The sequence below is a fragment of the Trachinotus anak genome, unplaced genomic scaffold (assembly GCF_046630095.1).
Source record: "Trachinotus anak isolate AG129_WGS33_773 ecotype Australia unplaced genomic scaffold, CSIRO_AGI_Tana_v1 ptg000014l, whole genome shotgun sequence".
Lineage (NCBI taxonomy): Eukaryota > Metazoa > Chordata > Actinopteri > Carangiformes > Carangidae > Trachinotus > Trachinotus anak.
The window spans coordinates 17,439,868-17,502,005 of record NW_027273865.1 but is presented as its reverse complement, the minus strand read 5'-3'; the positions used below and the strand labels follow the sequence as shown (position 1 = coordinate 17,502,005).

Below are 62,138 nucleotides of genomic sequence, written 5' to 3'. Positions count from 1 at the left end.
GGCATGAAGTAAAGATTTATTTTATGATTACTAATATTATTATTTTTTAAATGATGTTGCTTTAAAATGCCACAGGCGTGTGTAATTAGTTAAATCTTAGAGGGGTACACAGTATCTGTGCATCTTTCTGCATTGTGCTGTTAAAGATCAAACACTCCACACAGTTTATGTCACTGACAATTTAAACCAGTCATTCTTGGTTTGGGAGTTTGTCTGCCGCTATTTCAGTGTGATAACTTCCCAGAGTATTTGAACAAAATATTCATTATTTATCCAGGATCTTGCCAATGTGTAATGTGACAGAGGAATAATCAACAATACCTCCAAATATTTTTAGTTGCCTACTTTGGGATTGTCTCAAAAAATATGAAAATTGTATGCTCAGATGTTTTTACCACAACACAATTAGCTGTCCATAGTTAACTCCAGGCCTAATTTTCTCTCTCATTTCCTTGTGATATATACATTCGAATGAATTTTTGAGTCGACAGTAACATTGGAGGATTGTTGTCTTTTTATCTTGTATGAAATGATGTTGATTCTATGTCAACCGTTACATTACAGCCTCATAAACACCAGACTACTGTAGGTGCTCATTCAAAACCAGCTAGATCAGTAAATGATGTCAATTCGACCTCTTTTTCATGATAGCATGCACATGTAAATGTACTGTTATTTATAAGTCTGAAGGTGACAACAGAATTTACCACACACACATTAAGGTTCAGTTCTTGTCGTTTGGGAGCGTCTCTAGGTGACGTGACTCTGTGTCTCCTAAGGAGCGTTCTAGGCACAGTAACGTAAACATTAAGTCATGGTGAACAGTACGTGTGTGTATGTGTGTGTGTGTGCATAACTCGAGACTAGGCTACATTCTCTTGGGAACAACTAGGGGAGGGAAGGAAACACACCTCAGTGAATAACCACCATGAAAATCCCCAGTCAGTTTATTCCCATTGTTAACCAGTGGTCATTAACACTTTGTTGGGCTGCCAGCCAAACTGATTGCCCAGCGTCATCAGATTCTATGCTTCCTCTTTTTACAGCCGTCAGTGTCTATAAACTACCTCACACAACAAGCCACTTCCCAAAAGCTTGACCTGGCACTCTTTATGTATACATACACACTGCAACATACCTTCGTGTCTGTAACTTCCCTGTATGAGCTGTGTCAGTTCAGAACCACATGTGGTTGTCTGCTGCACCAGCATGCTTTGTTTGTGTGTAGTGGTAATTTCTTGATTTTTGACCACTGTTTTCTTAAGGTGATAGAGTGTTACTGTTTGAGAAATCCCAGGGAGAGACACATTAACAATTGCATATCCATAAAATCTTGAGCAATTACACAATACACTATAATCTATCACACAACTCCTAAAACAAAATTGTGAATGCGTGTGAAAGGAAACACTACCTAATATCATAACACACCCTATCACACCTTGTCATCATAGAACACTGAAGTCTATTCTTGATTTCAAGACCAGCGTAAGACTAAAAAAATTCAACTGTTGTTGAATTTGAGCTTTTTCTGAGCTTTCAGCCACATTTCATGGCCTTCTTCAGCAAATCATTGGTCGTATGTCACTAAGTGTTACCACGTGACTAACGTTCCACAGTGTTCATTTCGTCAGTGAAAACTATGTTGAGAAAACTTGGTGATGACCCTTTTTTCATGACGAAAATGAGGCAAAAACTAAATGAGAACTGTGATGAAATACATTGCATGAAAACTAAATGATAAGGTGAGAGACAGATGGATGGACAAATGAACTAATCACTGTTTTAATGCAAATCTTATTCAGGTACTCTAGCTTCTGATTTGTAAAACAGTATCTTCTGGCAACCAAAATACCTCACAACCATTAATAAGAAACATCTTGAATTCAGTAATGTTCTGTTTCTGTCAGTAATGTTATCTGACGCTAGCAGTTCTTGGGAGAAACAGATGAATCTACAATCTACTGAGAGTTAGACAAGAGGCAGCAACAAAACAGCTGGGAGGAACAATGAATGAACTATCAACAGCTCACTATTTATACAAAAATAAGCTAAGGTAGTATTATCAACATTAACATTCCTTTAGTAACTGTCATTAGAATGAGTGAAGTTAAACTCCAATGTCAATGGTTCAGATGATCAATCTGAATCTTCCTAAAAAACTAGTGTACATTTAACACTGTCAAATGATGACACCTCAGCCGGTCTCATTTGCTGATGACAACCTTGAGTTATGGTTGAATGTACAGAAAAAACCAGTAAGTAGACCTTACGTTCATATGATTTTGTCAAAAATTTTATTATTTTGTCACATATACATTATATGTATATGTGTCACATATACATTATATGCATTGTCTTGCATAGGTGAATAGGTGTTCTCCATGTATCTCTAATTTTGTTCTTTTCCTGCCTGTGTCTCTTCTCTTCTTTTCTCTTCTCTTGTCTTCTCCTTACCTCTCTCCTCTCTTCGCCTCTCCTCTACGTTTCCATGATGCTTATTTTCATAAGAAGGAATTCTGCTGGTCTCGGCACTGCTAGTGTCACTGTGGTATGTATTCTTGGGAGGGCAGCCAAGGCTAAACACACATACACCATATCCATTCCTTTCCTTTCAATAACTAAACACACACACACACACACACACACACACACACACACACACATGCACACCTCGCTAACCACTTCATTTTCTGCCCACCTGTTTAAACATAGCAGTGTGTATATGTGCATATGTGTGTGAGTGCTTCCTCACAGAGAGGCCTATTGTCCTCCAGGCTAAGATGTGTGTGCTGTGTCATGAATTGGCCCGGCAGCCACAAGCCCACTGCTGATTTTAGCTTAAAACTAAAACACTGGACCTAACATAACATGTCCACCGACAAGAAGTAGCTGAGCGTCGTGGCTTTGGTGTTCTGAGGATCAGGACAAGAATGTGTGTATCCTGAAAGGTGCGACACAGAAAATATTGTCACACAGTGGAAAATGTGAATATTGCCTTCTGCAGAGATGGCAGTTTGGAGAAGAGATGGTTATTGTGAATATTTAAATGGGGAAGGGGATAAGGATGGCTGCAATAGGCAGCAAATTGATATTTGTGTTCTCTGATGATATATAAAGGTTGTACGTATGTGCTTTCCTTTGAGATGAGCTGCTGGGTCACATAACTTTAAACCTGCTATAATGGCAATGGAGAAACATTAGCATATCCACCTGATGAATGTAACTCCAATAGTCACTAGGGAGTCACATAGGAGGCCTCTCTAGTTGCAAAGTGCTCCACCGTGGTTACCAGCAAGTTACTAACTTTGTCTGTCTGCTGTTTGTCCGAGGCATCCAAGATGTTCCACCTTGACTGAAGTACAAAAGGATAATTCATCAAAACCAAAACTGTTCCTTAAACTGCTTTGAAATGTGCTGCTTTGAGATTTCGATGACTCTACACATGTAGAGTAATGGGCTTGAGTGAAACTATGACCAAAATTGGTTTCAAACTGGCAAAAGACATTACTTTACTTTTCAGTTTACATGTACCCATTCAGCAGACACAACAGAGACTTAGCCTACAAGTGAGGCAACCTGGGTTACAGAGTCTTGCCTAAGAACACTTTGGCACACACACTGGAGCTGGGGATCAAACCGCTAACCCTCAGTGGACAACTGAGCCACCTTTGGCTTGAACAATTAATATTTGTTGCTTCCAGGTGAAAGATATGAACCATAGTCAATCATGCTATTGAAAAGGAGGTTTTTTGATCACATATATATTGATAGAAACTGATGTGCTTTATGTGCTGTACAGTTTAAAACCAAACACCTCTGCTCTGCTGATGTTTGAAATATTAAGCTAGAAGGCCTTTAGGTCACCCATCTGTTGTTAATAAACACACTGACGCAGTGTTAATTCATTTTCAGAGCACTTTAAGAAAAGGACATAAAAACAGGAAGTGTGAAGTCTAAAAGGAGAAGCATGTACTGAGTGTGATTGTGAACAGGAAGTGTGCAATGAACATGTATAGGCCAGCCTGTTGTGAAAGATGTACTTAATAAGACAAACAGATGTGAAACTGTCTGAAGGGACTTTCTTCTTCTGCCCAACACCCTGATCCAACCAAGTGCAAGTGCGGTTTATAAAGTAAAATAGAACAAAACGCTTCAAATCTTAATTTGACCTATTATACCAAAAACGTCCCACAACCTGAACAACATAGGTTGTTCATTGTTAACCTCTAATAACAGCCATAGGAAGGTCTCCAGGAGTGGGCAGCATGCATGACTGGAGGAGAAATATTGATTAGGTCTCAGGCTAAATTAATCTTAATCATCTGGGAGCAATAAACAAGTAAGAGTGCTTTAACTGTGTATCAAGATTTGGGGTGACAAAATCGTAAAGCACAAGACAGACTGATGTTTGACTGGAAAGAAAATAAAAATAAGTTTTTGCTCATAAAGCAAAGACAAGAATATGGTGAAACATGCAGACTATGTTCTTGATAATGTCAATAAATACATATATTTTGGCCTGTTGTTATATTGATTTTCACAGTATTATTAGTTGCTTATAATAATAACAGGGTTCAGTGGCGAGGCATGACTCTTTTCAGCTTCAAAAACACCAGCCCTGTTATGGTATCTACAGAAACACTTATATCATTGAGAATTGAAGTGATTTGTGTGACTATAGTATATTGATGCACCTTTCATGTCTTAATGAATTAGGTCCAGTCTAATTTATAACTTAACAGGTGAGTGCCATCAAAGTTTTAAAACTTTGTTTCATAACTGCGCCATAGCCAACAGGAGCTGTTTCTGATCTTGGTTTGTACAAACTCATCTAGATTCACTTCTTGTTTTGTAAAATAAAAAAGTGACAGCAATTAAATGAGAACATATGCAATAGCTATTCTTGCAGACCGGTACATCGTATGCTTTTCACCTTGGAAGAAATGTCTTTTACATGCAATGTTTTATTAACATCGGTAATAATGTTCAGATTCTGCCTATGTCAAACAAAACTCTCCATGTATGACTTTAATGCAAATCAAAATAACATTTTAGTATTGAAATACGATATGGTCCCCTGAGGCCTTTCTGATAGTAGTAGGGGGTTTCAAGATGCATTTGAAGCTTAGTGAATGGTGTTCCTGCGAATCTTCCAGATCTACCTCGAGTGTGCAGTCTCACCAGCCAATGAAAGTAAAAGTTGAGAGAGGAAGAGCGGAGCGAAAGAAAGAGAGAAGTGGTCTGGAGGGCTGGTACACGGGGGAGTTTAGGGAGTTTTTCTGCCTTGTCTTTCAAAGAATTTACCAATTTCTATCCCCACTAACCGTCCTCCCTCCTCCTCCTCCTCTGTCTCCTCCTCTCGTTCCCTGTGTTTGCGTCACAGCAGTCAAGTTGGATGAAATGAGGGCAGGAGGAGGAGTGGATTGAGCTCTGTAGCTGAGGAATGTGGCAGAGAGAGAGAACATGTCTATAAAAGGATAGCACTTCCACTCTGCCGCTGTGATGTCACTACTCAAACATTTCCTCCGACTTACTGACGTTGCTGTTTCTCCTTAGTACTCTCGCACCCTCCTCTGCCTCCTCTAGCTAAATAAACAGGTAACCATGGAGGTTAGCAGAAAAAAGGAATGTTTGTTTTGGTGCTTGGATGGAGAAAATGATTCATCTATATGCACAGCAGGTCGTGGCCCATTGTTGTCACATGAAAAATACTACAGTCTGCTTTGTCACCTTTTTAATTCATTTAAACATAAAAGTTGCATCGTGCGTATTTTCATTTATAGCTGTTCACTTGAAATACACAGAAACAGATGAGAGGCTTGATCATCTCTTGCATTCTGCTGACTGACTGCCATACTTGAGTCATACTCAAGATTTGTTAATGATCTGGTGATCTGCACTGATAAAACATCATGAGATAAACAGATTCTGTCAGTAGCTTCTGTCAGTTTTGTGGAAATTTACTTTGAAAAGCGACCCAGATATTTGGGGAAAGAAATATAATAATTAGTAATAATTAGTCATTCATTAACACAGAAACTCTGAATTGCAGTTAGTGTCTGATATTCAAACAGTGTGCAAGTGTAACTTTAGATAAAAGATAATGAAAAAATAAAGGTTAGCCAACCTCAACAAGTAGCGCCAATTACAGCCAGTATCAGTCAATCAAAGGAAGATATTTCTTATTAAATTTTTTGAGTGGTGTAAAAATAACTAGTAAGTATAACTAGCAAAATAAACAGTAATGTCTTCCCAGATCAGAGTAATTAAATTTAAAATAGAAATATATGTATACATTTTTGAAGTAACATTCCCAAATCCTTAATTTCCTCAGTTATTCAGAGGTAACTTTTAACCACTATTACACATACCAGTGCTGTGTCCCACTTATCCCCCCTCCACCCCCCTCTTGCACGTGAATATGAATCATAGTGGTGACTCAAAAAGACTTCATCATTAAGACCGCGCTAAGCATCATGGGAAACCCATGACATCTTGAACAGTAGAGGGCAGTAAGGCAAAATTAAAGTGGACATGAATTGAAGTGCTCTCAAAGAAGTAGAGGAGTAAAATGTGAGGCCTTTCACACCTTAGCGCTCGTCTCTGTAGATTCTTTCCATCTTCCATATATCTGCTGGTTTGTGGTCATCACTTGCATCTCTTCGAATGATGTTGTGGAGTTAGTTTACCACTCTGATCAAGGCCACTTTAAACTCCCGAATCTCCCTAATGAAGAGGGGGTTTTGAGGCGAATATTGGGACGAAGTTCAAATGAGTATTTCAGGGTGCATTAACCCCTTGGATTTTTATCTCTTCCAAGGAAAAAGATGTGTTGTTTTCCTTTGACCCAGTTAATACAGGAACGCTTACATAATGCACTCCTCGTCATTCTCTGAATGGTTGACGAAGGTTTGGGGTTAAAAGATTACTCAACCCTAGTGCTAATCTGCAGGTTATGACAGAAAAAGGGGGAGGAGAAAGGGAGAGGTTTTTAGGAGAAGTAAGAAAACCAAGAAGGCTGAAATCAGCCTGCGCTTACGTATACACAAGAAGGCATGCCAACACACACAGGTAGACACACATCAGCACATTTTACAGGTAGAAATGGATGACTATGTGTGGTGATATCCAGCTGCAAACAGATTACTGACAGAAACTCTTCTCCTTTTACCTCGTGATAAAACCAAATTCACACTCGTCACCACTAAAAGGCTATTCCTTGTGAAGGTTCTTGTGTTATTCTTCTTTTTTTTTTTACACTTTCCCCTGAGTTGTTGCCATTTACTTCTCTATCACAGTCTGTTTGCAATTATGACTTGTGTGACCTGTTTTGTCCTTTTGAAACCGTTGCTTAAGTTTCCTTGGATAAGAATATCTCTCTGTCTCCTTCTCACCTTTACACTACATATATAATATGTAATTGCTTTAACAGATCTCCACCTAGGTTTGAACTTTATCTCTAAAGTGTGTGTGTGTGTGTGTGTGTGTGTGTGTGTGTACAGTGGTCAGGATCAGGTGACAGCAGCAGCTTTGTGGTTGATCATTAACAGTTGCACAGAAAGTGGAGGTAATGTTAGTCTTGTGTTAAGACTGACCTGTTGCAGTGATCAGATCAGGTTTTTAAGCTGATATGAAACAAATATAAAACAAAAAAGATGAGTAATAATTAAGCAAATATTTAAAGTACTGCCCAGAAAATTAAACTGTGATCTTGACATACTTTGTGTGATCTTTTAATTCTTTTTCTAATTAATTTGAGCTTGATTCCATGTTATCAGTGCTTTGACTTTTCCAGATTGAGCAGCAGATTCTTTGAGCACATATTTTCACATAAATCTAATATTTGACTAATCTGACTAATATTTTGACGAAGGGTAATACATTTTAACTTGTTGGCAAGCTGTTTTATCTCTACAGCAGTTTGGTGAACTTTAACCAGTCTGCACTTATAGTACAGGCTGGGAAGTTAATATTTGTGAACACACAAACACTGATCCCTTCTTTTTGTCTTGGTTGTTTACACTTTGTGGTCATTGTCCATCGCCATAGCAACACATCCTGCCACTGGTCCAAAGGGGAACAAGGTTTAAAGACACAATGCACAGTAGTAGCCATGGTGTACACTGGTGTAGAAGCAAAGACAAACAATATGTAGTAGACGTGGTTGAAAGCACCTATAAGGGTGTAGTTTGGTTCCTTGGTTTGGACTAAAAAAAAAACATTGCATGCATTGTTCCATTTATGCACTGGTATATTTTGTTTTCACACTGACCTGTTATAAACCAGCTGAGCACTAAAGACATGGACTGAAATGTTACTCGCAGTTTTCTGACTGTTCCTGTGATGATGCATGCACAAAAGCAAAATGAAGTAATAGCAGGTTATGAATACAATCTGCCATATGCAATAAAGGCCAGGTAGAGACAGAGGACAGAGGTGAAGTGGTGAAATGGGATGGGTTGGGTGGACATGGGGGGATTTAAATAGTGACTCATGTATTGACACTTGAATGTCTTCTTTCACTTACAGCTGGCATGTACAATATGTATGCCAATGTATACTATGTGTGTCTACTGCTCGACGGTTCAAGCATTCTTTTGTACAAGTTAATATATGTATTAAGGTCAGTATCCCATTGCTATGGCAACCCACCCTTTTCAAATTTTATCTTAAGTCATAAAGTAATAAATATTGATTACAAAATCATAAAAGGGGAAATTGTTGTCAAATAAAAAAATGTCCATGCTAGTTAAGTGCTCCTCACTTTTCATTGAGGACCTGCCAAATGTCGGACAATACGGCGCAAGACACCTTTGTTCTAACGCTGAATAATGAGGAAAATCCCCAAGCTCACATCTTGACATGCTTACTCGTTACAAAGTGTTACCAAATGATCTTGCATAATTGCAGTATTTAGGAGACTGGAAAGCCTATAAATTGTGTAAATTTGCTTATTTTAGCTTCTCAATTCGTACAAGTGTCACATATCCACAGTCGCACAATCCTGTGGTCGGCCCACCATGTGTTCCCACCACAAACAAACCACACCAGAGTTTGTGTGGAAGTGGATCGTGGCCGATGACAGTGCTGAAACCAGCCGAAATGAACCAGAATGAACCAGAAAATACAAGAGTTTATTTGAACTGGACCAAGGAGCTGAGGTATAAAACCAGATTTCCACAGTATACACTTATGATGTTACAGAATATGAGAGAGTAGTACAAGTTCCTAGGAAGCAGCCACCCCCATTTCTCCCTATTTCTTAGGCTGTGAAGTTCTTAAAAATCTGCCCCCACATGTTCCTTAGTAATTTGAATCAAAAAATCTTCCACAAACAGAGACTTCCAGAGCCGTATTTAGCTCCACGAACTGCACAATCCACATCTGGCAAAGTTACACTATCATGTCTCCTGCAAATGATCATCTCCTGAATAATCCAGTCAAGAAAATCCACAAAAGTCTAAACAGCAGAATTATTTTCATGCACAGCAAAGATTAGTCATTGTACAATGTTGTAAGTGCGAACCGTACAAAATGTTTCAAACTATTTCCCACTAATGCAACATAATTTTCAAACTTTTCTTTTGTTTGTTTGTGTGTTTCTTGGTAGCTGTGGGCCCTTAACTGTAACAAGTTTATTTCTTCTCTTCTTTTTCCAGATTGCAGCCTTGATACACAGAACTCAGTGCTCTGACAGTATGGGGGTGGTGCCCGTTGTGGCTGGTTGCTCAACACAAGCTCTCATTGGGAATATGAAGAGGAAATTGCAACAGGGTATTTTCATGAACTTCTGCTTAACTTGTAAATGTGCCTTACACAATCCAATGTCTGAAAACAAATGAAATCTTTCAGGGTCTGAGCCACGGTCTACTGAGCTCAGAGGTGATCGATTAAATCCGCTGAAAGCTGAAAATTTCCAGTGCAGAGAGTACATCAAGTGTAACCTTAAACTGTATCTTAGATAAGTATTTAGTGGAAAATTAGAAAAAAAAGTAGTGTTTTGATTTGACGTTTTGATTACAGCTGTTAGTCTTTGCTGATACATTGGCTTTACAGATTTTGGGATTTTCCCCCATTTATCCCCATTGTTTTAGTCATTGCTTGACAAGCATTAAATGAGGAGTGTCTGTTATGACTACAGTCAAGTTGTCCCAGGTGGGCTATTTTCAGCCATGACCCACCTGGGTCTGTGTAGAGATGTTGATATTTATTTATTTATTTTTATTTTTTATTATGCATGATAGGCAACATAACTGGGGGAATGCTTGGTGATCAGTGATGACATTTACTGATTGTCTGGAGCAGCAGAATTCATTCCTCCTCCAGCCACATTTTTTATCCAGAAGTGGCTTCCTGTTTGGTATCGATGACATTTAGTCCAATGAAAAATTGTCTGGAATTTCCATAATGTTTTATATTTCTCAATCATAGAGCTTTGGTGCCTGTTGCTTGACCTACTTGACACACAGGGTGTTACACCAGCTTGGAGTATCATGTATAACAATTATCAAAACATTGCAGCTGCTACCTGGAAATGAGAAGCTCTGTGATGGTGTGTGTATGTGACCTGATCTAAATACTGCAGTGTATACACAACAGAGACACTGTATGCCACAAAACACAGTAGGAGAGGCAAACACAGGGGCAGGCACTCAACATGCGGTAGGTTACTCCTGTTTCTGATGCTTGTAATACAACAGAATAGCTATATGAATACATACAAAGTCTTACATGTGAAGTGCAGAAATGTTCCTAACGTCTGTCCTTATGATGAGCATGAAGCTGACATATGACATCCTAAATAATCCCGAATCAATTCACAACCCTCAGGTGAAATCGTCGCCTTTGAAATAATCTATTCATGATTTTCTGCCACCAGAAACAATTAAAACCAATTACCATTTCTCACATAGGGCCAATATTGTTGACCTTAATCAATGCCTCAATTATGTTGTATCTGAGTAAGAATCTAACCTGCACATGTGATGATGCATGTTATAATTAACTTTATAATAACTTTAAATCATGTGAGTGGGTGAGTGGACTGCATGTTTTCTTCAGGAGGCATGCTTAGATGAATAAAAAAAAAAAAATAAAAAAAAAAAGTCAAGAAGAACAGCATACATTCATTTCTTTATTCAGAAATTTATTTTGTCCCTTTCAGGAAATTAAAAATATAAGATTCTCTTTTTTACTGCTTTTTCACACATTGGTATTTCACAGACCTTGAAATATTTGTCCATAAATAAAATACAAAATACATTTTTCTTTTCATTAAACACAAATAAATATCATAATAAATATATAAGTTTAACTTAAACACAAGGCGACCAATAACCATAAGGAATACTGTGGTGTTAAAGTCCCTGAACCAGGTTGTCAAACAAACAGGGGACAATAAAAGATGGGGTGCAACTCACAGAATGTTTAAAGAAAAAAAAAAAAAAATCTCATAAAGCATGTCAGGATACAGATCTAAACTCACTGACAAACGTTTTTCTGTTAGCACACTTTGATCTTTGAGCAATCTGAAACTCATCTTCGCTTGCACCCCAGGTCTCAGAAAAATGACATGGTTACACACATTCACCCACACATGCGTATATACAGACACACATACAAGCACACACAGACACACACAGAGCAGAGTGAACTATGAAGCTTTGGTTGAGTGCTACTGGGAGATTTGACAGTTTCTCCCATTTGAATTAGCTGTAAAGTGCATATCACAGATTAAATGGCATCAATGACACACGCCAGGTCTCACTGATTAAGGCTACTGAATCAAACATACTGTTCATGGCACTGAGAGTTAATGCCTATGAGACAGGGAGAATCTTTAAGGCACTGGAATTAATGGTTGTCACAAACAATTTAAGCTAACTATGAACCACGTACTGGTACTGTCAAGACCTGCAGAGGAGTTAGTTCCAATGGAAGACCACATACAAAGGTCCAATAGGCTACACAATTTTTAGTATAAAAATAAAGTCTGACAACATTTGGGTACTAATCTCAGTATGTGTAGTTTGTCCAAGACAAGTTCCATTTTTATAAACATAAATTAAGAACTTTTAAGTGTTATTGTGTCATCTAGAGCTGATCAATTCTGGTTCTGAAGTTAAGTCCAGACAGACAGACACAGTTCACTAAGCGTCAGTTCTCTCCTTTTCGTTCCCTTCGGATCCACTTAGTCAGACAGGGACAGACGTTCAAACACAGTGAGCCTCTTGGTGGCTGATCCATCGAACGTTGGAGACTCGGTTCCACTGGAGCCTCCACTGGAGCTGCTGTAGCTGTCCTCCAAGGAGTCCTCAGAGGAGAAGCGCTGGAGTCCAGCAGGCTTCATGAATGCTCCGTGGCCTCCAGTACCAGGAAACAGCATGCTGCTGTCCTTGTGGTGCCTGTCCTCCTCTTCCATGCTGGTGAAGACTCTGCTGTTGTTGCTGTTAAAGTTATTTCCATGGCCACACACACAGCATGAGGCCTTTGGCTCCAGGATGAGAGGAATGTTGTGGATGTCTCCAGTGCTGGCACGGGTCTGATGGTTGCCAAACTGGAATGCTGCTGTCTCCCGCTGCAGAGAGTCGGCAAACACTGGGGAGAGGAGATCAGCAGGAGGTGGAGATACAGAGGGAGCACGGCTGAACCCCATGTTAGGATCATTGAAGGATGAAGGGAATGATGGTGGAGATGAGCTGCGTGAAGAGCCCAGGAACCCAGCAAAGCTGACACTCTGGCGGAGCTGGTGGCGTGGATTCTGAGCACCGGGAGCTGTGGAAGTTGGCTGCCGCTGATTAGGGAAATTGGCAGATGTTAACGGACCTCCGCTGATTTTCTCCTCATGGATGAAGTGGCAGCGTGAGCCATAGGGGCAGTAGCCAAAGTTGTAGAAGGTTCTGCAGGGCTCTGTCTTGTACTTGGGGTGGCGGTACAGTCCTCTCAGCTCTGCCTCACCGTGGGCAAACTGGCACTTGCTGCCATACTTGCAGCTGCCGGTCTCCTGGAAGCCACGGCACAGCTCAGTCTTGTAACGGTTAGAGGACACCGGTTGGACCTGGGCTGGGAAGGTAGACGAGGGAGGGAAGCCTGGTGGTGGAGCCACAGTGGTACCAGAAGGGGCCGAGGGAAAAGCCTCCAGGTTCTTCAGCTGTCCAAAGGGGGAGAGCAGGCTGCTGCTGGACTCAGTCAGGCTCATGGAGCGGTCGGGTCTGAAGGGGAGCTGTTTCGATTTGGAAACGGGGCCCTGGCTCCAGATATTGGATGACCAGAAAGGGCTGCCATTTTCGTCATTGTTAACATGCTCAGAGCTCAAGCTGTGGCTCGAGGGTTCAGAAGGGGAGGGGGGAGAGAAGAAGGAGGCTGACCGGTTCAGCCGACTCTGCCCTGGGACTTTTAATTGAGTCTGTGTTGGGAGTAAGCCATCATCCAGGCTCAGCTTCAGAAAGTTCTGCTGGAGATGATGAAATAGTTAGACTTCCATACTTGTTACTTATTATTTACTAATTCATCATTTTCAAAATCAACTATTTAGATCATGGGTTAATATAAGACACTGTTCATTTTCTTAAAGAAGAAATGACATTTTCAGAGTTTGCATAGGAAAACTGTCAAAACAAAGTCATTCTAAAGGCAATAAAAAAAAATAAAAACAACAACAACTCCGCTAAATGTTGTAGAACCATTATCTGCCATTTACATGCAATCATGAAATACAAACTAAATGAAGGTAATTGCAGTTCGGCTGTTTTCTGTTTCTCTGTTTAAATATACTGACACTGGAGGATAAACAACCCAGCACAGTCTCCCTGCCTTTTCCCATTAGCTCCGTAAACAACAGAAATCTTGTAGGTTTCTCTGTCTGTGATTCTCAGAGGAATAAAACGAGCAGGAGTAAACAAGAAGCACAACCCAACCCAACTTCGTGACGCCTTTCTTTTTTCTTTCCAAAACACACACTCACACACACATACACGAAAAAAAAACAAAAAAAAACAAAAAACAAACCAAACCAAAACAAAACAAACAAAAAAAAAAACACTCATTAACTTCGACTCACCTTCGTGAAGATGTCGTCGAGCATTTCGGACATGCTGTACCTCTTTGGCCAAAAGAGAAGAGGAAGATTCAGCTCCAATCCAGAGTTTGCTGTTTGGTGCTTGAGTCCAGACTGAACGCAGATTGACGCTTTGACGCGCTGCTGCCCGGGTTTTATAGCAGCCCTCGAAACCTCCCAGCCTTTGGGAGGAGTTTCCACTCGCTATGTTCCCGGATGACCCTCCCTCCGAGACAAGTTTCATAGTGAGCTCAGAGATGGGCGGGGAGTAAAACAACAACAACCCCCAACACTCCACTCCACACCCCCACCCCCCCCCACCCCCCCCCCCACCACCAAAAAAAAAAAAAGAGAAGAGGAAGAAGAAAAAGAAACCTGTATATTTTTAGCTTGCTGGGTGAAATATTTAAGCTTTATGGGCATGTGAAAGCAAAGTGGTTATTTACATAGCTCACATGCAGGCTCTCCATTTGGGAATATAGTATTTTTATGTTTATTCTTATTCTGTACATGTTCATTCCCTCTCCACAAACAGTGATATATCACTGCCGCTCTGTGAAATACTTCAGCATCAGAGGCACCCAGATGTGAAGTGGCAGAGTGAAGACTGGTTGTTTGTTTGGCCCTGATCTTTTTCGTCCTGCATTAAAAAGGAGAGCAGGGTTTTTCTGTACTAAACACCTGAACATGCACCCAGACACGTAATCATATATTTACAGTATATACATTCCTATGACTAATGTGTTGGTTTTCAGGAAGTGTTAGACATAATCTGCCCCTTAATACATACTGTTACACGTAGTTTTAGAGTACCACAGACAAGAGACAATATGTTGCTGTATATGTTGTTTACCAGAATACATACAGCTGCATTTCCCCTTATTTCCTTTGGTTTCTGTTATGATGGCAAAGAATATTCAACCAGAGCACTGAAAGAGTCTTTAAAGTCTTCCACTCATCAATAGAGGTATTGAGACAAAGAAAAGATAGAAGTGAGTAAAAATAAACAGTATTAATCTGAACATTTGAAGAAAGTTCTTACATATCTTTATGTATTTATGTATTTATGTGGACCTGTTGTGACTTTACTATGTTTTTGTGTTGTAAGGTAAACAACTGGCTATTTCAAACTAACTAATCCAGCAGCTATACTCTCTGAACACTATGTTTTCATTTTTTTTTTTTTTTTTTAAATGAATCTCACATCCATAATATGATTTACTGCAAACTGTCATGTCAAAGAGTGCTTTTACGGGAAGATTCACACCATCATCCCACTTTTAACTTCATGGCCCACAACGGAAATAAGGCTGTCACTCTTCATCTTCAAATGTCAAATGAACTTCATAAACAAAAATCAAAAATTTTATCACCAGAAGACTATATTAACTGATGTGTTTTTCATTAGTGTCTAATTTAGAGGAGCATGGCACCCTTCCCCCCATCCCGACCACGTATTACAGTAATATCATGAGCATGTGTCAGTATGTGTTATGTGATACTGTCTTATTTTGTAACTGTACACACTCTTACTAAGGGTTATTTCCAAGAGTCACACATTACAAGGGCTGTTTCTACCCAAAATTCACACTCTTTTCTTGTAGCCTATAAACACACTTATAGTATATTAAATCAATATTAAAGCTTGTAATAGCTTTATTATCTGAGCATGTGACCAAACCTGTGTTGCTGTGTGCTGTTGATTCATTAATTACATTAGAGATTATTGTGATTTCGCCGTGAGTTATGAGGGAACCTGGAGACAAGAGCGATACAGAAATATTAAAAGGAGTCCCCTGACCTGGTGAAACTAACATGAAATAAATACATTATTTAATACATTATTTAATGTTAGTATATATATAGCTTCTATATTTTTTCTACAAGGCAGTGCTGATATCAGCAAATCTGACAACATTATTTTCTGCGCTGCTACTTCTGCATGTGTCATCCACTCACATGAGTCATCATCACTCCTGGCAATGACAGCGCATACGTTCTAATAAATGTTGTGCAAGTGTAGAAAATATGCAATGCTAAGTGGTAACAACAAACAACAAAAAACAAATGAATGGTGTTACCTGTCAGGTCTGCCAAACTTCACCTGAGGCCAAAACACAAGAAGGGTGCATGCATGTATATTTTTTAATATTAAGTTTAAAAAAATGTCATTTGTCTCACTAAAATGCAGGTATGAAATTTTAATTTAGCTCCTGGTAATGTTGGTAAAATGGTAAAATAAAAAAAATAATAATTTTGCCTGATTTTTACGTGTAAAGAGTCGCATTCCAACAATTCCACAACAGGCAAATGCTTATACTTGTGCTTACACTGTTAAATTATTGATGCATTAATAAGGATTTGAATATTGTAGGTGGCTCAGGTGGCACCGTTAGTTTACCTACTTCACATGCTCCATTTGTGAGGTCATCCTTGTTTTGAATGTTTCAGTTTTATTGTATTAGTAGTGAATTTTCTACAGCTCCAACTAAAACTAAAACTATAAAGTCTCACCAAATGTAAGCGCACAAATTAAGCAATGGGACAGTAACATTAAATACAAAATGTAAGTACATATCATAAATGGATTATGTAAGTTCCCACTTCTGCTTTCAGGAAGACTGAGGCACGAGACAACCATAGTTTCACTGCAATTTACCGCTAGCAGACGTTCTCCCTCTCCCCATATACTGTATCCTTACATCATAACTCTCCACGTGTGTATTTGTCTCACTAAAACACCAAAGCCTTGAATTTTCTGCTTAAAATTTTATTTCATATTTATATGGTTAACTGGTTCATTTTATTATCATTATTTTATTTTTATGATTCACCTTTCTTTAAATTATGTTGTGAAGAGGGTTTTTTTTTTTTAAACATTGTTGTATAATATGGATTTTTTTTAAAAATATATTGTAATGGACAATAGACTGTGAACATTCACGTTATAAATGTAAGAAGCTTCCAGTGAGAATTGCACCCACCGTAATGTGCCATCACCAGGCAGAGGCTCACAGGCCTCTTATGCAGACAGGTGGACACACAGGCAGGTTGACCCAAGCCAAACAGGCCTCTCATGTTCAGCTTTTAATATCTGCAGCTAGATATAAATAATTTACCTAAATATAAACCTGACAGCATTAGATACTTTGGAAAATATATTATGAGGCTGTCTCAAGGTTGTGGAAAAATTCTCCCGGTCTTTCTAACATTTCCTCAGATTTTCCCCAAGCTGGCCCAGAGGTAAGGGAAGCAAATGGTTGCAGTGACATGTGTGTTTGTACTATGTGTTTCTGTGCTTGCTTGCTTATAACGTCTGTGTGTGTGTGTGTGTGTGTGTGTGTGTGTGTGTGTGTGTGTGTGTGTGTGTGTGTATGTGTGTGTGTGTGTGTGTGTGTGTGTGTGTTGTGGTTGCCTCGCTCTACTTGTTTCTGTTCTGCCCCTGCCTCAGTTGCATGGAAAGTCACTCTTAACAGGGTGGGGCACACATTAAGACACACACACACACCCACATATACATGCTCACACAAACACAAGCTTAAAGCAGCATTCCTGCTGACGGTGGCTCCCAGGTTGTTGTGCTTTTCTTTTTTTTCCCTCGGTGACTAAGTGAGTGAGTGCTTCATGCCAAGTTTTCCACTGGGGGTTTTTTTTAAGCAACATGCCAGTGTACATGGAGCTGCTTTCTAACATGTCTGGACATGATCACACATTGCTGTGTCAGTGATGTTTTAAAACAGAATGTAAAGTATGAGGGGATTGTGGGAAAATGTGTAATATGAGAAATGGAGGAAACAGGTTGGAGGCAAGGCTGGTACTGACCCATAAACAAAAACTTGACAATGGTTGAGGCGTGTTTAAAGAAGACATGTCTAAGTATGTAAGTGAAAGACAAATGTCATCTTTACATGCTACAAATTAGCATGTAAATTAAGGAAATGAATTTGCAGTCGTTACTGTAAAAATATTCAGCACAGAGAGAAGTAGATGCTATCACTGGTCATACAAAATACATCCTGCATCCCTATAGTGTGCTTGCACAGTGTCACTGTGCACTGCGACTGTGTAATGTGAATGGGCTGTATGGATGGATCATTAACCAAAACAGGCTTGTGTTTATCAACCACGTAGTATCTGCACGCATCGCATCGTATCAGACGACTGGATCAGGGGTTGAGAACATATACAGTCCCCTCCAAAAGTATTGGAATGGCGACGCCAGTTCCTTTGTTTTTGTTGTTCACTGAAGACATTTGGGTTTAAGATCCAAAGATGAATATCTAGATGTGTTAAACAACATAGGACGTAACCCCTTTTTGTATCAGACTGCACCATTTTTAGGTAAGTAAAAGTAAAGGAACAGATAGTCAGAAACAGAAAGTAAATTTATTATTTGGTTGTAACCCTTGCTTGCAATAGCTGCATCAAGCCTGTGACGCATTGACATCATCAATTCGTCATATGTAATGCTTTTCCATCCTTTTACTCAGCCTCTCTCAGTTATTGTTTATTTTGGGGGGTTTCTCTTTTCAGTCTCCTCTTCAGGAGGTGAAATGTATGCATTGGCCAGTCTAAAACCTTAAATGGGAAAAACCCTACTTTTTTCCCCTGATGAAGTCCATTGTTGTGTTGGCAGTGTGTTTTGGGTCATTGTCTTGCTGCATGATGAACTCCCTCCCGATTGGTTTGGATACATTTCTCTGTAAACTGGCAGACAAAATGTTTCAGTAGACTTCTGAATTCATTCTGCTGCTACCATCATGAGTTACATCGTCAATAAATATTAGTGAGCCTGCTCCAGAAGCAGCCATTCAAGCCCAAGCCATGACACCACCTCCACCGGGCTTCACAGATGAGCTTATATGCTTTGGATCATAAGCAGATCCTTTCTTTCTCCACACTTTAGCCTTTCCATCACTTTGGTAGAAATGTATCTTGGTCTCATCAGTCCATAATACTTTGTTCCAGAACTTTTGTGGCTTATCTCTGTACTTCTTTGCAAATTCCAATCTGGCCTTCCGATTCTTACTGCTGATGAGTGGTATGGACTCTATTTTTCTGCTCTTGAAGTCTCCTTTGAACGGTGGATTGTGATACCTTCACCCCTGCACTGTGGAGGTTGTTGGCGATGTCACTGACTGTTGTTTTGGGGTTTTTTGTCACAGCTCTCCCAATGTTTCTGTCATCAACTGCTGTTGTTTTCCTTGGCCGAACTGTTTTGTTTCTCAGTACGCCAGTAGTTTCAAGTTAGACATTCCAAATTGTTGTACTGGCTTTGCCCAATGTTTGTCCAGTGGCTCTGATCGATTTTCCCTCCTCTTTCAGCTTCAAAATGGCTGGCTTTTCTCCCATAGACAGCTCTCTCGTCTTCATGTCGGTTTATCCTTTTTAACAAGAAATGCAGTCTTCACAGGTGAAACCCAAGGCTAACAACCAAGAGTAAACATATTGAGCTATTTAATGTTTAAACAATTAATCTAAAAGGTAACACCTGGGCAACAAGAAACACCTGTCAGTCACATGTTCCAATATTTTTGTTCACTTGAAAAACGGGTGGGTGCAAAAAAAAATGTGCTACGTCCTAAGTTGCTTAACACATCTAGATGTAAATACCATGGAATAAAAGCTGAAATTCTGAACTCGTGTCTCATATTCATCTTTTGATCTTATACCCAAATGTCTTGAACAACAAAAACAAAGGAATTGGTCTTGCTGTTCCAATACTTTTGGAGGGGACTGTAGAAAGTCAGTACAGTTTCTCCTTTGTTCCTTTGTTACAAAGTACAGAAACACGTACTTAAAGTAGGAAAAATAGAAGATTTTGTTATGCAGATAAATGTCCCCTCATTGCTACGGATGCATTATCATGGAAGAAGCATTTTACTGTTGTAGATGGTTGTACTGGCGAGACATTGAACACATTTAGTGTTAGGTAGTTTAATTTGTAACAATGAGCCAGTAGTAGTAATGTACTGTGGTATTCCCCTCTGAATTTGTGTGGTCTGGAGTAACATAATGAAAATAGCTGAGTAAAATACAACAACTTCAAAACCGTATAGTGTGTATACATTCCACCTCGATTCTGATGATATTGCAAAAGAAATCAGTAATGTGATTGCTGAATAATGTGAATACTTATGAATTTATTCAGAATTACACCTCTGTAATGTTCAGAAACATACATTACTGTACATGAGAGCAGCTTCCACTGTTTTGAACAATTTTATAATTTGTCCTACCCTCCCCCCTCTGAATACATGATCTTTGTAACAACTCTGAAAGGAAACTGTATTTATCCCTCAGGGTTTCCTTTCTAAAGGGTCAACAGGAGTTATTCTACCTCAAAGGGAGGGAAACTGAGGGGGACTTTTCAGAGTCTGACTCACCCGGGATGGCTGCAAACTGCCAAGTCACCATAATATGGCTCATGATGACAGCCACGTTGTGCCAACATACACACAGGTGGCTGCTAAGGTTTCTGTTTTGGTGCAAGAAAACTGACACTGATAATGATGATTGTAGCGGATGGTGAATAAATGAAGTGGTGCTCATAACTTCTTCTGTTTTAAAATATAATGAATTGATTTTTGAAATATTAGATCTTTTTAGTGGTAGACTTCATAATTAACAACTACATAGGTCTCCTTATAACACTCTTCTCTCATCTGGCGTCTATTGTCTTTCACTTTTCATTTCCTTTATCCTTCTGCCCACAGCCCAGTTTCACCTGACGCCCCTGACAGATACAGCTTGACCAGCCTGTGCCTCTAATAAGTGATACTTTGCAAATATTTAACCTTGCCCCGCATAACATTGCTATGGTGACATGCCAAACATTGCACACCTAAGCAGGCACAGGTTCAGCAGTTACTTAGCAACAGCCATGGAGCAGGTTTTTTAGAGCTAACATGGCTGCTGCAGAAATGTGATGTGTGATGAATTTACCAGGTGATTCATTAGGGTGGAAAGAAAGAGATGGAGGGATGGTTGTGAAGGGGAGAGAAAGTCAGAGAGCTGTTTAAACCCATGTTGACAATATGACTGGGGAAAGTACCTGACTCTCCAAATACAGTATAAATATATATATATATATATGGAGAGGCAAGTACACAGTGTAACCATCTTTATTGCATATATGCCATGTAACAGATAAAGATGATCATTTGTTAGTGGCTATGAACTTTGGAAATCATTCACTGAACACAGACACACACACACACACACACACACTATAACACACTGTGGACGTGCAAACACATACGTTACCATGAGGATCACTGGAAAGGCTTTAAAGGAACAAACTCTCTACCTCTGAGAGGACAGATTTCTGGCTGAAGTCAGAGAGTAAACAGGACTCTCTGGCATGGTGCATAATGTTTTTAGGATTTGTTTATTTTTAGCTTAGCTTTAGCCTATTTTTAATAGTTGTTTTATTAGTTTATTTGACAGAGACAACGCCTGTTGTCTGTTGTCTTTGGCCAGATGTTAAAAAGGAATCCAAGAATTGTATTAATCAATTTTTGGATTGGAATTCTTGGATAATTCATGTATAAATAACAGATGGTAGTTACATGACAAAATCAATAAAAAAAAGTTAATATTAAAGTTATGCACTCTTTTCCGTGTATGCTATGGCAGTGTGAAGGGGAACTTTGAGAAATCCCCACATGTTGTAACAGTTGCTCTCTGTTCACATCAGTCCATACGCTGACTATATCATGAACGCCATTACCAGTAATTGGTGGGTCATCCTTCATTAGATGATGACTGGTCAAAATTTTTTGTGTATGTGTCAGTGTTGAGGAGCCAGAGGGAAACACGAAACTGTCATGTGGCAATCCTAGTCTGGTGTTTTCCTTTATCTAGTATTGCATTGACTCTCCTTTCAACAGGTCAGTCATTGAACAAAGTCTATATCCTGGTTTATTACCCGTCCTTCTCTCCCACTGTCTACCTGTTCTTTTCTAACTTTTGATTTATCAAGGTTGATTCTTGTTAATCATCAAATAATTGAGGTATCATCCCGAAATTAGCGTGTGATATAAAGAATGTGGGGTTATGAAACCAGGCATGATTAATAGAGTGAATTGATGACACTTAACATTTACGTCTGCCTCGTTTAGTCAGTCGCTGACAAAAGCCAGGGCTGGTAATGTAGGATGTCTCTTTGAAGCATGATTACAGGGGCCAGTTGTGTCAGCTCCAACTCCACTCCAGCTGATTTGGATGGTTATAATATAATATTGGTGATCTATGTAAAGTTCAAAGTAATGTCCAGAAAAGATAACCTTTACATGAATAAAACATTACAAAATTATATATATAAAAAAAAAAAACCTCAGAGACGATCGTGAACTCTAGTTGACCCAGGGGAAAAGGTCAGCTTCAGTTTTGTGCCTGGACTTTTCCACAGTGAGACGCCTCTGGTCTGAGGATGACAGACTGAGAGGGTTAAAGATGTACACAGCATGTGTAGCCTGTGGCTCAGATCAGCATGACGCCCGACTGGTTAGACTTGTTTCTGCAGGGGTTTTTTTTTTTTCTTTCTCAAGGCTTGATCAGGCATGATGCAGCTAAACGCTCAAAAGCAATAGTAGAAAAACACACACGTCATTCACTTTATAACAGTTTTGTGAGTCCAAAAACCTGCAGTAATTCACGCCTGGTGAGGACTTGGAGTACTTGTTGAGCTCCCATTTAATGTTCTTCTTCTTTCTTGTTTTTTTTTTTCACAATTCATAGATAAGAAGGAAATATTTGTCCTGCTTCCTCTATCAATACAGAAGTGTGGTTTTGGAGGAATTTCTACTGTGGGCCTAACTTTGTCAAAAGACCAGATGTTCAAATAAAAATAGAAATAATTCATATTTTGTCCTAAATTTTTACTGTAACTGCAATCTAGGATGATATCGTGTTTTCCAGCCTGGAACTTAAAAAGTTGTTTATTAGCCTTTTAGTCTCAGAGGAGTCAGAAGTGGTGGTTTCTTGTAACTGAGTGAAATCTGGAAAGTGTGTGTGTGAGAGTGTGTGTGCGCACATGTGTTTCTATTCTGAAAGAGTGTTTTCTCTGCAGAGTTATACATTTCTCATCCACATCCCAAACAAATTCAGTCAGTGTGAAGTTTTTTCCCCCTCAGGAACAAACAGGCACTTAACAGATGTGGAAAAAAGAAAATCTCACATCATCTTTATGCCACAGTCCCTTCCCACTGACCATGTCGGATTGTGGCACGAAACAATTCTAATTCTGCTGTGCTGTTGATCTGATCTGCTAACCTGGGGACACACAGAAGTACACTTCTCAAATTAAAAATCTGTCCTCTTCCAGGTCAGCTCGTGAGAATGCAGCAGATATATACCTTACCTGTTAAATTTGGAGAGAGCAGAACAGAAAGTGAGAGAGAAAGAGCGAGAGAGAAATGACTCGTGAGATTTGGTTGAGCATAAGAAAAAGATCTGCCTTGTGTTGCAACATGGAGCTTTTTGAACAATTTTGCAACAACTTACAAGTCATAGCTAAAGCATTTAAAGTGGTCTGTGTCTGTTTTTGCACAGCATGTACTGTTCTGTATGCCACTCTTAATGTTCTAGTTAGCACTGTTCCACGTATCCTGATTAGTATTGTAATTACTACTTGTTTTCATTAGTTCTAAACTGAGGGTATTTCACTCCAACATTTGTTCTGGGGATGGTTGAGAGAAAATCTGACTGAATTTACTACTTAATAATAATTAGCCAAACCTGTAGGTGCATTTATATGTCTTTCAAATGCCATCTGTGTTGTTTCAAAATACATGTGGTCATTATAAATCTGTACACTTGGAAACTGTTGAATGGCAATGCTAAGCTACCGGGTACAAAGTAATGCAATGAGCTTTTTGGCTTTTGAAAGAAGCTGCTCCTCTATCCCTTGGATTTACAAAAGACTTAATGTGTCTGTTTCCATTTCTCCACGTGCAAACATAATAATAGTAGCAAAAAGTCATCCCAGAGTCTGACTTTCTCTTGGTAAATATGTTTCAAATACTGAGCTGTCCTTCAAAAACCTCAGCATATTGGCACAGTAAATGCTTTATCAGCAAGTGACCCACCCCTGTGTGTGTGTGTGTGTGTGTGTGTGTGTGTGTGTTTGTGTTTGTGTGCTGCAGGTTCTCTATTAGTTCAAGGTCACCACAGTGTGTTGTCAGGAGATATCAGTGTCCGTCGCTACATTATGACTCACTCAGCGTGGAGGTGTTTTCCCGCTGTGCTGGCCCTCTGGCAGATCCACTGTGATTCTACCACAAATATAGCGGGCTGCCTCCGTGGCTGCCATCCAGGTTTCATCCTGTTGTCCACCGAGCGCTACGTTAGGCTGCAAGAACTCCACAGATGTTTTTAGGGTTTTATTTTTGGGACTGTTTAATCATGGCGTTCTCTTGCCAAAGCTGGAAGGGCATGGCCAGATTTCAGTGCTGCTGACAACACCCAAAAACACAAATCTGGTCCACCAGGACAAAGAAAGAACAAACTGAATAATAGAGAAAATACAGTTTAACATCGGATGTTGACTGAGAGTTTCCAGTGGGGACATCACATGTGGTGTAACATATTAAAGTTTGTCTGTGTAAGCAGAACTGACCTCATAAACAGCAACTAGGTCCGAAAGTACCAGGAAGAAGTACCTCTGATTACAACTAAATTGCTTCCTCTAGCGTGTTGAAAAAAACAGAGGACAGGGTCTTCAGAGTGGCAGTTGTACACCATGTGTGTCCGTGTCAAGCCAGGAAAGACTTTAGACTATCCAAGTTACGGGAAATCATTGACCGGGAACCTTCAGATTTGTTATCACAAAGGCTTCAGTATTGTGCAATACTGTGGTTACAGAATCGATTAAAATGGAATGAGCAGACACAGCTGAAGGAATCAGTTTTAAGCTTGCGCTATCATTCGTCCATTTACTTTTTCTGGCATACAGCACGTCACCTCCCACTGGGATGTTTAATAGATTCTCCCAAGTTCTACTATTTCTCAAAACCTCCGTCCCCACCCCCGGCACCCCCCTCCCTCCATTTCCTCTCTCATTTTTCCAGAGCACCAGCACTCTTCCTTCTCACACGGAAGTGGGGCCCGAGTGAAGAGAGGCAGAAGAATGACTGGGGAGGGATAGACGGGAAGCCACAGACGGAAAATGAAACAAAATGTTCTGAAGTGCAGGCTGAAGTGACTGCCAGGAATTGTACTAGGGGCAAAACTGCCCCCGAAGTTTACAAACTACTCTTGAATCAGATGATAGGTGAAAAACATCCCTGAAAACAGAAAAAAATGGAAATTGTACATCAACAGTCATAACTGTCACATTATGGAGGAAGCATGTTAAGTTTTATAAACTAACTTTGATGAAATTGCCCCATGAATGCTTCAATATGCACCATTAAAAGGTGATAAAGATTTTTGTCACCAGAAAGAAGTGGAGAGAAGAAGGCAAGAATGACAACAGAGGAAAAAGAAGATGAATATTTTTTAATGTTTTCTGACAGCTTCCTGTAAAACTGTTGTTTTACAGCTCAGACTGTGGGAGGGCTGTTTCAAAAGGGAGCTATTCTAGAGAAAAACAAAAACAGTAATCTGTGAGTCTACCCAGAAACTCATGCACTTATATAAAATGGACTTTACTAGGAAATGCATCAATATATTTTTTAACTTAAAAGAAGTTTTCCTCAAAGCCGTTCCTTCACGTTTGATGAGTTTACTCAAAGTCTTGTAAAATCTCTGCTGCTGTACTGGCTGGAGAATATATGACGGTCACAAAGCAATGCTTTTTGTGCTGTGTGGTTTTCTTTATTTATACATACCATAATATACTAAATACCCTCACTGTCTTATTCTGTAGTATTTCATACTTTATATCTGTCATTACTAATGAGTTCTTTCATGCCATATACTGTATATCATTCCTTTTTGTTTTCAATTTACAGCATGTATTATTAACTTGAATCTGTATTATTTATTTGCATCTGTTTATGTCAGCACTTTGGCAACATGTTTTTTCATCAAATCATCACACTCGTAAAGCTTTAGTGAATTCAATTCAAATGATAAATGATCTGTAATAAACTAACTAATGTTCTTTCTGGGTGTTCCACTTTACTTGCTTCAGCTTCATTTATCTTCCTTTAACCTTGTCAGAAGAGGAAGCTTGCAGCTGCAGGGCTTAAGAAAAATATGGCCCTGGTTTCAGGTTTGCCCCATTCCTCTGGTTTCAGAGAAAACCATGTGGCAAACTGTAAGATAGAAGTCTTACAGACATGCCAGCTTGAAGAATCTGGCTCACAGTGCCTAGGATAAAAATAGCTGTATTGAATTTCATTTAACAAGTACCTGATTATAATAATTATTCTAATTAAAAATGGATTTAATGCCGTTACGTTCCATTATGTGTGTAGATGCAACGTCAGTGTCCGCAGAGCAGGGCACCCTAGAAATGTAGCAGAAGTCCTAACCTAGGTGTACAATAATAAATGTAAGCAAAGAACACTCGCTGGCCAATCACAATCAAGTTTCAACCCTCACTGACCCGATTCAACCACAACCTCACCACACCACACGAGGCCAGTCCTCGTGGCCATGTCCAGGACAGAATTTTCTTTCCAGTCCAACCCTGTGTTGTGCCACTATCTTCTCTTATCCCTCAGTCTTGCTGGACTACATTCCAGACGCCACTGATAACACCTCAATGTCTAGTATTAGCCCTACCTTTTTATCTGCACGCCATAGAAGCATTCTGCTCTATGTTTTCTCTGCTTCTTCCTTGACTGTTTCTTTAAAAGGAAAAGTATGTTCTTGGCTGCACTGCCGGAACAACACACACACACACACACACTGGGGGAGAGATCAGAATGAGGGAAGAAGGGAGTTTCACAGATGTGTCTTGGCTAGAATAATAATACTACGTAAGAACAGAGTTTGAGATTTTGTTTCTTTTTCAGAGCTCCCACATGTATTGCAGCTGGATCACAGTCCAGTAGCTGTGAACCCACTTTGATGATTCTTTTTTTTTTTTGTTATTTCATTACTCTTTCTACCTTCAGCCTGGGTCCACAAAGCTCAATTGCATTGCATACTTGCAGTTAAGGTTCTGTCAGGTTGTTCAGTATTGCTGCTGTGGATTAGTTTTAAAAACATGTTTTGTTGCAGTGCATAAATGAAACACTGGATTTGTTTTCATTTAACAGTTCAGCCACCGCTAAGATGATGAGGGGGGTGTCACTTAATCAGTTGAGATGTTTATAACACAGGATAATTTGGCATCAAACATGACGCTGACTCAAACATTTTCAATTGAAATGAGAAATAGTGCTGAGGAGTTTACAGCAAGATGATGGACTTGAAGATAGGCTATGACCCTGGGTACTGAGACAGTTTGGGTTAAGTGAGTCCATAGAAAAATGGAGAAACAAAGCGCTCTGGAGAAACAAAGTCAGTGCAAGGTGCCCTTCCTGGTTGAACTTCTGCTATTGTTCAGTTTTTGCATACGCACACATTTGTTACTACACTTAATGTTTGACTTAATTTTCTCTGGTTTGTGTATCTTACTTACTCTTTAGGAGGATTAGTGAGTAAGTACATATCTGTGTTTGAAAAACAGACATATATGTCACACATACAATTCATGCATATGTAAGAGGTCCAGCAGATGTATATATATCTGTATATATATATATATATATATATATATACACACTTTTTACATTTAAGTATTATGGACAAAAGAAGTAAGTTACTAACATAGTGAAAGAAAATACAGAAAGAGACACAGAAACTCCTCTGTTCTCTGTTCAGTCCCTCAGCTCTCCTCCTCTCTCTCACATACACTTTGTATTTCCCACTACACCACTATTGACACACACACACACACACACACACACAAACACATAGGACCATGGTTGTAACTCTCTCACAATCCCTCTCTCCCACGCACACACACACACACACACACACACACACACACACACACACACATACAGACACACAGTGTCTAAACTGCTCCTCACTCCTCACATTTGAAAGACTCTCTTGTAAAGTGTGTGAGGAGTGTGGTGGTGTAAAGATGTATTGGGATGGTAGAGTGTGCGTAGATGGTGAAAACACATGATCATGTTCATATGTCACATTCCAGATCATCTTAGCAAATCAAAAAAGTTGGAAATCGCACATTTAGAGATGTTACTGTGGGCCAACACTCATATTCCAATTACATCATACAAGGTCCACTTAAAAACAGTCTTTGGCACACAGGTTGGTACATCAGCAGAGGAACTTTGATACATGCAAAAGCATCAGTGATACTGCAAATGACAACTAAATATGTCCCACAGATATGAAGTGAGGTCTTGTTGTGTTTATGCAGCTTTACAGGGATTAAATGTGGCGCACTAACACTGGCAATGGTGGCAGACTATCTGGACAGTACAAATGTAATTACAACACATGTTATTGTTCTTCATAGACCAATATGTTGTCCATGCTGGTGGACTTATCAAATTATAGAATTATCAAATTTTGGCAGAAAGCTATTGTGGCCATAATTAGAAAGGCTGAATCAAAGACTGTATGATGACTCAAGAATAAACAGGCTGTTCTTATAATGAAATCCCCTAATGAATTTGAGCAGTAGACAGTGTGCATTCTCCTATAAACTGTCGATCAGGTTTGTCAAGTCCCACCTGTCAGGTGACAATGACAGTGCAGTTTAACTTCATCATTTCAACTTCACAAATACACAAGCTGCTCTGGCATCTTCGCTGTTGTTTGACCTTCTGGAAAATTCCAAATTTCAGACTTCCAGTTTGTTTCCAGTAAACACATGCATGCACTAAAGCCAAAGATTTATCCTACTTAAGAGCTTTGTTGTTTATGACAGGTGCCAGGTTCTCCATCAGGTCTTGTGACTTTGTTTTGGAGCTCTAGTAAGTGTACAAAGAGGTTGTTGAGAAAAGGGAGCAAAGTGTGGCGACAACCCAGTTTCTGATAATAATCCTGGGACTAAATCTGGGTGTCTATTCCGTTCCTATGGGTGTCCTTCAATCTGTCATCAAGACAGATAAAAGTGCCAAAACCTTCATTGTGATGCTAACTGGGTCAAAATGCTGTGCTGTGACAACACCTAAACATATGCTGTTGTTTACTCGTGAACTGATGTTCATTAGGCACACATACACATTCCTCAGCAAAGCATTTAGAAACACAACAGAAAACAGGAAAATAGCCACAGTGCTGCTGATGTTACAAGATGGTAACCAAGGAGATTTTAGGGGGGAGGGGACACAGAGACCACAAACACAATGAAAAAAGTGTAACTGTGGAAAGAGTAAACTATAAGTGATAAAGAAAACAACATGGATCCAAACATTTCCCGACATAAAAAAACCAAACATGCTACATTACACAGTTACCACAAATGTGTGTATCTGTTTTTGAATGTGTGTATGTGTGTGTGTGTGTGTGTGTGTGTGTGTGTGTGTGTGTGTGTGTGTGTGAGGCCTAGAGACAAGTTGTAGGGTGTGGCCTGGCGTTGCTTAAGTTTGACAAAGGCGAGGTCTTATGACATCAGCAGGTGAAACCAGTTTTCAGTTTGTGGCAGGAAATGATGCAGGCACAAGTGTGTGTTTGTGTATGTGGGTTCAGCAAGAAAACAATCCTTTTATCTCCATGCTGGTTTGTGGGTTAAAACAATGAAGAAAACAATTTTTACACGCTGTGTTTAAAAAGGTAAAAAAAAGGTAACAAAAACAAAACAGGAAAAGGCCACGATTCTTGATTCAGTGTGAACTGAAGCTCTTGATAAAGTGGAACCTCCTCTTAGCAGACTGCAACAGGGTGGACTGCGTTTTTTGACTGGCAGTTAAAGTCGTGGTTGGGCTGACCATGTTATATAATGGACTGAGTCTATGAGTCTATAGTTTATATGACAGATGACACTCACACACACACTGGCCTAGGATGTGTCAGGGAATAGGACTAGACTCAAAGACACACACACACACACACACACACACACACACACACACACACACAAGGTTGGTGAGTCAGTGAGGAATGTGTGCTGTGGGGTTGAGCAGAGCTGAGTGCTCACCATGAGGACAACAGCTGGGACCCTTCATACTGGTGCTTGACAAGCGAAAAGGAATGCACACGCATTACTCAGAACTGTCAATCTAAGGTCAATCTTGAACTTATCTGTGTTTTGCAGAGCTGAAAAAAACATTTAAATGCACCAAGCACTGGCTGCGAAAAAAGCCATTTATCAATGTACAATCAAGCTGAGGTTTGTTTAAGCATTCATACAATGTCCAGGATCAACTGCAAAAGCATAGAAGTTTTATTATACTTAAGGTAACAAAGTAAAAATACTGCCTCTGCAGCAAAATGCCCCCTGTGATTGTTGACACTGCTACATCAGTATGTAAGCACCATTTTCCTTTCATGGCTGCTTGAGAAGGAATCACTTCCACTACTATATGTCCAGTTTGGTAGCTCAGCCCAGTGGCTCTTTCAAAGGGTCAAAGGGTCGCAAAAATAAATCTGAGAGGGTCATGAGATTGCTAATGGGTGAGGAAAGAGGTAAGAACAAGTTCTGCTGAACAATTCAAAATAAAGATTTTGTCTAATCTTTTTCTATGCTTTTTTGTATAATTTTGGATAATTTGGCCACTCTGGGCCTCTAACTGTTATTTAAAACTATCTAAGAAATGTAGGGGTGAAATGTCTCTGGTGGAACTGCTCACAATTCATTAACATCTGAAACATGACAAGGTTCTGCAACACAGCTTTTTATATGAACAGGTTGGGAACAACTGGTTTAATCTTATGTTTTATCTGCTGAGTGCATGGTTTTAAGTGTAAAATCTGCCCTGTAAATTACCAGTGACTACAGCTGAATAACTATAGAATTAATTAATATAACACGTAAAGACTGGCACTCCTTCGTATCAGCAGCAGGAACCAACAATAAATGACAGAAGCTGTTACAGGAAAGAGTCTTACAAAAAGTGCCTGTTAAAATTTAACAAAAACTGACTGGGAATCTGTTGCCACAGTTTATTCCCAGTTCCTCTCCCATGTTTCCATTTCACAATAATTCTTCTCCTTGAAAGCCATGATGGATTAGTCACTGGAAGAACTGGGACTTTTCCCAATGGGCCGCTACACAACTTGGGCCAGTGGCTCAATATGAAATAATAAAACATCAGAGAGAGACAGAGAGCGAGAGAGAGAGAGAGAGAGAGAGAGAGAGAGAGAGAGAGAGAGTAAGTCCAGTTTTTAAATACCAGTCAAGTTTTACATCATAAGTGGTAGGTAGGAGATAACAGTACGTTTGTCTGAGTTTATTCAGCAGGATAATGTTCTACAGCTTTGTTTTCTGTTTAGGTTTCATAAGAAATTCAAGTTATTTTACAGATATTTAAGTATGCAATGTCAGTGGAAAGGAAGAAAAAGACACTAAAATTCAAAATGTGCATGTAAATAACAATTAGACTATTGCATTACAGAATTTTATAAATTGAATTCATGTGCAGGTGTTTGTATTTCATGTGATGTTCTACAAATCATCATAGTTAATCTCTGTTTACTACATGATTCTCGTAAAGATGAGTGTTGGTGGGCCAGTCTTCGTCAAAAGTCCCAGGCCCTGCTTGAGAGTTTGTTTCAGTGTTTCCACTCTGTTCTCCTTAGTCAGCTGGTCAGCTCTTACAGAGGAATGAACCCAACAACATTCAACAGTTTTGTGTTACCCAGAATATCACCCTATAACATAACTTTCTTTATTACAGCTGACATTTTTTTCCCCATGCACTCAAAATATCACAGTCATCATCGTGCATGAAGGCCAATCTATTCGGCAACATCTAAAAATACACGGGATTCAAATAAAAACATTGCATTGTCAAATGGAAAATTTTTCATACTGTTTGACAAGACTCAGACGTTATTATTACATTCATCTACAATATAAAAAAAAAAAAGTGTTGTAATCACAAGGACGCTCCCACAACTGCAGTGACGGGAAATAAGGCCTTCTTATGATGTCATCAGCATACAAATCCTAGAGGCAGATGATTCACAGGAATAAAATAGTGATGTGGGCGAATGGGTCCCTGTTACCGAGTACCCACCTGTATTCATATTGAGCAGACAATTTAGAGTACGTGACTAAATGCATAGTCCACTACTGTGTTCAGAAAGTCTGGCTAATTATAGTAAAATGTGCAAGACTGTACTGTTCTGTCAAAACTTCATGAGTCATGAGTTACCAATGACTCTGAGGAAGTAAGTTTTGTATAACCCCCTGACAAACTGCCATGATAATTTGTTACCAATATATTTTGTTGCTCTCGAGGTGTCTAGTTAGTAAGTATTCACTGCTCCCCTGCTTATCAAGGGGGTTTCATTTGGGTATGGATACTTTCCCTGGGTCATGCATCATTTCCTCTCAGTGTTGCGAAACATTCAGCTCTGCATTTCAAGGAATTTGTGAATTTGTTCAGGGAAATTGTTGTCAAATTTTTAACCTGGGAATCGTAGGAATGCAGAGAACATTCTCACCTGGTCTACATTTCATGCTAAGATCATGCTAAGCTTTACTATATTTACACTATACTATCATAATAACAGTACATACTGTGCATGAGATCAATCAAAATAAAAAAGGTCATGGGTCCTATATACCCATGGGTGATTTACAAACACTGATAAGATTAAACACAAGTTATTCTTGTTCTTTTTTATTTTTTCTATACTTTATGTGTAACATTTCAACCCCTTCTTATGCTTTTTATAAGTTTCTTATTGTTTATTTTATAGTATTTTCTAATGAATACATAATTTGAATTTTGTTTATTATGCTGTAATAAATAGTAACATTATTCAGCTTTTATATGGATCACTTGTTTTTAATGTTACATAAAGACACAAATTGCAATAGCCTATTTGCGGATTATTCTCTCCAAGGTCAGTGCAGTATGCTGTACTGAAAATAACAAAGTGCGGACACCAAACTAGCAAATAGTAAGTTTGTTCAATAGTTACTTACAAAGCGAAATGTGCTTAAAAATATAAAAAAGACAGTTAAAAAATATATAATCTATCTCTAATATAATCTTATCTATAAACACATTTTTATCTATAAAAATGTGTGTGGTCTGCTACATGTGTGATGACTCATTTATGACAAGGTAGGAGAGGCAAGAGTAAGATAGGAGAGGCTGTTTTAAAGACCTCTGGTACCATGTACAGTGTTATGACATCTCGAGCTGAGTTTTTCTGCTCAGCTCTTTTTCGTATCAGAGCAACAGCACGCCATCTCAGAATAGACACATAATGTTAGCCACTTTATTTCAGTTTGAAGCAGTACAAGAGACCAGGAAATTACAGAGAAGTTTCCAGCCCTGATAATACACTTTGTTTCCCACCACTTCACTGTTCATTTCCCTCCCCTTTGTTGTGATGCTACAGAGAGCTAGTACATATATTCTCCACCGCATGACATAGGCTCACATGATGAGGCTAGGTACCATCAAAGAACTAGCAACAGTGACTCATGACCACAATCTCTTGATTTGAGTCTGCATCACATGAAACCGTATAGGTTCTCACGTACTGTGCCAGTTACTGTATATGTGTTTCATGAAGTTACTCCGACACATTACCGATTACCAATGTCACATACATTTACTGTCCCTCCTGTGCCGTGGTTTTCAAGCCGTACAGTGAGTCAAAGTGTTTACGCTCTACCCAAGCTCTCATACGTCAAGTGAAAGTTAACATGTAAAAGTCTTTCAAGGGACTGACATCTGCTGCTAAGTGGCAAAATGTATGTTTGTAAAGTGTAACAAAATTAATAGACAAAATAAGTCAAAATATATTAGCTGTGATTAGCTAAGCGATATGAACCCTTGAACACAGAATAACAGAAAACAGAGAAAATATTCTGGTCTTGAGCAAAACACTTAGTTAGCCCTCTTATGTGTATGTAACGCTCTACTTACCAGATTAACGTAAAAACGGATCACCTAAAACCAGTTTTTGTAAACTTGCTTAGCTACTTTTTAAATGGAAATCCCACTGCTGTTATTCACCCTTGCCTAAACCAAAGCAGTAGTTCAAACTCTATCCTATCCCTGTTTAAATATACCCTATGGTGCTTTTCTTACTTGGACAAAATAAAATTAATGTAAGGAAAGGTTATAGATCAGAACTAAATCTACTGAGGCCTGTCTTCAGTTTCTCACAGGCAGAGCCAGCCAGGTCTAACCTTTACCTGAAAGAGAAGAGAAGAAGATGAGTGCTTTTGAATTCTCTCGATTCACATCACTTGTGCAACCTATAATCAGAGCAGTATAGCTGACTCTTTCCTGACAGGGCAGGCTTGGCTTTTGTTAATATACACACCCTATTTTGGGGGGCATGTGCATATGCACAAACAACACATGCAGGTGTGATGAATCACCGCTCCTACAGCACAGCTGACATCACATGACTCAGTCCAGTCCCACATGACTGGATTGAGATGGAAAAGCTGTGTGGACATCTTTTATCACATGGGGTACTCCAGATTAGAGCAATACAAAGCACAATAAATATTACATCATAATGATCATGTGTATGCTTGTATAAATTTGGCAGGGGAACTGTTTTTGGTCTAATTGAGCATTTGATGCTTAAACACCAGTCCATTTGATATATGCTCTTACCCACCGATGCTGTAATAAGTAGTGGTTATATTTAGTCACACAGTACCAGTCAAAGTTTTGACTGATACTGTATTTCCAGAGGTGTGTGTGTGATGGACTGGTGACCTATCCAGGGTTGCTCTTGCTCAATGTCAGCTGGGATTGACTCCAACCCCCGAACAACCCTCAAAGGATAAGCAGTATAGGTAATGAGTGGATGGGATGGATTTTTCCTGAGGTGTAAGTTACAAATCACTGTTGATTTGAATTGTTTTGTTCAGTCCAGTTTAAAGATTCGCAGTCAGCGACTATGCGGTTCTTTCACCTTGTCAGTATGTGAACACATCATCGCTAAAATGCACTTTCGCACGTACAAGAGTAGGTGAAAGTATCACTGTTAACATAGCTGCAAAGTTCAGCGCTCATTTAGACCTTCTACAGTTCAGTTATACGTTCAGTTGCAAGTCCAAGCTGTCACATTTAATTAGTATAAAACCAGGCTACCAGCACTGTGCATAAGGTTAATAGCTCAGCAGGTTATTGTTTATGACTGAGCAACCAGATCTGTTGTGTCTGTGGCTTTTGTGGCCTTTTAATAGCCTCGTAACAAGAAAGTAACATACTGTGAATCACAGCTGAGCTAACAAAGATGCTGTCAGTCACCAGTCAGGTGAGCTGATAGAGGCCACTCATGCAGTCAGTGACAATGGTGACTCAGTATAGTTACTTCACTTTAAAGATTGTACATGTACATGTACGAAATGAGATTTATTTAAGTGGCTACCTCACCTGTTCAAGTTCAAAGCTGTCTAGTGGCTGTGGTAATTATGACAGGAGCATAGGAGGAAGCCAGGTGATGTTGCAGAGCAAAAAAGTTTGTGTAAGGTGAAGATCAGGGTGGATGAATGGATCACGAAATCATTGGACTTGAACAGGAGAGCCCGCTGTTTGGTTCCTGTTTTCAACTGACAGTCAAGCATAAGGTCATCTAACCTTAGCTAAGTACTTATTTTAACCCAAACCATGATCTTTCCCCAAACCTAACCAAGTCGTTTTTGTTCCTAAACCTAACCCAACCTTTACCATAGTTTTGTCACATCATGAAACTGATGTATTTTTGAGGGCATGCACAAACAAACAACATCTCTTGTTGTTTAATTTGGATTGAAATGTGTTCTCATCTGATTGCAGTGTAAATTTGACTAAATATCATCAACAGATACTATTAGCATATTCTTGACATATGCATTAGCACTGGTAATGTAAAGGCAAATATAAGAAGTTATAGTAATGATCTGTGTTGTAATACAGTGGTGTAAGCTCTAATACTGCTCAATATGAACCTTGATAATGTTTTATTTACAAACTGCCAAGTCATGCCAGTGGTATGCTGTCATTAAATACTTTATTTTTTTCCACTCATGATTCACTGAATGTATGACAACACAGACAGTGTACCATCAGTTGAAGTGAGCGTCAGCCAATAATACAATAATACAATTACATTTCCTTTACTGCTTCAAAAGTTCAGCCACATGTCTCTCAGCCCTCACAGGCAGCAGGCAAACACTGACCTGTAAGAACTGTGTTTTGGAAACAACAGCTGCTTATGGAAACTTTGTCAAGTAGGAGCTTCCTCCTGATTTTATTTTTACATATATAAATATGTCAGTTCATCAAAAGTGGGTGAGTGTGAATGCATGTTATTGTACCAGTCTTATAATCAAATTGCAGAACTTGTTTTGGACAATTTGTTAAAGGTTAGCTTCCTCTTGGTTATATTCAATTTTAGCTGCTGGTCAGTGTCACGCTGTGTGTTTGTCTTTTATGTGTAGGTGGAAACTATGAGTAAGCACACACAAAGACATACATACATACACACACACACACACACACACACACACACACACACACACACACACACACACACACACACACACACACAGACACACACACACACACACACACACAATAGATTATACCTACAGAGCTAACTGGGAGAAAGGCACAGAAACATTACAACTGTAATGTGCATTTAAATTTGTTCCAATATGTTTTTCATGTATTTATTTACAAGTGCTAACAGTGATCTAACAGTGTGTGTGCCTGCTCACTCACAAGGAGAAACTAATCTTGGAAACAGGATTTTTATCCTGGCCAGTCAGAGCCCAAGTAACCATTGACTGTGGAAGGAATTTACTGGCGGAGAAAGAGGAAAATTTAATAGCAATAAAAAAGGTATGTATCAGGTGTGATTTTCTCAGTAGTCTCTCAGAGCTGAGGACTGGGTTACACTTGATTGGTTGAAATGAGAGCAGATAATTTCAAATAAGAGTCAGTTTGTCAGCTCAGTATAGATCTTGTCTTTACACAGTGCTTTTTCATGATGCTTTTGTTTTTATATCTTCATGTGTCTAAACATTTCTCTTGTAGAACTGTATTTTAGAGTCCGAGACAAAAATCACCCAAAGGACAAATAAGGCATTTCCTATCATATTCCTGTTAACACATTCACACACTGTGTCTTTAAAAAAAAAAGGAGTCTGGTCAAAAACTGAATCACGTAGGACCAGAAACTGCTGCTGCTGCACTTATCTGTAGAGGGAAACTATTAAGCACGTAGCACGGTTGGCCTCATCCCAATAAGTGATAACCAAAAGCCCCGTTTCTGGACTGTGGGAGAGTAGTGACAGACAGTGATCAGACAGGATCTCACACTAAGATATGAGAAACACACACAGCACAAAATAAGATTTAAGATAATGAAAATGCATTTTTTTTGGAGAAGTGCACATCAATTTTTATAAAAATCTTATAGTTATGCCACAAAAATTTGAAATGATTACAACTAATACAAAAAAAGAGGTAGCTTTCAAAAGGTGGGGGACACACTGGACTGGAGAGTTCCCATTACTTGTCTACAACACCTATGTCATGTGGATATCACCAATAGTATATTACACACATATAATGCAAATGCAAAGGTAATAATTTATTTATTTTTACACTTTCTATCTATCCCAACTTTGTCTTTATTTGCATAAAGGTCATGCTGTTAGTTTGGATGCTGTTATTTACCCATCAAAATATTTCAGTAGGGGCCAATAGAAATTAGCTCTGGGTACTTAATATAGAAAGACAAATTAGGACTTATTTCTTCTTTCTCTTCAGCCCAAAGAGTCTGCTGACACAGACACACTTTCCTTTTTAAATCTGAGTGCATGGTTGTGTGTTTTATTATACTGTAGCAGCTGATTCACTATGTTTGATCATCAATTAAGTAAATTCACGTGAGTCCATGTATGATTTACGTCATTCACTTGACTTAATTGGTAGTGTACAGGTGTTTGTTTTATTTTCTTGTAGTGTTTCAGCATGTGTGTGTGTTTATCTCAGAAGTTTTATGTGTATGTTGTATGTGAGTTCATGTGAGTGTATAAATGTGTATTTTTATTACAATGGGTATGTGCAGTAAATTTTGGCTGACGTCAAAGTACCTCTACTTCCCAGTGTGTGTGTGTGTGTGTGTGTGTGTGTGTGTGTGTGTGTGCGTGTGTGTGCGTGTGTGTTTGTGTGTGTGTTTATACCAAGGCTGATGAGTGGGTGAATGTTACAGGTTTATTGTTTTATTCCATCCTTACTGAAGTGTTTTATGGTGCCAAAAGTCATACAGATGTCTGACAATGTCTGAATCACCTCATAATTTATGACAATTAGTCTAGAGTGTCTACCAATGTGTTTTTCAAATTTTACTATAAGTCATGCTAACCCACATATACTCTTATGGGCTATAGTGTTACCATGAAATCTCACAAAAACCTAAAATGGAAAGAGAAGTGTAGAGCATTAGTTTTGAATAATCCCACTTCATGTTGCAGTGAATGGGGAAAGGTTTGAAAACGTTTTAAGAAAGGCAGCATGAGAATTAGTCGTATATATTTTGTGAACCATTGCAAATAATTCTATCCTTGAGGCAGTGGTGGCTGTTGATTATCTACCAGGGTGGGGTAAATGCTTACATACATAAAAAGAACCATACCTGAATTTTTTCACACAGTAGCAGCCACATTTTAATGGTTATATTTGTACTGAAATATTTTGCTAAAACTTAGAACTTAATATCTGCTCATGTTAAATATATCAAAGGAACCTGAAGTGTAAGGCTGACTCTGAATGCAACTTGTTGGCTGATAAGCCACCGCATATATTCTATCTACTGGTCAATCATTGCTGCCTTCATGAACCGAGACTAGCCGTCACCACAATCTGGATGATTTGACAGTTACCCAGATCTGTGCCCCGTACTAGCAGCAAAGAATTTTTTATAAAAGTAAATATATACATTTTCATGTGTAACGTTGAAAGGCCTGCACAGTCAAGAATTTCTGTGTGAACGTGCTTGAACAGTCCTCTGGGGCACCGCTGAATGAGTAGACCGCTGAATAGTGAGGATAATGACTGGAAGGCTTATCAACATGCCTGTTAGCTCTTCTCACATGTGGTATAAGATTGTCACAATGAAAGCGTACAGTCATATGCGTAGTGAAATTTTAAACAGGCAACAAGTGTGATTCGTTTGTTTCAGTCTGAATAGTCTGTCTCATATTCACAACCATCTGTTGATCTGAATCTGTTAAATGCACGTGGCTGGAGGACAGCCTGTGCAGTTAACCCTCTTGTGCCAATGTCAGAACGTTTTGATATTTTAGATCTGTTGGTTGTTGTGCAGTGAGGCAGGTGTATTTTTAACTCTTTCTGAGTCTGTAGGGATTTGGGGGAGACTTTAACACATTTATTGAAAAAAGACACATGAATGCACTGTATGACAAGGCAGCCACGGGAGTAATTCTATACCTCAGTTTGGGATCATTTACTCAAGGAAACCCCCCCCAAACAACACACCTCTCTGAATCAGTTAAACGTTATAAACACATCCCCTCATCTACTAACAGACCAATGGGGTTTGACAGGAGCAGCCAAGTGTGATTCTAGAGTTGTGTCAAGGAGTTATAGGTAATTTTCCACAGTTTACACATACTAGACCAGAAAAAAAATAGAAAGACCCTGACACTGCAGAAGGGCCAGTTTAAGCGTCACTAAAAGGAAGGAGCTGCTGGACCACAAGACACCACATCAAAACCTTTTGGTGCATGATAGATGAATGTGGGTGATATCAGCTGACTCTGGCCATAGCAAGAAACCATGACGAAGAACCATGACCATGAAGTCCTTCTCTTGTCCGTGTTAAAAAAAAGAAAAAAAAGAAAGCTTTGTTGTCATGAACTGAGATGAATGGAAAGGTAAAAAGGTTGTCTGATCTGATAAATCGTGGTTGTTGATGGACCTCTCAGCCATGTTTACAACTGTAGAGGCCAGTGCTGGAGGAATAATGGACTAGGGGGGTCACAGACTCCAGTCATACCCGGAGAGTGACATCATAGTACCACAGAAACCCTTCAAGAAAAAGTTCCGCATTTTGAGGAGTGTGCCAGGAGTGTTCATGACCAATATAACATGTCAAGCCTCTTTGTATCGGGATTGTCATTAACTTGAACAGAATCGAACCATTCCTCTTCCAGTTAATTACAATCCTGTGATGTCATTCCCTCAAATACCTGGTAATCCTTCGAGGAGTTACTACAGCAAAGTGTAGTTATCAGGGACAAAGGTGAAGCAATCAGATGCTAAACAGGAGTAAGCACATCTTTGCTCACTGGTAAAAAGAAGGAGAGAAGGAGGGCATGTGGGCTGAAATGTGACTATTACAGTACATCATGTACCAAGCAGGCTTTTGATTTGATTTGAATAGCAACCCCCTCACCCCACTGGAACCTTCCTCTCTTACGTACCAAGGGGCCTCACTTCCTGTTCTGAAAGCCTTTCCATTTCCGCTCTGTCTGAGCCGACGCTTCAAAAGCAAAACTAGACAGACTCAGCTCTACCCAGAACACTTTTCTTGCAGTCAAAACTTGCTTGTGTATTATAGAGCCAACAGACAGTCAGGTGCAAGTAACTAAACCATAACCTGTTTCTGGCTTCTTTTATATTGTCCCTTGTATTGTGAGTGGTTGATATACAAAACAATTTGAGGAATTGCTTTTGCTTGTACTGTAGAATGATAACATCTTCACTCAGACTTCTTTCTTCCACAGCACTGTGTGAACAACATGTCTAAAATATGCCTAAAAGCTGCCAAGAGAAGTGGTCGTTGACCTTTTCAGTGCAGGCAGTGCTTTGTTATTAATGGTAGGAAAATGTCACAGGAAGTGTATATGCTCAAGGTCAATATACACAATAACCAATCAGACCAATGAAAATAAAAAGATGGTGTTCACTAAATTTTAATCAATGTAATAATTTTTTATAAGCAAATTGCTTTATAGCCAGTTGAGTTCACTCCATGACACTCATTGAACTCCTATAATCCCTCAGCCACAACAGACTTGACTGTGCAGTGTTGATCCTCTGCTCTGTGACCAAACCTGGTCAGGGGAAGCAAAGCAGAAATGAAGAACAAATGCAATCTCAGTATATGTAATAAAGATGGCATGGGTCCAGACACCTTTTGCCATCCAAAAATAGCTGAATTTGCTGAACTGTTTAATCCCGTAATTCAGCTTTTATTGACTATTCATCGATCACCTGCTCAGGACATAATTAGGTCAACCTTTTTTTGTTCTTTATTATGATGGGAAATCCTGCATATTATGAAATAGTACAAACAGTCTGTACTCTTCAAACTTATGAATCATAATCACTGATACTCGGGCATTACACAATAAAAAAGAACAGAGAATAGTCTGGACAGGAAAATATAAACATACACATTCATCAAAATACACATTTCTTATTTGTTTCAGCACATTTTTTTCCCTGCTGGGAAATTATAAACTTTTATGTTAACCACAAGAACAGCTGTCATGTTTTGGAAAACTTTGTGTTTACTTTACATGTTGTAATTTCCCTCCTTTTTTTTTTTTTTTTTTTTTTAAACTAATGTCTGCTTAACTGATGTGATACTGCCACCTGCTGCTCAAGGTCAGTAAAACAGATTCAGATTCAGTGACAGAGTCAGGGTCAAATTTATTCCGTAGTCACTCACACTCAGTAGTGACTCACACTTGCTGAATGGTTCATGTACGTCACGTCACACACACCACACTAACACAAAAACTGAATTTAAAAATCAAATAATAATTTGTTTTCTAATCATGTTCATTGTTTCTGTTAAGACCCTGGAGGATAAAATAAATAGCAGAAGTGAGCAGTACTGAAATCTCAGTACTGAAAGCTCAGATTTTCCTGAAATGTTGAGAAAAAACATCAAATCATACAGTGAACTGCATGATCCCTGCTTTTTGATGTAAGAATTAAACTTAAATATGTAAATAAATTCTTACTGACCAGTGGCCTCTTTTTTTAATGCAATCTATTCAGCGTTATGCCTGTGATGCTAGCCTGATACATTTAATTGATATGGTGATCCCACGTGCTTCAAAGATGTTGCTGAGATTCGTTGCATGCATCCTGATTTTAATTGTCGTGTGATTTTATTGTACAGTATTAATTCAACAGCTGCTTTTTGTTACACATAATGTGTTGTTTTCCACATCTCATGTTCAGAATTAGGATGTCAGTAACTGCAAATGACTTGTAGTGAGATCTTGAAGCCATCTGGGCAGATGATGTGGCAACAAGACTGGAAACATTATGCCTCATTTATGTCACATCTCATGGTCTTCATATGATTTGGTATGAAGCTGTGTAAAGTACAACCAAGACAAGTTTCTTGTCTAAAAAAAAAAATAAAAAATTCTTTAAAATTTCTTATATATGTTAATGGGTTTCAGTTCTTAGTAGTTTGTTCAGTGAACCAAACTATGTCCCTGTTACACAACTCAGTTACGTCATTATGTCCTGCTCTATTCTCCATTTGAGGCTGTAAGTCAGTGGTCAAAGGTATCATTATTACTCAGTGCCATTTCGGGAAATCAAGCCCCGTTATTTCCTCTGTGACTGACTTTGTTCACACGCATGCACACACACACACACACACACACACACACACACACACACACAGAAACACAAACGATCAAAGACTTTCATAAGACATGTTGTAGAGTATGCTTACCTTCTTATATTCATCAATGTCATGGAAAACACACAACACAATCTGAAACCACATCGGTTTACTGTAAACTTTCAGCACTGTTCAGGTCAGTAAAACCAAAAACATCTCCCTCCCTCTCAAACACACACACACACACACACACACTCCTTAGTCACTCACACTTGCTGAATGGTTCATGTACGTCACGTCACACACACCACACTAACACAAAAACTGAAATTAAAAATCAAATAATAATTTGTTTTCTAATCATGTTCATTGTTTCTGTTAAGACCCTGGAGGATAACACGAAAAAGCAGAAGTGAGCAGTACTGAAATCTCAGTATGTATGTAAAAAAGCTTGAATTATGAAACAATGCTATAACAAAGAATCTTTTTCCACCCCTATCTAACCATGACACAATTAACATAAATGCGGTTAAGTTTAGCACATGTATCCTTTTATCCTAAAATGGAAAGACGAGAAAGAGGTTTAGGAAAAGTTATGAATGAAACAACTAGCGTGTTAGTGTCTCTGGAAGGCTGGTCTTAGCCACATGAGCATGCTAGCAATGCTAGCCTGAGCATGACAAGGCAAACATGGTGCTGTTCAGCAAGTACAAGGTTACCATGTTCACTATCTTAGTTTTACAAGTAAGCATATTTATCAATTTAGTAAATGTTGATAAACACATGTTACAGTTGAATTTATTTAGTCATAAAAACAAAGTACTGGATACATTTCATTTATTGTTTATTATTCATTTTATTGTGAAACTGAAATAAAACTTGTATTTCTTTGCTTACAATACTATTATTTTTTTTATTATCTAATTTTTCTTGGAGGGAATTAAGAGAATATTATTAAACCAATACAGTCTGGGCTGATCAGATCAGCTAGCAGTTAAAAACGAGTGGCAGAATAAGGCACAAATTTGTCCTGTATATAATGTTGTATTGTTTGCATTGTTTTATTTTTTTGACATGGACAAGCAAAAGTCCATCATTTAGTGTTAAAAATGCCCAAGCTGTATGCAGCAATAGGCTGCAATAACAGGAACAACATATCTGTCTTTCCTTTTCCATAGGATTCAGACAGGTAAGTAACAAATTAACTATTAATACTAGTTACCATACTGATACTGTCACATTCAATGCCAGCTGCCCACAGCCACTTAGGAGATAGGGACTATATGTCATTTCATACCACTGGCACTGCTAGCGATGGGTCATCTTATAGAGCATCTTTGTAAGAGGTAGAATGACCAAGGGGATTACAGTTCATCCTGAGTGAGACATGAATATCTGTAAATATTCCATGCTAAGCTACCCAGTAGTTGTTGAGATATGTCACTGAAAACCAAAAATGTGTCTTAATAATTTGTCATAATAATGCTCGAGTAAAAGTTAAGAGGATCGCCAAACTCAATTGTAATGCTTTTCATAGCAATCCATTTAATAGTTAGAAAGTCTAGACTGAAGTGGTTGGACTCACCAACCAGCTGATAGACTGACATTGCCAACCCTAGAGTGTTGGCAATGTCAATGATAAATATTCATTACAAAATCTGCTTACAAAGGCCTTTATCTGCCTAGACTCTCATACACTGTGGGTAGAGGTTTTAACATGATAATCATCAGCTGTCTAGCCAGATTCCTCTTTGGACGAAAATACATCTGGCTAATTTATAAATTCCAAATACTGTCATCACTCGAGACAAATATTACATAATAAGCCCTTGGGAAATGATCTTCTGTATCCAGAACAGCCTCACAGCGTAGTGAGATAATGCAAGAAATGACGAAAAGCTCAGGCACCCCAGAAAACTTTGGAATAGTCCTTTTGAACTAGCAGGGCCAAATATAGCTGCTCTGATCACAGGAATCACAACATTCAAGCTAAAACACCCAACAAATCATCCCTTTCGCTTCTGTGCTCAGTTCAGCAATCAGTTTAGGTTTCAGATGAAGTGATTCTGATTTCTCTTTATTCTTTTCTCATTGAGATAAGAGGCAGTTTTGATCGGAACTTATTTAGGAAAAGAATGTGGGAAAGCAAATGACTACCTGAGCAAACAAGACTGGACTGAGAGCAGTCTGAGAGTTCATGTTTGGATTTGCAATTAGCTCCCCCACATAAAGGTTTTAAAAGGCAAATGTGTTTCCCCACGTTGGGGAACTGAATCATTGCTACAACACGCACGTCTGTGCGCTGACCTTCTTAGTGAAACTGAAATTGCTCCGGCAGTTTTGCAGGTGTTTATGCGTATGTGTCTCTGTGGGTGTGCACTTTTCTATCTTATATCCTACCCACTCGCTTGGCCTTGCTAGTGTCTCTCCAAGACTTTGAATGTTGGTGGTACGTGTTTATACGCTGGGGGGCACAGAAAGGTGTCTCAACTCCACAATTTTCAGAGTACCACCCCTTCCTGAACAAACACACAAACACACTCATGCAGATCTGAGAACGCATGAATCAGACGTGAGAGATGCACTTACATAACCTCCTCACCACACATTCACATTTGAACCATTACACAATTTCACAAGTGTCCGCTGTAAACATCCAGGAGCCTACTGGAAAAATACCAGAGCTGTTTTTAGGGCCGGTAGCAGATGTTGAGCACATATGTGCAGGTGGGAAAGGGACAAGGAATGACCGGTGTCAAAGGTTGTGAACTGGTTTGACCACATATTAATACACACACGCACACATACAAATAACTGCATGGCATGGGTGTCAACCTGATGTACGGCCAACATGCACCAAGAGACAGCAAAGAGAGCAGTTAAATTTATCGAACATGATCAAAACTGATCTTTATACTCTTGTTTTAGGTTATACCACTATTAGCCTGAAGCCCATGTTGTATTATTTAGATTGCGAAGGGCGGAAGAAGCTTTGGCAACATAAAATCTCTCAGAGCTTTGGATCTCTTCTTCATTAACATTTTAAACTTCCAGTGATGATTCCACTGAGTCTTGAATGTGCTCCTTCAGTCTCATCCGAGACAAAAGCATAAACATCATCAACAACTTCCATTTTATTGGGACCTAAATTTAACATTTGGGTTAAACATGTGATGCGATCAAAGCGTGAGTATGCTCAAAGTATCTCAGCTCTCTGATCTCGACTGCTCAACATACTCTTGACAATAAATGAGCACATTAGCTTTGCCAGTGATCACTTTGTTCACTGAGGCATATTTATTGCAGTTGTTTATCAGACTCTTTGTTCCAGACACATCCACGGCTCAGTGAGCGACTTCACTTAACAAAAGAGATCCCAGGAGAACCCCAACCTATGTTGCAGGGTCCCCACAATCATAAATAAATAAATTCATCAGGAGAAGCCAGATGCTTCACCAGTTCAGCTGCACAGCAGGAAACTTTGGAACAGGGGGCAGTGGCTGAGTGTTGGGAGAATGGAGTGGTTCAGCTAGTCACAAAGACACACTAATTACCCTCAACCTCTATCTCTGTATGTTTCAGTTGATACTGACAAAAGAGGCAGCGTTATGTGCAACAAAAGTACATACAATATGCTGATACTGAACTAGCTATTTGAGAGTAAGCTTAGGTCTTAGATTACTAAAATACTTTTCCCAGAGCTATGTGAAAACTGAAGCCACATCTTCACTTTTACATATGACCTTTTACATATCACCAAACTAAAAGCCACAACATGGAGAGATTTTGTGCAAGGACTTTGAATTTTTGGTCTGAGCAAGTCCTTGCCATCACCAAACACACACACACACACACACACACACACAAAGAGAACAAAATCTGAGTTACTGTTATGAGGTGGAGGGTGGGTAGAGTTGAGTTGAGACAGACAAGCAGCCAGCCAACTCTGGTGACACCTGTCAACCAGTTAGACAAAACATATATTTTCCTCTGTGGAAAATACTTTTCAAAATCAGTACAAAGCTACACAGAAGAAGAAGTGAGATTAGACATCTTTACCTCAACCTGTTGAGGAATGTTGGTTTTCTATTTTCAGGGAGAAGTAGGGGTTTTCCAGTTGACTTTGATAACACTTACAGTAGAGCAAACTCCTTGTGGCCATTACAGGAAAAGCACCTTATGGCACATCCGAAACTAAAACCCACAACATGGAGAGACATTGTGCACGGACTTTGGATTTTTTGGTTTGGGCAAGTCCTTGCCAGTCATTTGCTGTTTGCATATGTCTGCACAGCAGTAGTCCCAGCTGGTGTTTTCGGAAACTGTAGGACTTTGTTTACCACCATCCACCCTCAACCTCAAGACCATGAACCAGCACCAGCCTCACATCTCCATCCTCTCTCCCAACTGAAATGATGCCAGCAGCAACTCTTGAAACCTTCCCTTCAGGGCTTTCACTGATCTGTGCAGGAGTGTGGGAGGCCTGCAGGCCTCATTGAAAAAGTGCAACTAGTGGATCACAATACATCAGCATCAGCACTAAACAACATCATCATCGTGTATTATCTACCAAGATGGCTCTTCGCAGCTATATGGAAACTCCAGATTGTGAACCTGTAACCACAGATGGCCATTACCTCCTACATGTTGCCTCACTTTTATTTTCAGGTTTCAACACTTGATTCTGTATTGTTACTTATTGTTTTGTCACAAGATGGGAAAGTTTCCAAAATGGAGTACTGACCTCCCTGGGTGTCACCTTTGATGTGTGACAGGTTCCATCCACGTTTGACGTCAGTCTGAACCAGTCAACACACACTTGGGAAATGTGTGTTGAGCTTACACTGCTTGACTCGAATGAACGTGTATTGTACAATAACTGTGGGATTAGCATAAACTTAGCTACATGAATAATAGTTATAGACCTATCAAACAAAAGTTCTCCTCTGCATGGGTTGAGACATTTGAACATTGTTGTAAATTGTTGGTTTTAGTATTAACTTTCCAAATTGAGACCAAATAAAGAGAAGAAGATATAAAATTGCAACACTACTTGTCATATTGTAGGGTAAACATTGCAGCAGGAACCTTTAATGAACTAAAAGTTGACACCACTGTTCAGCAAATGTAATTATACTAAGTGTGGGAAAATTCTTTTGTCTGGAAATGGAGGGTATGAAGGTGTAAGCTTTTGTGTGAATTACAACAATTTGGCATTAACATAAGACAGCAGTCTGATGTGGATGGATCAAATGCAGGTTACATGTGGCTTAATTATTCTGGTTGAGTGAATCTGGTCTAAATGATCCACAGGCTGGGAGCACAGCTCAGAGGGAGTCCACTCATATGGAAATGTAAAATGCTGGAAAAGTTGCGAGGGGAGTGGTATGAGTATGGCGAGTATGGCAGCTTACTGCATTGTTTCACTGAACATACTCACCCAAAATCTGTGCCCCACATGTCAGTGTGTGTGTGTGTGCATGTGTGTGTGTGCGTGTGTGTGTGTGTGTGTGTGTGTCTGGGGAGCTGGTCCATTTCCCAGTGTTATCTTCAGCTTTATCAGCCAGGGTCTCAATATATGCTTATCTCATCCAAGCTCAGAGTTTTGTGTTTGTGTTGTGTGTTTATAATTCTGCTCCCATGTCTGAGTCAATCCAACTGCATATACGTCATCTTTATTTATGCACAGATGTTTACCCATGTGTGTAGGTCAGTATCCATACACATCTGAGAGGTCTGTGTGTGTGTATATGTACCTTCTATCCTTAAGTTTGTTTAGGTCTGTGTGTTGTTTGTGCGACTATTCTCACATTGGTGTGTGGGCTATAATGTGTCCATGGGTGTGTCTCCATGGAAAGCAGGGCATCTCTATTTCAGGTTTTCATGTTGACAAAACAGTAGGCTGCTGAAATGGTATGCAACTGGCACAGTGGAGCTGGCATGTGTGTGGGTGTGAAAGAGTGTGTACATTTCAGGGAAGAGCCACTGATAAAGATGGTTTGTGCGTGTTTTAAACTTTGCTAAAGTAGAGGCATTAAGGGAAAAAAAAAAAAAAAAAAAGCTCTAACAGGACAAATAACTTTGAATGACATGGAGTAAAAATGGACATTAGATCAGATATCAGACGCTAATGCGCTGAAATAAAAAATGTTGTGATGTAGAGAATAGCACACCATGTTGTAAAACACTCACTTGCACTATCAATTTGCCAAACAATCTGCACACAAGAAGGCAATCATTGCTCCGCTTTGTCCCAGCAGTGTACCTCATACCTCAACAGTGGGATGGAAATTTGTATTACTGCAGGACTTTGGTGATACAAGGAAAAACTTTCATCGGCTGGTAAATAGTGTTAGAGCTGTGCTGCGCAGGGGTTTGCAGAATGGAATAACACTTTTAAACCATAAACTACAAATTATGAGGAGTTCATGTTTTCTTCCACTTATATACATGTTATTCAATAGTGACCAATTAAAAAACACCACTTCTGTGAAACTGTTCAACCCCATTTTGACTCACCATTGTAAAAATGGTCATTTTCCAGCCAATGGTGCTTCTCCCTGCAGCAAAATGCAGCAACTGCATGGTTGAACCTTATATCAATGGTAATGAAAAAGGTCAGTTAAACAGCTGAGCCAGAACAATAGATTGAATTAACTAATAATTTGTACTGTATTGTGACAATGACTATCCACCATGAACAAGGTAAACTGTCAAAACAGCAACTTCACTCAAAAGACATGAAGTCGGTGAGGCAAATTATTATTAAACTGTTCACGCGTGTAGAAACTGTAAGGTTGAACCAACTGAACAACATGCACAGTATTGCAGTTATATTTTTTTGCCATGTAATAAAGACAGAACAAAAAAGAGGTTTGAGAATGTGGGAATTTATTATAACAGTGGTTGATTAAGATAATCTTTTGGTTGAACCACCCTGCATTAAAGTCATTACAGAGTCTGGCAGGTAACAGCTGTCTCTGTCCTGAGGGTTCAATTCATTTTACATTAATATGTATGTTCTCCTTTGTCTCACTTAAAACTGTATGGGAAGACATCCAACCAAAAACAACCATTATTAAATTCAGCTCAAGCAAACTAAGTAGATTATTCATTTTGAATGAACATATGGTTATGAACCAAACCACATTTCTCCTCTGACTTCCCAGAAAAAGTCCTGCTATTGCATCCACCATGTGGTTCTCCAGGTTTACACTCTGCAACATCTATCAGACTAGATGTATCCTCTGCAGGAACTCTGCCAGGCTCCAAGTCACAGTATCTCAAATTCAGCTTCCTCGTAGCCTCCTGAAAGACTTCCTTGAGCCGCGCACAACTCACCCCTAATGCTGCAGCCTGTCTTGTCTCACATTACTTCATGTTCGCTCTGTCCTGCCTTCCCTGTTCTTGCTCCCTGTGGATGCTCATACTACTTTAAAACCCTTGGTGCTAGCTCTCCCAGCAGTGATAGGGATCTGCAGCTCCATACCTCCAGGCCATGGTTAAGCCACACACATAAGTCCATGCTCTTGATTCTGTCACGACTGGTTTCGTGGCTCCATCTTCCCTGCACCAGGCTGGTCATCACCACACCTGAGCCTCGAATCCTGTGGTGGAATAATCTTCCTGCTCGAGTCAGATTAAGAGTCACTTCATATATTCTAAGCTCAAAACTCCTCCAGCAGAGAATACACACTTCACTGACTTCTCATGCAAAAGTCCTTCTCTTTCATTAGTTAGAACTATGTTCCTTTTCCTGACACTCTCCTCATGCCTGTACCTGATGTTTCTATTGTCACAAGTATGAAGCCCTTGAAGCTGACAATCCTCATTCTTATTCATTTGTATTTTCAGTGATCCAACTCACTGCTGATATTAATCAGCTACTGCAGATGTTAAAAAAAAAAGTGAAGTGAAACTTGGGCTAAAGCACACGATAATTGCTCACCTTAAAGTGAGCGATTAACCCTCACATAGCTGACAGTGAGACAGCTGGGCCTGCTGTTCACACAATGAGATCTGTCTTATAATTCATATAGAAAGTCATTTGAGCAGCCTGTTGCCAGGGCAGCCTGCGGTGTAGGAGTGTGAGGACACAACGCCTTGTATTTGTATTCATTTAAAACAATAACGGTGACAACTGTCAGCGGTGTTGTTCAGACGATCAAAGCATTACAGCTGTACAGTGATCTTTACTACATTGTGTCTTGTTCAGGAAGAGAAACCACTCACGTCACTTTCACTTGGAGAAAGTCTCAGTGGTTACACCTGTAAAATATATTGTTCAAACAAGACTGGGCAAGCTTAAAGACAGGCCCTGTGGGGAACGCTGCGTCAGAATATTGAAACCTTTCGCCTAGAACTTCCTCCTCATAACTGGTCCTGGAGCTGTTTTTCTTTTGATATTTCCTCCCTGTCAATTCATTGTTGGGCAACGTTTTCAGGATGTTGGGCAATGCCCTCTGCCCTATAACTGCAGATAGGGTGTGAGGGAATGTACTGTACAGAAGTGCTGTATAGACTGAAGTGCACAGGATGTACTCAGATGGGTTCCCCGATCACTGTCACTGCGAGATGCCTGAGGCAGATAACAAACTAGAATGAGCTAGCTTTTGCTGGAAAACAGATCATGTTGTTACATTCATCACATTAATGTGTCAGGCACAAAAAAAAAAAAAAAAAAAAGACAAAAAACAGGTGTGCAGATCCCCTCTAGCTGACAAATAACTGTTGAATTGTAAAATCCTGTTTTTATAAGAGAAGTTTTGCCTTTTTTTTCATTGCAGGCATCTAATATTCAGATAGGATATCACTGCAATTTGTATATGTCTACTGTCTGGTAAAATCTGGTAGCAGGAACAGCAGGGATTCCGCAAATGCCTACATGACTTCTATCCCGGAGGAGAATGCCTCAGTCTCCTATCCCCGGGAAAACACACAGTTCATTTGTCACTACAAAGAGTTAACTTTGTGTTGCTAAGCTTGCCTTAGTGCTGCCAGAAGCTGGAATTTCTCATTTGAATTCATCTCTCACATTATCAGGTTAGAGCCAACAGATGTCAATCAATCTATCGTGTGTTGTAACAGAAGTTTTAGAGATAACAGTCACATGCAAATTTACCACTAAGATTTGCATCAAGACGTTATTACTCAAAATGTCTTTATAGAAGCTGTTGTGTTATTGCAGCAATATGTTTTCTGCCCCAGGCCTCAATCTTTGCATTGGTGGTAGTTTGTTAGCATGAATGCTTTCTGCTTAATGTTATTAGACATTACTGTACGTCGTGTATCAAGGCAGTGCAGCTCCAACATTTCTGAAGAACTGAGGTTATAACAACAATGCCTCATCGCTGTTGTTTTTCCTAAATTTGATCCACAAATTAGGGTTATTACGGTTAGTTAGTGTTCAAGCAAATAAATAAGTCATTAAGGTTTTTGTACATGTCTTGTATAATTATTTCCCATGCTATGTGTTCCATTCTCTTTATACAAAAGACTTTTACAAACCCTTGCAAAAAAAATTAATATATTTAAGACTAAATCTTTTTAATGTCATCATCACCATCATCATTAAGGAATCTTCACTCTTGTTTTTGATGTTTTGATGTTTTGTTTTTTTTTAACTAGTGGAGTGGAGAGACCTCCTTGGTCCAATGATCAAACTCAGTGTTGCTGTGGTTCATTTTTTAAACACTAGATGACAGTAATACATTTCAGAGAAGGGGGAACAAAGTGAGAAGCAACAAAGAAAGAGGGGAAGGAGAAGAAAGGAAATTCAGGGAGAAGGAGGGAGGAAAGGAGGGGTTAAAGGGACAGAAAGGCAGCAAGAAGAGGAACACAGAAGGTATGAATAAGGAACAGGAGGAAGATGACATTGAAGGGGATGGATAAAAAGACAAAGAGGCTAGGAGGGAAAGCATGTTAAGACCAGAGAGATAGAAGAAGAAAACGTCAGAGGCACAAAAAGGGGTGGGTACGAGACAACTATCTGTGTGTGGGAGGAAGTGAAAGGGGATGAAGAATTTTAGGAAAGAAAAGACTTGAACAGAAAAGAGGCAGATTGGGAGATATAAATGGACAAGAGCAGATCTGTATTGTGAGGGCAGTGATGGGGGATATATTCAAAAGTATTTGGCTAATACTTTCAATCAGATTGTGGGTGTTCTGCTGTCATCAAAGAAACAAATTAACTTAAATTCTCCACTGTCTGTTTTATCTGATGTGCTCCATGTCTGTCTCTCTGTCGCTGCCACCCACGAACCCCACCTTCCCCTCCCACAACAAGCTTTTTAGGAACTCACAGTCTTGCTTTAAAAAGTTGCTTATGAATCAAAGTTACACTTTTATAAAGGGAACAACAAGTGCAAGACGTCACAGCACGCTGTAAAGTACAAAACATCCGCAGGACGAACCAATAATTCCACACTGTAACATCCATCCAAAGCTCTGAACTGGCAACAACTGAGGCTGACACTCGGACACTTTGTCAGTGCTTTAACACAGTGTGACATGTAATGCAGTGCCGGAGGTTCTGTCCGGTTGAAGTTTGCCACTGCTGCGACCGGCTGAGCCTCACAGCTATGAAACTGGACAACTGCTAGAAGTCGCAGGATGCAATGACAAGACACAAATGTGTATTGTTTGAACAGTGTATTGGCAATATCCACTCTGTTAAACTATATTAAGGGGAATGGAGCTGCTAAACAAATCTGGCAAACAGTTACTTTCCCCTCTGCTGATGACATTTTATAGAGGCAGATGTCCTTATCCTCTGAATCTATTAAAGTGGTAGTTTGACATTTTGGGAAATACACGTACTCACTTTCTTGTTTTGTTTTAGATGAGATTGATTGGTAGCACTCTGATGTCTGTCCTTTGAAGTATGTCGCTTCAACAGTTTGGCTTAGCTGTGTGTAAAGACTGGAAACAGGGGAACAGCTAGCCTGGTTCTATCCTAGCATAACAACAATCCACCCACCAGCTCCTGAAGCTCACAAATTAACATTTTGTATCAAGTTTGTTTAATATGTGCAAACTTTCAGGTTTTTTGTTTTTTTTTTCTTTTTTCCATTTTTTAAATTGTGCTACATTCAAATGGGGGTGTATATGTGTACAGTCCTCCATGTACACAAACATAAATTCATTCATAAAAAGGAACCCAACCTAATTCCAGAATCCTCTATTTTGTGTTTATATGCTGGTGTGTCTCTGTGTTGTATCTACTGTACTGTGTATGGGTGGGTGTGTGTCTCCTGTTCATGCCTCATGTGACTTTGAGTCACCCGTGGCTCAGGATGAAACAGTCTATTAAACGACAGACGACAGATTGGAAAGCACTACTGGAATCAGAACAAATTGTCAGTGGAAGTCTGGAACTCACACAGGGGCTGAGCTGCACGTTTTTGTAATATTCAACCATTCACCCATGTATTTTATAGCTCTGAAACAGATAATAGGCTGTTATGGTGATGTTTTCCTCAAAATATAGCAATTTAATCAAGACCCTTTAGAACCTACCAATTCATAGCTGTTGGAAAGAGCCAGAAACATTACAATCTTTCTGTCTGAGTGTTGGGAAAAGGGTGGAAGAGGATTTCTGGAGGTCAGTTGCAAAGGTGGAAACACGCATCACATCTGTTTTATTGAATAATTTTGATATGCCTCTGCAGACACCTTCAAATGAAATCGTAGCATCCTGAAGCATCTCACATCTGCTGTCAGCGCTCGTCAGGCCGCAGATGAGTTCACGCTGCACTGAAGCTCTGTTTAACCTCCAGCATCACAACGGGCAATTTTAAACCCTGCTGATCTTTCATCTCTACAGCAAAAGGCTGAAGGGACGATTGACCCTGCTGATAGTCATCTGAAAGTCTGGCTCTCCATCAAGCAGTGGGAAAGATGTGTGTGTATGTGAATGCGTATGAGTTTATGTGGGAATTCAATGGCTTGTTTGATCTCAGTTGCTCAAATTATCTAAAGAGCATGTACTGGCATACACTGTGCATATGTGTATGCAATGTTAATATATAATTCAAACAAATGTATGCATGTGCACACACTTATGACTTGTGCATTCTCTGTCATCAATAATCAGCATTTTTTCCTCTTCACATAAAAATGAGTAATTCTAATGATTTATTTATCGTGGATTTATAAGTGTATGTGATGCTGTAAGTGAAAAAAAATTTAATGGAAAAAGTAATGGTATAATTATGCCCCTTCGACCACTCCTCAAATGAGTCAAAAGACGTCTAAGAGAAGACGTCTAAGAGTTAACCATTTATTTCAATAATGTCCAATTCTTCCCCTAAAAATAGTTGAATCAGAACAATGCTTGCATAATTAACTTCCTTGCTCTGTGTGAAATACTCCAATTCAGAACAACTATCATGAAGCCAAGTTAGATATCTACAAGTGAGACTGCAACAAAATCGTTTTTCGATTTCAAATATTCATACTCTGTTCTTCACAGAGATAGAGACTGTGGTCAGTTTGACTTCAGGTCAGTTACAATAGATTGAAGTGGTGGAAGCCATTGTCTGAAGAAATCATTCTTCTTCATCAATCAGACATTGTCAGTTCACATGATGTGAAAAAAGTCCTTAACCTCATGTTGAACATGTTTGAACAGGACATGAATGCTTATGTGATACAAAGACACAGAGACATTGCTTCAAACAATCTAGGCTATACAATGTGTCATCAGACCAAATCTCAGAGCAAATGGATCCACTCAAGTGTGAGGTGAAAAGCCTGCCATCAGCCTCCTCCTGGCTGCACCACACTGTCTTTCTGATCTCTCTCCAAAAGCTCTGTGCGTGCTGCGTATCTGTTCTCTTACTGCTCACTTTTGAAGAGGCCCTCCTCATTGACATTCACTGTGCTGTGCTTGCTTGTGCACACTAAAAGTGACAGAAGTAGGTACAGGAATGGGGAAAAAATTAAAATAGAGACTTGAGGGAAGTTTGGTCCCTGTTGTACTTTCACACCTCCACACACTCCTGGCTATTAAAAAGTGTTGGGTGTACTTCTCCTTGGTTTTGCAGTCAGAGAGGAAGTTCCTAACGCCATTAGACATTCATCATTTCACTGGAAGTTTACTGATGCCTCAAACATACGTATGGACTTGTGTAGTCTAAGTCAGAGTCAGAGTGTGTCATGTCACTTGGAGTGGGCAGAGTGTCAGACTGGAGCAACACGTCAGGCAAATGTGTTAACTCCTCCTACACTGTAATATAAATGAAGGCCCTGCATGCTCAGTCATGGTGAGTCCACACCTCCCACGCAACAACATCAGTTTCCTCCTGGGAGAGACCTTTGTGGGAAATTCACTCCATGCACCTGTATTTCATCAGGAAATGATCAGGGTGCTGTGGAGTGTGTTGTTTTTAAAAATAATTTTATTGACCATGACTGAGACCACTTTCCATCACAACTTCTGATAATGTATTCCTCCTAATCCAATCCTGTTATATACAGCTGTGTTGCTGTGCTGCTGGCTGCAAAAATTACCAAAAGTTAGTCAAGGACAGAGACTGTATGTGTGTGAGTTTATATTACTACACTGGTGGGGTTTGAAAACCGGGAGCGCACTATGCTTGTAGTGGCCGGCCGTTTTGAAGGGACCAAAATGCCTGCTGATCCAGAAGACACACATGCACACTGTCACGTCTTAACACACTTTTACATTATGAACCACATCAATTTTAAATTCAAGATGTAAAAGTATTTCTTAACAAGATTTTTTTGGTTTATAAATATAGAAATATTTATGTAAATTTATGCAGCCTCAAATGGCTTTCTTTCAAAGCCCATGATTATGGAAGTCACTCATCAAATAAATTCTACAGAAAGAAAATAAGAAGTAAAGGTTAAAGAATTAAGTTACACAGTTTTTTCCCCACGGCAGCAGTTATTTATCCAACTCTGACTTTCAACCTCTCTGACAGCTTCCATATATTTCCATTTCAATCATTCTGATGCACCGGCAGAGCCATTACGCCTATCAAGTCATCTAGTAATAGTTTACACACAGACATTCCCACACACACACACACACACACATATACTCACACACATTTCTGACTGAAATGAAGATGTATGCTGTTACACAGAGGTTGCAGTTAACTTTTTCACCATTTTTCAGCTGCAACACCCATAACATCTTTTGGGGATGTTAATGATTTATATACTATTCACTGCTAACAATTACTGTAGATCATGACACCACAATATTCTAATAGTAGTGTTTAAAAATATACCATCTAACAATGGGCAATAACCACAACTAACCTCTATGAGTGATAAAATGAATAAAAACAAATAAAAATAAAAAATAAACTGTTGTTTGATGTTGTGTTGGAGGTTTGAGGTCATGTTACCTGCAGCACTTCTCATCTACCCAGTGAACTCTGGCTGCTGCTTTTTTTCCTAATTTCTTCCATGCAGCTTTAGCTCCTGCATACCTTATCCACAAAGTTTTGATTAAAGTGCTATCAGGAGATCAGAGAAGCCCAATTTATTTTTCTATTTGATAGCAGTACTTGCAGGCAGTTGTGTGTCATCTTTGAGATGTTTCTATACCTCCAGGTTCTTGGTCATTTCTCTTATCCTTCTCCCCCAATTGCTCAGTTTGGCCAGGCAGCCAAACTGAGGCTAAGCTCACCGAGGCTGCAGAGCTGCTAATGGTGAACCAATATGACAGTTATATACTGTGATTCTGTTTAATTCCCAATAAATTGTGCTGAATTTTGACTGTTTTCTGGGTGTAGAGTAAAATAATTGTCAAAATTATTGGCCCTGTATTTTGAGTACAGATTTTACAACAAAAAAATGAAATTAAAAACTAGACATAAAGTGTAAGCTGGACACAATTATTGGCATCATTTTGATTCATTTAAATTGGTTCCCCAAGCAAAATAGTGAAAACTAAAAAGTTTTCCCTAGTGCCTAATTTTCAGTGTTCTCATAACTTGAATTAACCAATGTATGATGGTTTTACTGCATAAAAAGGGGCTGGTTGTTTCCAGTTTCTTTTTCACAATGGCAAAGACAAAAGAGCTGTCTGAGAGCATCAGAAATGCTTCAATAAAAAAACATAACAAGTCCAAAGTCACAGATGAAACCAAAGTAGAGCTCTTTGGGAATGCTGTGGATCAGTGTTCAAAATAGAACCCCTAAGGAAAAACACTGTAAAGCATGGTGGAGGTTCTATCCTGCTGTGTGGCTGCTTTGCAGCCTCTGGTACTGGAGCCACTGCATGTATCAAAGGCATTTTAGAGTGAACTGTGTTAACCAGGATCAGAAAACTAGGTTTGAGGTGAAGGTCTTGGATCTCTCAGCAGGACGATGTTGTAAAATATCCAGCAGCACAAAAGATGGTTGAAAAGGAAAAGATTGACTTTTTTTTTAATGATTCCTGACCTAAATCTCATTCAAAACCCATGGCGAGCTGAAATCTACCATTGCAAAAGGGACTCCTGCAAACCTGAGCTTGAACACACGTGTGAGTGGCAGAAGCTACCAGCAGACAAGTGCAAGAAGCTTCTGAATGGCTACAAGGAACATTTATAGGCTGTCATTGTTGCCAAAGGTTCTTGCAACCAAATAGTGAAGGGGGGCAATAATTGTGTCCAGGGTACATTTTGTGGTTTGTGTTATTTCACTTTTATGCAAGTTTAGTTTTTTTGTTCTGTAACCATGGAAATTATATTAAAATAATCTGGTTATATAAAATTGGTTTGTTTGAAGACATTCTGAATTACAGTATGTACTTGAAATTCAAGGGTGTTAGTGATTTTGACCACCACAAAATCACACAACATAAAAAACAATTACCAGTTTTGATGTTGTGGCTCATCGGCATATATATAGTTACATTTTAAATGCTGCTTTTTAGCCACACTACTGGTGTGGCTCAAGGGATTACAATGTCTGTCAGTTTGCTAGTCAGTCAGACTGACACACACTTTGGTCATAAATTTCCATCAGACTCAGGTGTTTTTTGTGGTTAATGCTAATAAAAAAAATGTTAGAATGCTAATATAATTACTTTTGTGTTATTTCCTATCAACATGGTAGAGGAGTCTTTGCCAAGATTTCTTTGAAAGTAGGAATTATTCACTTGGTGGACTAAATAAAGCTGAAATAAATAATGAACACATCTCCCAGTGTTTGCATTGTATTCGTCTCTATTTAAATGCTTATCTGTATGTCACTGGTGGTACTTATGCTTGTACCTAACCCTGTCTGTGGGTGGTTTGTACTATAAGAAACCAAAAGGAAAAAAAAAAAGAAAAGAAAAAGAAAAAAAATGCTTTCCACAGTATGTGCTGTACATGAGTAATCTGCTTTGACGACTGTCCTGGTGTGGGTTTTTCATAGACATGAAATGAATGGATCTGTGCAGCAGGACAAAAGCCATGTTGAGGGATACAGGGACAGAGAGAGCCAAAGAAAAGCCCCATTTAGAATAGAAAGAGCTTGTTTTGGGACTAAATCCAAGTGAGAATGAAAGACATGATAAAGTATAGGGGAGAGAGAGGTAATCCGAAAGAGACAAAGAGAGGGATGAGTTTGAGAGCACAGGAGAAAGACAGCAACAAAATAGCAAGAATAACAAAGACAGAAACTCTGCATGTTTGTGTGGGAGCATCTCCAGCAACACGTGTCAGTTTGTTCATGCAATGAGCTCTGTCTCATTGATTTAGTCATTAGAACACTTCCATGTAGCAAAAAGTGTACACTATGTACTTACTTATATAGTGCATGAATTTCAATTAGTTAGTGTTGTCTCAAATCAAATATGGCAGTCGTGCACTTCCTGGAACCATTACATACCCAATAACCACGGCTTCTATCTAACAATGGTAGCCTATAGTACCTACTGAAAAAAGCACTCTGTATAGACATGTATAACATGAATACACCCTTGAAACCATTGCTACAGCTACAGACTCCGCAGTCACCATTTTCACAAGTTTGAAAATATCTTGGTGGTCCCTCCCCTTCCGCTAATTAGGCAAGATGTCGACTATTGAGGGTAACAATTGTCCAGCCTTTCACTTAGATTTTTGACCATCATGATTGCATTGTCCACATACTCACAGTTCACTGCATGTTGCCATAATTGGTGGCTTGGACCAGGCAGCAACTTCCAGAGCTGAAAAATGAAGTTACCATAGATTTGACAAAAACCATTTGTAGTTTGCAGTTGTGCGAATGACCATTTGAGGCTGGCTCCAAAAGGGAGTCAATCCCCATAGACTCCCATGCTAAAATGCCTGACTTTACAGCAGAAATAAACATGTTTACAGCCTGGTACAAAAAATGGTTTTGGTCTGTACAGCAAATTCTCACCTGTGTGTCAACTGTGCGGAGGGTTAATTTTTATATAATTCACCTGTTTCAATTTCAATTTTGAATATAAAGTATTTTTTTATTATTAAAGATGCATAATTGAGACTTTGAGTGACAGGTGGGTGAACAAATGCTTGCCACAAACCAGCATGTACCGAGGTCTCGGCTCCCCACATACCCACCTCTGTGCCCCTTTTTGGAGTTAGGAGGAGTCAGGCACTGCCAAGATGGCAATGGCAGAGCAGCCCACTCTGAGCTCGAAATAGCAAGTGTAAGTACAGAAGAACAGGAAATGAGACACACTGCGGCATGTGTCCCCGGACACTGCTCCATACACATGTCTTTGTGTCTGTATTTACATGTATAAAAAAGTATAATAGTGGCAGTGTGTGTGTGTGTGTGTGTGTGTGTGTGTCTGTGTCTGTGTGTATGTGTCTGTGTGATGGTTTGTCTTCGGCATTGAATGTTCTCTCTCCGCTTCAAGGACGATGACAGGAGTGGAAGAAAGAAAACACGAAAAAAATGAAAGCAGGCAGACAGCCTTAAGAACTCCTCCACTCCTTTCATTGCATTCCCTCTTGCTTTCTACACTCGACTGCATATTTTTCCTTTCATTCTCCGGTTCTCCACCATGACTTCCAAATGTAGGAAAAGAATATATTGTAGGCAGCGTGAAGCAATTTAAGATTTGACTGTGCGTTTCTGCTCGTCTTTCTCTCCTCCGCTCTAAATGATGCCTGCTGTAATACATTCTCCCTACAATATTTTCCTTTTCTAGTTGTCTACCACCTCACTCTGTCCTTGGTTTTATTGTTTGCTGTCGTTTCTAATGTTTGTCTTTACTTCTTCCTTCTATCTTCCTTCTCATACTTCTGTGTTCTTTCTGTGACTTCTCCTCATTCTTTTTTCTGTCTCCCTGTTTCCTCTGTCATCTCCTTCCCATCTCTATTCTATTTTACTCTTGCTTTTTCTGGTTCTTCTACCCCTCTTTGCACTCTTCTGTGCTCCTTTTGCCATCTCCCTTCAGGCAGTTCATTCTCCCCCTGACCTTGGACACGCTGAACAGTCTGCTGACATATTACTCTCCCACTTGACTCTCACTAAATGAGGCCTCTCCCTTTCAGCACACAATCTCTTCCTCCTTCCTTTTCTTGAATGTGCCATTTAGGTCATTATTTAGAAATTACTGCAACACAATAAGTGTTATTTCGTTGGACACTGAAACCCAATCTACAGTGTTTACAAGTGATTTCTCTTTTTTTTTTTGCCTCTCCCTCTCTCTTCTTCTCTCTTTCTCTGCATTTTCTCATCTGCTCTCCAGAATCCTCTTTCCAGTAACACATCCAAACATAAAAATCTCAATAAAGCCAGACCTCATGTTATCCTCATCCTGGTCCAGATTTCCACACCACTAAACAAATCTACATCACTTGTCCCGCACACACACTCGCCTCTGAATTATTTATGTCAACATCAATAAATCCGAAGACACATACAATTAAGTTGCATCAACTGTATAATTTATGACCCACCATTGGAAGGTTTTCACCTGTCATCCTCGATTTGCCAATGTAAAGCCTCTACTGCTGCTGCACCACATGTCACACTGCCACGCATGAACAAAGACATGCTGCAACAAAGACAGGACACTTCCCACAGCCCGCCTGATCAGCTGCTTGTGTGATGCCCCCCCTGCTGTCAAAGAGCAAGAGTGTGCCTGCCCCGGTGATTGTGTGTGGCACAACCACACCCATACAAATCGATACAAAAAATGAACATTCAACTGACACTGGTCTTGAGGTCCAGCACAAGCTACTGCAGTTGCTGTACTTATCGACGCTGAGTGAAGTACATTCAAAAGAGAATAAATAGTAGAAAGTAAAAATAAGTTATATGAAGATGGTCCTGATCTTTATATTATTGTCTGTTAGGACCCAACAGTAATGGTAAGTGGCTTAGTGGGAGTTCAGACTGAAAACATCCTTTCATG

General features: G+C 39.4%; 1 protein-coding gene across 2 annotated transcripts; it reads right to left on the bottom strand.

Annotated features, from left to right (window-relative positions):
- Nucleotides 1–11,117: 11,117 nt before the first annotated feature.
- LOC139631796 (mRNA decay activator protein ZFP36) lies at nt 11,118–14,222 on the bottom strand. Of its 2 annotated transcripts, none has more exons than XM_071496347.1 (2): nt 14,063–14,222; nt 11,118–13,456 (listed from the first exon to the last, which is right to left on the bottom strand). In XM_071496347.1, exons 1-2 carry the CDS (start codon nt 14,093–14,095, stop codon nt 12,194–12,196), a joined length of 1,296 nt encoding a protein of 431 aa, XP_071352448.1. In that variant the 5' UTR covers nt 14,096–14,222; the 3' UTR covers nt 11,118–12,193. The 2 variants fall into 2 exon arrangements, with proteins under 2 accessions (XP_071352448.1, XP_071352449.1); XM_071496348.1 differs by having other exon boundaries at nt 11,118–13,453; nt 14,063–14,221.
- Between the last annotated feature and the right edge of the window lie 47,916 nt (nt 14,223–62,138).

Coding starts and splice junctions, on each gene's coding strand:
- LOC139631796 (XM_071496347.1), bottom strand. CDS start 14,095: ATGTCCGAAATGCTCGACGACATCTTCACGAAG. Junction 13,457..14,062: donor TCGACGACATCTTCACGAAG/GTGAGTCGAAGT, acceptor CATCATCTCCAG/CAGAACTTTCTGAAGCTGAG.